This window comes from Spea bombifrons, chromosome 2 (genome assembly GCF_027358695.1).
Source record: "Spea bombifrons isolate aSpeBom1 chromosome 2, aSpeBom1.2.pri, whole genome shotgun sequence".
NCBI lineage: Eukaryota > Metazoa > Chordata > Amphibia > Anura > Pelobatidae > Spea > Spea bombifrons.
This window is the reverse complement of record NC_071088.1, coordinates 116,123,471-116,195,559: the sequence shown is the minus strand read 5'-3', so window position 1 is coordinate 116,195,559 and position 72,089 is coordinate 116,123,471. Positions and strand designations below refer to the sequence as shown.

Genomic DNA, 72,089 nt, shown 5'->3' with positions numbered 1-72,089 from the left:
GCAATTGCCCCCCAGGCCACCCGAAATCTAATCTAAACGGCTGGGTGCTAAAGTAGCGCCGGCCGGCGGCATCAATACAGTCCGGAGCTACATTAATACTTGCCATATAAAATTTATAAAAAAAAGTATTAAAGTAGCGCCGGCCGGCGGCATCAGCACCCAGCAGCCATCGCACATGCGATGGCCGCCTAGTGATGGGAGCAGCGTGGGGGGTGAAAGCTGAGTCCGAGGGGGCGGAGCTTTCTCCCATCACTGTGCGGCCATCAGATTGCTGGAAAACTAAACGGCTGATCCCGCTGGCCGGTGCTACTATAATACTTTTTTTAAAATTTTATATGGCAAGTATTAATGTAGCTCCGGACTGCGGCATCCGCACACATTGGCCGTTTAGATTAGATTTCCAGCAGTCTGATGGCCGCGTAGTGATGGGAGCAGCATGAAGGGTGAAAGCTCCGCCCCCTTGCACTCAGACTGCTGGAGCACCGGATGTCGTGTCGCTGACATCCTGTTTATGTAGAAAACAGTCTGCTACCAGAGGACGGAGGCCTAGACGAACCCCCCCCCCAAGTGGAAGAAGTAGAAGGTTAGTAAACCAATTTATTTTTGTACAGACTCTATAATATTTTTTTGTATTCGTTGTATGTTAGTGTGTCCGTGGGGGACAAACAACATAATGCTTTTTTAAATTATTAAACAAAAAAAGAAATCTCTGTGTCTGTATGTGTTCACAAGTTCAGCTCCCCAGTGTCACCTCTGTCCCCTTTCAGCCCCCTCATGTCATTGCTGTCCCCATTCAGCTCCCCAGTGTCACCTGTCCCATTTCAGCTCCCCAGTGTCACCTCTGTCCCCCTTCAGTCCCCCCATGTCATTGCTGTCCCCATTCAGCTCTTCAGTGTCAGCTCTGTCCCCAGTCAGCCCACTTTAAGGTATGATCCTGGTAAGGTACTCATATTAGCCTTTACAATTTCCCTGCTGCTGTGTACTATACTTCCCATAATCCTTAGCCAGTATCATGGGGGACATTTAACTGGCTGAGCATCAGGGGAACATTAGGTTCTGCTTTTTTTTCACCATCCTTTGTTGCTATTAAATTTACTTATGTTAAACCACATTTGAATCATATTTGTATTTTTATAATCAATATGCGTTAGAAAATCAGGAAAAGATGGGCATGGATGATGGGCTGATATGGTGGTGCAATGGGCCACTTGACTTGACTTGCCCTCCAGGCCTTAGGCTGCCAGCCCTCCCCTGCCACAGTAGATGAGTTCATGAAATTAATCAAACATAGTGTTTGATGTCTCACATTGGTAACCAACTGATTTTCACGATATGTAATATGCAAACATATGTATTATACACTCCTTTACCGTTATCTGCAACATCTATAGTGTCATTATTTAAAATAAAATCAAAATAAATTAATACAGCAGTTGATCGATGGGTAAGCCGGTTAATATTTTGTTCATGGTTGGAAACTACTGGAAGACAGATAGCGATGGCTCCTATAATTCTCCTACACGCACCCGGTTTCTGAAGTTATTATATGGATCTCTATGTCTATATACACTACTGGCTTATCAAAAATGAATCTGCCAGCTGTATACATTTGTCCAGCCGTTCATTTTTCCTGCCCCTCTTGGCGTCACTCCAATTTAGAAGGGTCCTTTTTGAAACCAACCCCTCTTGGTCCACCTTAAAGAAGTCCACCCTGTTGGTGGCTACATGAGATAATATCCCAAAACTCACTAAATATGGAAGATGGTTTAATGAAAAAAGGAAAGAGGATTTGCGATTCTCAGAATGAGCCGTAGATATTCTAGTTTACTGAGGGTTGTGTATAAAGGTTGCCAAATTTTCAAAAACTGGCATTATTTGATGATTCCGATATGAAGCTTTTTGTGATGTACCGTATTTATCGGCGTATAACACGCACTTTTTTAACTAAAATATGAAGCTGAAACCCTACCTGCGTGTTATACGCCGATAAATCCTAGAGCCAGTGGCGGAACTACCGGGGTCGCAGGGGTCGCAACTGCGACCGGGCCCTGGAGTTCTGCCAGTCAGGGGGGCCCAAGGGGTGCCGAGCGGTTGCTGAAGACGACCGCTCGGCAACTCTCGGGCCCCCCTGACTGACAGAAATCCAGGACTCCTCTGCTGGCGGCGGCGGCCGCCGCCTGCCTCAACGCTTCAACTCCTGTGTTGGAAGCGTGAGGCGTTTGTCTCAGGTGCCGGCATATGACGTCAGACGCAGGCGCTCAGCAGTGAAGCGCCGGCACCCGAGACAAACGCCTCATGCTTCCAACACAGGAGTTGAAGGTAAGTGACCGGGGGGGGTTAGGGAGAGAGAGGGGAGATCCTGAGAAGGGGGTTAGGGAGGGAGAGGGGAGATCCTGAGAAGGGGGGTTAGGGAGGGAGAGGGGAGATCCTGAGAAGGGGGGTTAGGGAGGGAGAGAGGAGATCCTGAGAAGGGGGTTAGGGAGGGAGAGGGGAGAGCCTGAGAAGGGGGGTTAGGGAATGAGAGAGGAGATCCTGAGAAGGGGGGGTAGGGAGTGTGTGTCTGAGTGTGTGTGTGTGTGTGTGTCTGAGTGTGTGTGTGTCTGAGTGTGTGTGTGTCTTAGTGTGTGTCTTACTGTGTGTGTCTGAGTGTGTGTGTCTTAGCGTGTGTGTCTGAGTGTGAGTGTGTCTTACTGTGTGTGTGTGTCTTACTGTGTGTGTCTTACTGTGTGTGTCTTACTGTGTGTGTGTGTGGTTTCCCAGATAGCAGTGATTCTGATGAAGTTTTTTTTGTTCAGTTTTTTTGTTCAAAGAGGTGCTTTTTCTTTCACATTTGCCTTATAAGTGGTATAAATGTTATAATAAATGTTATAATGTAATAAATATTATTCCAACATTAAGTTCATAGCTTCCAAGTTAAAATTATTTTTTCTTACTCAAATTTCCTTGTGAAAATGGGGGTGCGTGTTATACACCAGTGCATGTTATACGCCGATAAATACGGTATATATATGTCATTATGACACCTTTTTACAATATACCCCCAATGGTTTCCATGATGAATATTATTATACCTTTTCTAAAAACTTTTAACACTATATAAAGACTTTTAATTTAAGATAACGTTTCTGTAGGTTAAGCCTTGGACAAATTGCCTTTAACAAATAGTCTTGGAGAAGAAAAATAAATCCAGAATCATGGAGAAGATGGAAATTGCTGTATCACTTTGATGGCCTCTCGGAGCAAAGCGGAGTTTATTTCAGCTGTCCGGGCATTTAAACCATGTGTAATAGCACATCACGTAATGCTCTGATTTCACCAGTAGGACGGGCTTTGTTAGCAGCTGCCTCCTGCTTCATGGGCTCTAGCTATAAATATGAAGAAGCCATGACCGTAGCTACAGGCTATGTGTTCTGCTGGCGCCAACATTCTAATCAAGCTTCTCGTTTCTGTGTCGGTGTCTTTCGGGATATTTCTCGTCTTCTCTGTTTTTCAGCTCTACAAGAAAAGAAAGGGTGCTTTTGGTTAGTATTTTCCAATATTGTCTGTTCTTTCGTATTTTGTCACCTTTTCATCGTTCCTTAATTGCTTACGCAGAATATGTTGTTATAAAGCATGATAATCTTCTAAGTCTTTGTTACCCATCTTGCTTCGAAAAGGACCAACATTTCTTCCAGTTTCAGCATTTTCTGTGAAATCTCATTTTTAATAAATTTTTTATTTTTAGAAAGCGGTATTTAAGTACATTTGTCTTGAAAATGTTAAATTAGGTAGGTGTGTGTGCTTTGGCCAAGGTCTATTCACTATAGGGAGAGCTGGCAGGAGAGTTGTGGCTTCAATGCTCATACTTGCCTATTCATTATAAATGGAGCTTCTTCTGCAGGTCCACCTTGGCTTTGAGGTTTCTTCATAGTCTCTTTACCCATTGAGTTATACAGGGCTAGCTCATATCTTATTGTTGGAGAACCTTGCTAGTGATGGCCATTCATAATGAATAGTGAAGTAGGTGAGTTGAAAGCACAACTCTCCTGCCAACTCTCCCTTTAGTGAATAAACCCCTCTATTGTTATCCAATTCCCATGTAGTCACACAATTTACATGCGCATTATGAAATGCAACACATATATTCTACTGGGTTTGCAGCTTACAATTACTGGAATTGAGTACATATATGAAAACGTATAACTCATTCTGTAAGAATTAAGTAACACATGTTGAAATTAAAGATTTGTATACATTCTTTGCCGGTCTATATGTTTGTATAGAATGAAAAGCAGCGTGCATTAAATGTATGAGCCATGACTAACAGATAATGAGATCCCCTTCGCTCCACTTCATGTGCAGCTAACCACAGCGCCCTCTTGTGTACAGTTTTGGGTGAGCGGACAGGGTTCCTATCAAATACTGTATATCTGTCAAAGGCTGTGACATTTGGTTTTTAAACAATACAAAGCTCACTGTTTATTATATAACAAGCTTTTCTATACTGGCGATGAGCTTGCCCACCCCCAAACGACAGCTGTAATATATATTTCCGAATTCACAGGGACCAGACCTATCTGTTAGTTCAGTCCAAAGGATATAAGTGTCATACGAGAATAGGGGATGATTGAGGATACAAGCAGCTTTTAGGTTTGGTTCTTGTGTATGGTAGCAGCGATGCAGCCATTCAGTAATAAGTAGTAGTATGTAATAATTTTCTCATACATTTAGTGTTCATGTGGTGAATGGGATGTTTTTAAGAGGTCAAGAATAAAAGTCAAAAATAAAGCTTTTCTGCAAATCTACATTGATGTTGGGAAATTGCTTGTAGAACTTGAATTTACAGTTTTAAGACGTTTTGGTCTCCTGAGTTTCCCGGGTTTTGGTCTACCCATCTCCAACAGAATTGCAAGGACTCATCTTTAATTTTCTAACTTGCCTGTTGCCTGCCCAGCATATTCTTTCTGATCTGGAACATGAAAAAATATATGGCAAATGTGATTAAGTAATATTGTTAAAAAAAATAAAATAAAAAATAAGCTCCTAATGCGCAGTGGAGATGAAACTGCAGCTCTCTTGCAAACCCTGACTGAGTGAATAAAACGCTCTGTGAATCTCTGCTGGTTCACATTTGCCTGATCAGCATACTGAGTGATTTCTATCCAGTAACAACCAGTAAGCAGTAACGAGCTTGATATGTGTTAAGCTAACTTTCCATTACAGTCTTTGTAGAAATGTTTGAGGTCATCTTTGTATTGTATCTGAAGTTGGAAAAGACATGCAGCCATTAGTAAAATGCATACTGACTGTCTATGTGTCTATATATATATAAGTACCTTACCTGTTAACTTATGATGATGGCTTGATACCTCTTTCCATTGCGGATGGTAAACTCACTGTGTGCAAGAAGAACACTGTAAGAACACGAATAAATCTCATGTCCCGTGTGTATCTGTTTTTCAGAGAGCACACCAGAGCAGAAGCAGATCAGCCAGACTTCTGGTAAGCCTACTCAAAGTTTTCCCAGTTTCTTTTTATATATAAGGGTACAAAAGGGAAAAATGTAATACCAGACAGACTTGATGATGTTGTGTTCAGGTCATTGTGGTGGCCATACTGTCACTTCCAGAACTCCTTGTTCTTCTTCACACTTAATGGCTTTGGCTGTATGCTTGGGGTTGTCATGCTGCAGAATAAATTTGGGGCCAATCATATGCCTTCCAGTTGGTATTGCATGATGGATAAGAATCTGCCTGTACTTCTCAGCATCGAGCAGACCATTATTCTGACCAAAATTCCATTTGTAGAAATTCACCCCAAAACTTGCAAGGAACCTCCACCGTGCTTCAGTGTTGCCTGCAAACACCCATTCTTGTACTGCTCTCCAAACCTTCAGTGAACAAACTGCCTTCTGCTTCAGCCAAATTTTCACTTTTTAGTCCATACCACCTGCTATGACTTTTCTGCACCCTTGATTTTTTGTGTTCGTGAATAGTTGAGCTGCTTGGCTTTGTTTCCATGTCGGAGGCGTGGCTTTTTGGTCGTGAGTTTTCTGTGAAGACCACTTCTGGCCAGACTTCTACAGGTTAGAAGTACCTGGGTCATAATGCTGAGCTGATGGCACAGCTTGACAACTTCCGATTGTGAGGAGAACCAAGCATGATTTGTGTTTTATCTGCTTCACTAAGTTTCCTTGGCCGACCAATGTGTCTACAGTCCTCAACATTGCCCGATTCTTTGTGCTTCTGCAAAAGAGTTTGGACAGAAGTGGGAAACCATCTGCCTGAGAGAGACCTTGCTGAAGCAGTATAACTACCAGTCTTGTCTTGTTGCTGTGCTCAGTTTTGCCAAGGTATATGACTTTTGACATTAACCTGTCTTCAGCAAGTTCCCCTTGTTAGTGAGTTTGGTTGTCGTTCACCCGGTTTTCTTCCTCCTACACAGCTGTTTCAGTTAATGATTGTGTTCATCACTGAAGAAGCTCTCTTTAATACAGCTGTCTACACGCCTCTCCCCATGTTTGGCACATTTGCGTTGGCATCCAGACACGCTCAGTCCTATACAGGAAGCCCGTCCATTATAAGAACATACGTTGTGCAAAAGGTTTTTTCTTATTGGAACTTATGTTCTCTCTCTCCCATTACTACCCTTCACACACCAACAGTAGCCTGTACTCTGCGAGCTGGGACCCTCTGAGGAAGCCTGATGGTGAAACGCATTGGGGCTCCTGTGCCTCACTAGGGCTCCACCCATTTGGTGTATTTGTTTTTATACATTATACACTGTCTTGTATATTTATTATTAGATTAGATTGCCCTTATATTGCACCTACCTCCGTTGTATTGTATTGTACTATAGCAGTATCACCTTCTTTTCCTTTTAAGCGCTTTCATTATTAGTACTCCATTCCTGCATTTCTCCTGAGTGTAATGGGAACAACTCTCTCTGGTGATCATAGCTGCTTTTCTGCTCTCCTTAATTTTTTTCATATTGGCGCACGTCTATACCACATCCAATGATTGTGTTTCAGCCAACGTATTAATTTTGATGATCACTAGCACAAAATCCCTGACTTTTTGCAAGTGCACCTAGAAGAATTGATGCCTTTTGAATGCAAAGGGTGGTCACACCAAGTATTGATTTGATATAGATAAATCAATTAGAAAGACAGTGCTTAACAAATTTTGTTTCCCCATTTTTTTCTCTTCCTCAATCCCCGCACCAGTTATAAAGCAAGTAACAAACTTATTAGAAATAGAAAAAGAAATACAGCACCTTATATAGTAGTGCAGTTTGCCATTAAGGTGGACTTTGATTTCGCTCCAATAAACTTTCTATACCTGCCATTGGTAGGTAGGCATATCTGTCATTTTATTCTTTCATCTGAAGTTTTAACACATTAACAACCAAAACAACTGAAACAGTTTCAGTTTCACTGCCTGCCACATGATAAATGTCCCCAGCAAAAATGAAGAATGAGACAAACTTTGCATGATTAAACAATCATTTCAGGGAAGGTTTTGGGCAATGAACGGTATAAGGAATGATGGTTCTAATACTGCATATAGTTTTTATATCGCTAAATTCAGCAGAGTACCTGGAACAACACATTTAAGCATAAATCTTTCGTTTCACATGCCTAGCCATTCTTGGTTACATGGGATGTCCCCTGGAAAAAATAACTTTCTCCTTGGCTGAAAAACAGGTTCTATTTACTTAAATAAAGGTTGTCAGGAGATTTTGGAGGAGACCTAACTATATATTTGGGCCACCCCAATAAGCTTCTGTTTTACAAAGCCCTTGGCTGGCCCTGGATAAGGTATAGGTAAATCAGTGGGGTTTTTCTTCTCCCGGGAGATGCATAGAAGTGTTGGCCCTTAATTTATGATTGGAGAATTGAGGTAGCTGGGTCCACAATTCTTCTGTAAACTCTGCTGCCAACCCTCCTTTTAGTGAATAGACCCTAATGCTGTATACAGTCATGGTGGCTAGCACTGACAAAACCCTGGCTTTGTCTCATTTTGTGCCATTCTTGTCATTAGTGACTTTCCCCTGCTCAAACACCACACGGAGATGATTCTTTACAGCAATAAAGTTAATAAAGTCTGTCCCTTTATAGGCTTTCTATAGTCAGGGTGTCCTGCTGGGTTATTAACCCTGAGCCATTCTATTGTTTACCCTACTGCAGCATGATAAGGAGTCAGGATGTTTGTCTAGTAGGTTGGGCTATGATAACAGATCTAGAAAACATACAGATGGCGACTGTGTTTCTGTCTGAAAATATTATACTATGCAAAAATTAGAACTGTTTAAAAAATATATATATATATAGTCCATTATATTTGGCATTTTATTTAAAATAGTTAAACTGTTAACCATTTTTCTCCTATATGCTATAACGGGTCTTCTTTAATAAATGTATTCAAAGAGTGGGCACTGGCTGTGGTTGACATAATGCATAGCTGCACTGGATCTGGAGGATTGAGTGTGGCTGACGTTGCATAAAAGAGGAACTCGCAGTGACATTTCGGCTGGTCATGCAGTGTGATTGTAGGAGATAGTGTGACCGCCCTACAAAACACACTCGTACTCCTCTGTCTGTGTCAGTCTACAAGTTACCGGGAAGAGACAGACAGCCAGTCTGGGATTTCATGCCAGCTTTTCTGTTGTTTTACAGACAATAAAATGCCGGGGACAGCAACTAAGCAGCAGGACGCCCAATCCCTTGGGGTTGGCAGAGCCATCGCTGTGCTTACATCCGGAGGAGATGCTCAAGGTAATATCTATATGGTGTACATTAACTCTTTGATGTTCACATTGCATTAAAAGATTTTACGTAAAGTTCAAGTAACCACTGCAACCACATTAACCAGCGACTCCGGCTTGTTTGTAAAACGGGTACAAGTCATCTTCATGTTTGGTACTTGGAGATGGATAAGATACGATGCAATGAGCTGGGCCAGTGATCTATTATTCACAACATTCACTGACAATATAAAATCTGACATTAAGATTAACACGTGTTAAGACATACTGGTACAGAAGGAGAAGAGGACTTCTTGCAATGAATAACCCCCTTTCTTCTTATTTTGCAAGTGTTATGTTTCGACTGGAAATAATATGAATGTAACCATTTACCTTACAAAAGAGAATATAGAAATGCACTGTGCATTTTTGGCATATCAATAAACGTGTGAGCCCGTGGCATGTCGGAACTGAATAGTACAGGAAAACTTCTACATTGGGTAATTTTAGTGCTGACTTATATAGTTATAGCCTATGATTACTGTCATACTGGAGTTTTTACTTTTTCTTTCTATTACAGTTTGACTCCCTAAAGCAGATCTTTTACAGATTATTGGGGAGGAGGGTTTCACTTTCAAGGCTTTTGCTTTTATTTGTTGTGACTGCTATTGTGAGACTAGTATGATATGGCATGACTCCACAGTGATAAAGCCTCCCCATGTAATTAATCATTTCCAAAAGGAAAGTAACACATTAGTGATCTGTTTGTTGCAAAGTAAGATACTCACTTTCTGTCTATTTTTGAGTGCCCTAGAACTACACAATTTAAAGTTATTACAATAGGGAGACATCAAAAAATTAACAGGAACATTAACATTGAAAATATACAAATTGACAATAAGATAAACACATGTTAAAACATACCGGCGCATAAAGAGAATAAATAGTACATTAGTACATAGTATTAGTGTAGTAAAATAATATCAATAGTGTATAGCCCTGCCCTGTACTGGTTGTTATTATTTCCATGCGATGGATAGTATTCCATACATTAGTCAGAAGACTTATATGGTTTCAGTTGATGTTGATCTCATTATTGTATACATCCATGTATAATAGGGTGAGATGGTCCTGGATAATATATAGTTCAGTGGATGACGAGGCTTGTAAGACTCCTTGTAAGACACACATACACACTTATGTTAACACAAGCGCTTGTATATACACATTCATGCTAACACACACTCCCTCTCACACACCTACACATTCACATTCATGCTCACGCACACTCCCTCTTGCACATTCATGCTAACACACACTCTCACTCTAACTTGCATACATACTCCCTCACCCTCTTACCTCGGCCGCAGCTTTCTGGCTGCAAGCACACTGCAGAATCAGCTTCGCTTTTACAGCTGGGTCACTTAACATCGTGTTGTGTTACTGCCTCCGTAAATGTCTCAGTCCAGGTTGGACCGGCCCTTTTCATGAAGAATTTTTGGCCGAAAATTGTTGTTCTTTTCATTAAGATAAATGAGTTCTTTTGGCAAGAGAATTTGATAACAACCAACTCCCCTATTAAACCCAACAGGTGGTAATGAAGGAGGCAGACAGAATTAGCAGGACTAATTAAAGGCAAAGTTCATAGTCACGCGCTGCACAGATAGATTAAAAGTGTTCTAAAAAAGTAATTTTTTTCAAGCAAGCCAAAATAATCCAACCAATATTATAATATTCAAATGGCTCTATGTGTTATATAGCTAAGTAAGATTTTATAGAATCGATTTAACCGTGGGAAAAGGAGTTATAATGATAAGTGTTTAATGTGGCTTCAGTCAGTGCCTGTTCCTCATTCTGTAAACATGGCATTTCCTTGGCAGGAATGAATGCAGCTGTCCGCGCAGTTGTGAGAGTTGGAATTTATACAGGAGCCAAGGTTTACTTTGTACATGAGGTCTGTATCAGAAATCTGTGTAATCCTTCCCATTTTAAATATTGTTCTAAAGTTTGCATTAGTTACACAGTTTCTTTTTCTTTTATAGGGCTATCAAGGTCTAGTCGATGGAGGTGATAACATACGAGAAGCTACGTGGGAAAGCGTTTCGATGATGCTGCAGTTGGTAAGGCCGGCTGGTTTCTTAAATGGGCACTGTCGCCAACACAAATCAACAACTTCTAATATCTGTCTTCATTGTGCATCATCAGGGGCAATTGTCCCCCGGGTCAGTCCAAAAATCTTTATAAAGGGTCCTGGACTGGGCTACTCATAGAGGCAATAACACAGTGGGGTCACGTAACACGATGCAATGTGACCCTGCGGTAAAAGCGAGGCTACTTACACAGAGTGCGAGCAGCCAGAAAGTAAGCTGCGGGCCAGGTAAGGGGGTAAGAGAGTACATATGTATGTTAGAGGAAGAGTGTTGTTTAGCGTGGTGTGTAAAAGGGAGTGTGTGTGAGCATAAATGTGCATGAGTGTGTATTTGTAAGTGTGATTTAGAAGGAGTCTTAAAAGTAGGATTAGGGGAAAGGTTTGTAAGCCTGGCTCCCAATAACCTACAATGATCTTCTCCATCAGGGAATGTTGCTAAATATAAATAAATTAAAACAAACACTGGAACTGTGCCTTCCTAAAGGGACAGACTAGTCATACATTATTTTTTGTATTTTAGTTATTGGAGGTAGAAAGTAAGACTTTCGTCTTAAGAACATTGCATTCTTAAGTAGGCAGAAATCTTACTTTATAAATATAATGTGTAACTAGACTGCCTCTTTAAAGAGAAATAAGTCAATTTTCTGTTTATCGTAAGTATGCGTACTGAACTCTAGTATGCATTTTACACTTACACTGGGCTCAAGTGTTCCTTATGGTCTTAATTGTACTTTTGTGGGAAATACAAAAATGCTAACTCTTTCATCATTGTATCTTATTTTTATGGAATCAAATGTACAATTTTTATCACATCACATCACAGATTGCAGATTTTAGTCTTGCTAGAAATAGCCCACCCAACTACTCTTTGAGAAAGTCAAGGGGTTAGGTTGAATGTAGAACCATATGACATATTTTTCCGTTATCTACTTGTCAAATCAGTACTTTTTAACTAAGATCCTTTTGTGAAATTATTGCCCTTAGTGGAGTGCTAATGATAGGTAGACCAAGCCAGACTCCCAGCTCAGCTAGTAAAGCTCTCCTGCATCCATATGAAGGACCAGAATACTTGACAAGCTGAGATAGGCAGTCACGTCGAGCGAACACCAGCTCATCAAACTATGCTATAGCTTTTACACTAAACTTGACAAAAACTTTTCAGTTTAATGGTTGCAACCCTCATAATTTTTGTATTTTCAGTATATTTAAAGCTTAATAGTAGCCTCACAAAGTATTGTTCTGGAATCTAAAGCTTGCGCTTGTCAGGTTTTTTTGGTTCTTTTTTTATATCGACAGGGATCCTATAAAATAAAAGGGTTCCAAGGGTTGGAATAAATCGGGGTGATTCCGAGAATCAAAGTATAGACTATTCCATGCTCTATTCTATTATTATATATTCCAAAAAAAAGGTAACAAAATCTTAAAATTATTTTTAGTATTTTTATTATTTATTATTAGTATTTATTATTTTTATTTTTGTTACCTTAAATTCATACTGCACATGATGAGTAATTAAATGTGATCCATTGGCCTTAATTTATTAAGAAAATATTATAAAAGATAATGACTGTTTTACGATATGTCTCCGTTTCAGTCATACTGCCAGGGATTGTGCGAAGCTTGCTCAGAAATCTTTTAATATTCCTTAGACTCTTCATGACATCTTGACATTATCTTTTGAGGTTATCATTTGAAGGCAAAGGATACTTTAGTCTGGGGATATTCTATACCCAGGGAGGTATTCTCAATGTCAAAGGCAAAAATAACCCATCACTTTGGTTCCAAACGAGGTCAAAGTTCTACCTAGAGTCAAATTTCAAATGCCACACATAAATAGAAATGATACCCGTGACCTTTGCATTTGTGTGTGTGTGTTGCTGTTAGAAATAGGTAATCATAAGACTCTATTTAGTGTTCAGTCTACTAGACAGACTTGACCTCAAGCAACATTTCTAAATCATTTAAGTGATGCATAAGATATACTACTAAGTTCCGTTTTTTTTTTAATGGAAAGCTAAAATCTATAGGAGCGATACGTCTGTGGTTTATACACGTTGGCACGTGTCAAGAGACAGTCCTACTTAGTTTCTTCACGTCAGGGAGAAACCGTTTTAGAAACGTATGAAGGTCAGATTGCTTTAGCTGTGAGTGTCTGGTTTCTGTTGCCATGGCAACAAGTCCTAATCACATCATTTAAAATAGAAAACAAATTGTATTGCTTTTTGAGTTAATAAGAGGAAATTTTGTTGTGCCCGCTTTTTAGTTATTCCAGTAAGTAAAGTAAATATAACGATGTCATGATTTAATCAGTTTGATCGGTAAAATCCAAAATGTTCCCCCAAAACATTAAATGAAGCGGTAAGCAAAACCGTGTGTCACATGACCACAAGTTGGAATTAAGGGTGACCTGAGAAAATTGGAACTCTCTTTAAACTTTTGCTATAATAAATATTTTTAGGTTTAATTATACAATTGTTGCAGTAGTAGGTATAGCAACCCCTCTAAAATTATTATACATATATAAAGTAAGAAAGACCTGTTGACATTGTGCAGATCTGGATGTTACTACAGACTGCATCACCTTGAATGCCATCTATATAACCGGTATGAAGAGTATGCATTTCATTGACATCTTCACTCACCTCAATATCCATTCAAGAAGAAACATGCTAAAGGATCTCCTTTACTGTGCTTTACTGGTATCCGCAAGGTCACAGGTGTAGACAGACGGTTATTGCATTTCATGGCTATTAACCCAGGTAAAGATATCCCTTGTCATTGACTTATATTTATAGTAAGTGAATGATCAGTTTGCATGAAATATTAAATTCTAGTTCCGCTTATATGTAAGTAGAACAAAAGCTTTTTGTAAGGTTTGTGGTCTTCATTGCAACCGTGTATGATGACCTATGCTTGCCTGTCATTCATTGCACCATGTTGTCCAGCATTGGAAACGCTCCAGGTTTTCCCTGGAGTCTCAGAGTGCAGCCCTGCTAACAAGAGTCTCTGGGTCACTCTCATCTTTCTCCAGACAGCCCCACTCCATGTACTCCTACGTCCTCCCCTCACAAAGCCTCTCCACCTGCATGTTGTATATAAGAATTTCTAGAAATGTGATGGGGCTTTATCACATCTGCAGCAAACTCTAAGGAATGGGCCAGTTCTTCTTCAGAATGTACGTTAGTTAACTACTTTAGGAGAAGTACTCGATCAAAGGTTATCGTGCATGCAGGGCATTAAGAAAACACTACAAAAACTACTTAGTTTGTGTTTTTGAAATACATTGAAATCTAAAAAGCTAAAATATTTGTTTGTCAAACTCAGCCATTAGAAGAACAGGTCAATTAACATTTTTATATCATGTAATGTCAGACAATCTGTTTAGATGTTGTGAATTTCATGTCTACTAAGTGCCCAGGCATAATCTTTTAATCCCTGATTTGCCATAATACAAAAAGGTGTGATATACAGTATATATTTATATATAATAATGCCTGCTATTTTCCCCATCACACTTTTTCCCCACCATACCTAATTTGATTTGTATTAACCCTGGGTGCAGCTGCAATCCTTAAGATCAGTAGCCCAACCTCATGCTGATGAGTTCCAATGAGGATGAGGATATATATATATATATATAATATGTATATATGTATATATATGATTCTACCATTTTGTTGATTCTACTGGAAGTAATAATAAATCTGGTACCTGGGTTGGTCAGATTTTATAATTTTTTTTTGATTTTGGGCAACTTCTAAAAACTTTTTTATTTAAAAAAATGTTGAGAAGAGAAATGCAGCCGAGTGTTGAATGTGCTTATCTTTCTATAGGGCGGCACAGTAATAGGAAGCGCCCGATGCCAAGATTTCCGAGGAAGAGAGGGTAGACTTAAAGCAGCGTGCAATCTGGTAAAGAAAGGCATTACCAACTTATGCGTTATTGGTGGAGACGGCAGCTTGACCGGAGCTGATACATTCCGTGCAGAATGGAGCGGCCTGCTTACTGACTTAGTTAAAGCAGGTAAGCATCTTGAAATATTGCTTCCTTGGGCTCATTTACTCTTTAGTATTAAGTGTAACTCCACATACTCTCCTACTTTATTCTATAAATAAATGCACCATTAGATACCCCATTTCTAGTTCTGTTTAATGTCCAATCCCTGTCCAGAAATACTTCTTTCATCAAGCAAAAAATGTTTCCACGTTCATTTTTTTTGCTGGGAACACTTAATTGTCATGCGGCACAAATAGCCACTGATAGGTTGTTACCATAGAAACTTGAAAAAGGGGTACCATAGAAAAAAAGGTTCTTAATTTTGTTTAGTATAGGTGGAAAAGTACTTTTAAGCTGTCTTGCTACAATGTTTTTTGTTTCTCTTCTCAATTTTCTTTTCTCACATTCCCTGTCTCTAACAACAGTTAGGATCTGCTTGAAATAGATAACGTAACTTGGCGCATGGTTATCTGTCACCATGAGGTCTTCTCACTTACAATAGTCCTGTGCTCCTTAGTTCGGTCAGTTTTTAAATCTTTGAGGACTGAATGCAGGACAACTCATGGAAAATAGGAGTTGCTGAGAGTTTCTTCTGTTGGCATTCACAAGTTTGCCAAGAGTTAACATCAACGTTGGCACAATGTAGAATTGGAATAGACCCAAAAGACGTTGAGTGTCCTACTTGTACTCAAATGAGGACATTTTAAATACCAGCTCTAGGAGTCTATAATCACCTAGACAACACCTAAATAACCACCTGATTTTGCAACTGCAAATAAGAAGGCTGACCACAAATGTTTAAATGGCTTGTTCTACTATTTTAAACAAAATAATAAATATTAATAATAAATATATTTAATGGAACCGATGGTGTATTTCTGTAGGAAAGATCACTGCCGATGAAGCAAAGAAGTCTAGTTTCCTAAATATTGTTGGCTTGGTGGGATCCATTGATAATGACTTCTGTGGAACAGATATGACTATTGGTACAGATTCGGCTCTCCACAGAATCATGGAGATAGTAGATGCAATTACAACTACTGCTCAAAGGTATGGTTATAAATGTAATCTTATTTTGTCTATAAGAGGGTTTTCAGTTGGTCCTATTTATTCTGGGACACAAATAAAAATGTGCTATGCAGCCCCAGGCCATCGTTCTTCTTTTTGGCATCTGAGTCATTAGACAACAGACTTCAACAAAGTTGAGAAATGAACAAGGATATGAAAATGTAGAAGTATATTTTAATATTTTTGCGACAGTAGTTCATTTTAATATATATATATATATATATATATATATATATATATATATATATATATATATATATATATATATACATATATATATATATATACCGGTATATAAATATATTAGTTAGTTATGTCACATGTTAGTGCAGAGTCTATTTTAAGAGCCATTAACCAAAAAGTTCTGCATATATGAACTAAGTTGATCAGTGGTTGGAAGAACCCTGTGTCACTTCATAAGGACTTCATTGCACTAGTAAAGGTGTCCCCGACTCAGCTAAGTAGTTGTGACAGCTTGTTTAACAGTGTCAATTATTTATTGTTGCATTCTCAGAATAAATTGGAACTGGTTTATATCTGCAGTAGAGGAATAACTTTGTGATTAAAGGGATAAATAATGATTCTGGTGCAAAGATTGGACAGCAGTGAATGGGAACATCTCATTAGTAATTGGCCATAAGAGCACTTTAAACAAAACCCCCATGCTGCCTATAGATTGAATGCATTGGGGGATTATGTCATGCATTTTTGAAGTGTAGGAAAAAATGCCAATTTAAAGAGATCACAGCTATCTTATACATTTTAGTGCATATGATACCTGGTGTGTCACTTTAACATCAGAGATGTTATGATGTCTGATGATGTAGAAGCTTTGGCTAAACTCAATATTTCATGACGTGCATATGATATTGTTTTGTGGTAAGGACTCTGGGATTATGTTGCTTGGGGTTTAATTGTATCTTTTATGATATGTAATGTTATATAAAAAAATATTTATTTTCAGTCACCAAAGGACCTTTGTTCTTGAAGTGATGGGCCGTCACTGTGGGTAAGTGCAATCATTAATGTTTTAAAAAACATTTTAGTGATCCTTTTATAATTCAGTTCTTTAAATGCAACTTTTGACTAAATGTGCCAAGTCGAATCGGAGGAACTTGTCCGTTCATTGATGAAGCAGGTCGATTGGGAAGAATGCAATAAAGTGAGGAAGTAAAGCTAGTAAGCTACAAAGTATTATTCGGCGGCTAATGTTACTTGCCTTTGTAGCGTACTAGATTTACCTTAATCCTATGCAAATCTACGCCTGCGTGTTTATGTAGGACACATTCTATTTCCACCAATGTGGATGATAATGTAGGTGATAATTTTAGAGAAATAGAAGAAACAATGGGTCATGGGAGATGTAACAAATAGGAATATTGATGACCACAGTATCAAAATTGGATTTAATATTCCATTCCATATCTGTATCACCATTCCTATAAATGTCTTAGTCTCTTAATATCCATAATGCACAGTTTCAGATCTTCCTCTTAACTTTCCAGCTCCTATAGTAGTAAAGGACATTTTAAAGCTACTTAAGCCTCTTACAATTGGTCCAGGGACCCTCAGAATGGCGGGGCCCTGGAGCAATTGCTTTGTGTGCCCCGCCATTAATCTAACCTGTGTTTTGGTCAAACTCTGGGTATTATAACACACAGTGCTAAAACCCACTTCTGTGTCGACTTTTAGATTTGATAATTAAGGTCCTTTGAGTGGTGAAGAAGGGGATAAAATTCACTCTACTTCCAGTGGACAAGTTTACGGAGTATCCCATTTTGAATAGACCATGACACTAGGCGCTGGTCTCTCTTCTCCCTCTTCCATACGCCCATAGGGTGCAAAGAGGCTTGGCTGATTAGGGTTAATTAAAGCGTATTATGTAAACATCTGTATTTGTAATTCACCAGTGTAGTCTACATTTCACTAACCATTTTAATTCTCTCGTGCCGGACTCTAGGTACTTGGCATTGGTGACAGCCCTAGCATGTGGTGCAGACTGGGTTTTTATTCCAGAGTCTCCACCAGAGGAGGACTGGGAAGATCATCTTTGCAGAAGATTACAGGAGGTACATCTATATATATATAGATATAGATATTATGACATAAAATTAGCTGAAAGGTTAAAACTTTTATTATCAAGAAAAACTAAATGGCTGCTACCAAAACTAAAATTTCTTCTCCTATTAAAAGTCTGTGAAGAATGTATAAATCTGTCATAAGGATGATGTTTCTCATGTCCTTTTTATCTTTGGATTCAGTGGTCAATCCAATTTTAATTCTCCAATGCTGATGAAAGCAAGTCATAGTGCAACTGAATTCCCACCATCCACTCTTTATGTTCTTTTTATTTGCTTTCATCAGTATCCAGAAACTCTTTTGTTTCTTTTTGTACAATTCATTGTCAATGGCGAATAGTACAATGGAAGCGGAGAAGAGGGTACGTGACATAAATACAGATTCAACACAGTACAACAAGGGAGATTAGTTCAAAGAGAAGAAGTTTTACACAGAGGGTGGTGGATAAGTGGAACAGTCTCCCAGCAGAGGTAGTAAGGAATTTAACATGCATGGCATAGGCATATCGCTATGCTGAAAGTAAGAGAAGACCATGGACCAAATGGGGCTTGAGGTTTTCAGGCAAACTAGATGGGCCGAATTGTTCTGATCTTCCATTACATTTTGTGTTTCTGATATGTATGATATTTCCCTAAATTTAATAATACATTTTTCTCTCTGAACCCATGGAACCCTATCCAATAAAACTTATTTCATGATTGGTTTTCCATTTAAATTCTGTTCCACTTTTCTTTCTTTCCTAATTTCCTTTCACAATCTTAATCCCTTTAAGTAAGATAATGCATATTTCTGAAAAGAAAGGCGAAATGACCCCAGAAGGGAGTTAACAAGACAACGAGTAATTGAAATTGATTGAAACATTCATACATGACTTAATACACGACTGACTGTGATAATTAAAAAAGAATAACAAACTGTTCTAAATCAGCAGCCACGCAAGCTTAGAAACAATATCAGTAGTCGGTTGTAAGACATGGTGATTAATAGATCAATCAATAAAGGGGTTTTGGCAGTCTGCAAAGCTGAATCCTATTAGATAGAATGCATCTACATGTAAAGAACAATGTATGTAATGTCTAGGAAAACACCTACGTAAAAAAGTAAACTTAGGGGAGATTACTATTGGGGGGGATAATTCTCGTGATTGTCCCACAAGCAGCGGGCAGCTGCCAACCATTGCTCCATACACACCCGATCCGCTGCTCCAGCGGCAAATAGGGTGCTGCAGTCTGCGGCCACCAGCTGGAGATGCCTGCCTTCTGCGGCCTGTTGTACCCAGCCTCATTAGGTGGCCGCTGGCCTTACAGAGCCAAGGCCTCCTCGTTATCCAGTACCAGCCCCGATGCACCGAATTGGTGTACATTCCTTTAAAAAATAAAAACTTGAGGAAAAGTGTTTGTATTAAAAACACAAAACGTTTTTGTTGAAAATGAAATGAATAAAATATGTATATATATTTAACAGAAATTTCCCTCAAACGGGAACGAAGCACTTGGTTTGCATTTAAAGGCCCACGTCCATGAATGTAATACTCCTCAAGTTCTTTGACATGTCTAACAGCTCCTCCTGGCTGTGGAAATGCTAACGACTTTTTTTTCCAGACAAGAGACCGTGGATCAAGATTAAACATTATTATTGTTGCTGAAGGAGCAATTGACATAAGTGGCAAACCTATCACATCTGAATATGTTAAAAATGTAAGTGTTGTCTAAATGTTTTAATTTTTTAGGTGTTGCTCAAACATGAACTAAAGATCATCCAAAGCAATATTTATAAGGTTTACTCGAGGATCCTTTCACAAATGTTTCCCATAACTATAAGTATATTATTGTCAAGGCAGATGTGTCCCTCAAGAGCTCCACCTTGCCCAATAAAAAGTCATAGGTCCAGTTACATCTCATTGTAATTTTATACCCTGCATTGCCTTGAGAATCAGGAAAGACTCTGAATGAAATATTTTTATTGGGAAAATCATCAGTCAGCTCCACAAGAGCCTCAAACCATCCAGACCACACTAATGAGTTTGCAGTGACATGTCCATAGGCGTTTCTATCTCCATAGCCTTTGTTCCATAACATATTGCTACATCTTACTGCTGTGCTGTGAACTCATTTTCTCCAACCAGATACCCATAATGACGGTCAGAACTAATTCAACCAAAGATTCATTTCTTAATTAACAGTTCTGGAATTACCTTGCCCCCAACCCCCTTCCCCCCGGACCCATAAATAATGTCACAAAGGCTCTCCTGTTAAGATGAGCCTGAAATATGTAAGGAGAGGAAAGGGACTTAGGTCACGTGAGTACCAGTATCATGTAAGCCAAACAGACACTTTTACTCAAAACGAGTACCGTGATCTATTCTTTATTGCTTTTAAATACATAGATTACGTGCATTTTCCTGTGTACCATCCCTTTAACCAAATGACTTACTGCGCTCTCTCATATACATGCAGCTAGTTGTTAAACGTCTTGCATATGATACAAGAGTCACCGTCCTTGGCCATGTTCAGAGGGGTGGAACACCGTCGGCCTTCGACAGGATTTTGGTAAGAATTCTTTTTTTTTTTAACGTTATTAATCCATAGGAAATGCACTGAAATTGCCATGATCAATAATAAAATAATAATTCTCAGTAGTTATTGTTTCCGTAACTTATTTTGGTTCTATGTTGCATATCGATTAACAATAATAGTAGGGTATACCTATTATTAATCACTCTTACTTACACATTACTTAGAATTAATTGCCATGTATATCACTAACTGGACAGTGGAACCGTAATACAGGCGAATATGTGAAGAGAATGGCTGACCGTGATGCTCTCTTTGATAGGGAAGCAGAATGGGTGTTGAAGCTGTTATGGCCCTGTTGGAGGGGACACCTGATACACCAGCTTGTGTGGTCAGTTTGACTGGAAACCAAGCAATCCGTCTGCCCTTAATGGAGTGCGTTCAAGTGGTAAGTTATATTTCACCCTACATTCTGTGACACGCAGCCAGCGTCGGAAGAGCGTTTAACTTGCAGGCAGGGTCCTCTTTACCTAATGAATCCTTTTGTCTTCACCCGTCTATTCTAGTTTTGTCATACTCATTGAATACATGTACTGTAAGAGGCGGATGGGCACCACTCATATCCACGTGTACCCCATTCGGAGAAAATACATTTGATCTGAATAAAAGATGGGTGTAGGCATCCAAAAGATGTGTACTTGCTTCCTGTGAAGCAGCTAGTCAGCAAGGGATAAAAAGCAGTATATTATAAAAATACATATAATTGTATCTTATGTTTGTAGTCTGTATATGGAAAACTGAATACATGTACATAGGGCTGCAACAACTAATTGATAACGATTTTCATTATCGCTTAGTTGAATTGATTTTATAGATTATAAAATGAGGTCAGATTATAACACTAAAATCCAGATCCCCCGCAGCGCTGCAGGGGACCTGGATCCTCCTCTCTGGCAGCTGGTGAACGTGCGCACAGACAACCTCCACTGCCCTTCACTTCCACTGGGGCTTCTATGACTGAGCGCTGGCATCACGTCACATGACCTTCCGGTGCCCAGTCATAGAAGCTCTAGCGAAAGTGCCAGCCAGCAGCAGAGGTTCACCGGCTGCCCCCACTAGACACCAGGGGGGCATAAGGAATATCAGGGGGGTAGAGTGGTGTATAAGGGGGGTGTAAGTCATATCAGGGGGCACAGTGGCATATAGGGAGGTATAAGGCATATCCGGGGGCAGAGTGGCATATAGGGGGTATAAGGCATATCAATATAAGGCATATCAGGGGGGGCAGAGTGGCATATAGGGAGGTATAAGGCATATCTGGGGCGGAGTGGCATAACCGGGGCACAGTAGCATAGAGGGTGATATAAGGCATATCAGAGGGTGCATAAGACATATCTGGGGGTGGAGTGCATATAGGGGGTATAAGGCATATCAGGGGGGCACAGTGGCATATAGGAGGTATAAGGCATATGAGGTGGTCTTAAGACATATCTAGGGGGTATGAGGCATATCTGGGGGTGGAGTGTATAATGGGGGTATAAGGCATATCAGGGGGCACAGTGGCATATAAGAGGTATAAGGCATATCAGGGGGGGGGCAGAGTGGGCATGCCTGGGGTCAGATGTGCATAACTGGGGGCAGGTTGGCAAATAAAAGGAAATAAAAACAAGAAATGCATTTTTCTCAATCATAATTTTTATTAAATATGAAAAAAATAGTTTTACATGTGAATTAATATTTATTACTTAAACTTTTTTAGGTAGTTAAACCTAGTTTGAGAAATATTGTGTTTTGGTTCTTGTACCTTTTAAATATAGCTTGTATTGTTATTATATCAGTAAAATAAGAAGGCAATTAGAGAAATTACATTGTGATAAGAGATCAAAGGGTTAATGTAAATTTAAAGTTTTTTTATTCTGATGTTTGTTTTTAACAACCAGAATCTTTTTATCGTCTTTTGCTTCTATGCAAATCAAGTCCACTTGAAAACAATTTCAGTTTATACAAATGGATCTTTGAATAATGTTTTATGGGCATTGGTTTAATGCATTCTATGTCTTGGTTTATTTTGTGCACAATGAATGTTTTTAACTTGGTCTATGTTTAATGTTTGTATCTTGACAGACCAAGGATGTGACTCAAGCAATGAACGAGAAGAGATTTGATGAGGCGCTAAAGTTGAGGGGAAGGTAAAAACCGATTCTTTCCTACTAATCTACAAGATATATTTTTTCCTCAGGTTAATAAGTGTTCCTATGCCATGTGATAATAGGAGCTAATGATACGGTTTCTATCTGTACTGAACATGCACAGGCCTTGCACGTTTCCCGAGTCATGGGGTTCAGAATTGACCCTTGGAGGCTTGAATCTAAACATCAGTTAAATAGAACCTGTCTTGCATAGTGCAATAGGCTAAAAGGTCTCAAAATGCAACACGCGATGCTGAGATCTAAGTCAAAAAACAGGTGAGAAACAAAGTTATTGACATCTATCGGTCTGGAAAGGGTTACAAAGCCATTTCTAAGGCTCTGGGACTTCAGTGAACCATGGGGAGAACCATTATCTAAAAATGGAGAAAACCTGGAGCAGTGGTGACGACTCATCAAGGTGGTCAGAAATGAACCCAGACTAACACGTACAAGAACTGCAGGCCTCTCTTACCTTAGTTAAGGTCAGTAGTTATGATTCTACAATAAGAAAGAGACTGTGGGAAAGTTACAAGGCGAAAATCACTGCTGACCAAAAAAAGAACACAAAGGCTCATCTCACATTTTGCCAAAAACATCTTGATGACCCCCAAGACATCTGGTGTAAAGCTTACACAGAATTCCACAATAAGAACATTATACCAACAGTCAAACATGGTGGAGGTAGTGTGATGACCAGATCTGCCCGTGAAACCAAGAGACGTTCTTCTGTATATTAATATATACACCCATTACAGGCTAACGTTTAATTTATACTATTTTGCAGGAGTTTTGAAAATACCTGGAATGTTTACAGGACATTGGCTCACATAAGACCACCTTCTACTAAGGTATATAACTTTCCAGTATAACTATTTCTTAGCCCAGTGCTGTGTAATTCTAAGCCTCAAGGGCAGCAAACAGGCGACAGTGTTTGGATATTCCAGCATGAGCACAGGCATCTAAAAAGCCATTAAATCGCTTGTTTTCAGTCAAGGATGCACAGATGCCTGATTGTGGCCCTCAAGGCTTGGAGTTGAACAGAACTGGCATAACATAGAATAAATTGGCATACATTGTTCTCTTTACTACATGCTGCTGGTTATCTACATGCTGAGATAGCTATGAAAGAGTTATTGTAATGTAGTCAAAAAAATGTAAATCAGGTGTTATGGAAATGAAAAACTACAAGTCTGATTCTACCCCTAAGGTTATCGCCCTGAACATGAAAACGTGAGAAAAACATTTTGTGCAAAAATGAAAACAGGGTACTTATATTGGCCGTAGTGCGTGATGATCATCCAATCAAAACGTAACCTACTTCTTATAATTTGGATTAGTCAATTTTTTCCACTATAGAGAAAATGAAAACCAGAATTTCTGTTACTGCAAATATGCATCTAGATTGCATTCTAACTAAATCATTAGTTAACTTAGAATAATATAATATATATATAAATATAATTATATATATATATATATATATATATATATATATATATATACACACACACACACACATGCGCACACACCCAAAGTACTTTTCCAAGTAAAAATAATACATATTGGTCATCCCTGTGGTTGAGGATTTTTGTTCTTTCTTCCAGAGCGGTTATAATCTAGCTGTGCTGAATGTCGGAGCGCCGGCTGCCGGCATGAACGCGGCAGTGAGATCTGCGGTCAGAATCGGCATCATTCAAGGTCACAGAATGTTTGCTGTCCACGATGGGTTTGAGGGTCTTGCTAAAGGCCAGGTCAGTTCTTTCCTGTCAGTAGGAACCAACGCTTTGTGTGACATGTGTTTATTGAACCTGTATCCTTATACCTAATTTCACATAACCACAACGTATGTAATGCCAGAACTTATCTGTAAAGAAAGCCCAAAGCGAAATACGCATGCGACAAATATTTTATGACAATACAAGGCAACCTCTTTTACCTGTTATACTTATCTGTGCTGGAATATCCAGAGAATTGTATTTGCAACTTACCAATTCATTGTGCGCTAAGAATGTCGGGCCCGGACACATTGGCGTTCTTTAATGCATAGCTCAATCTATGAGATGACCTCTACATGTCACTTATATCATTATGCATTATATAGCGCCAACCGAGCTCTTGCTGGAAATCGCCTACCAACTGCTACTAATATGAGGGCTCTTGGGAAAGTGGATGTTCATTTTTCTAACTGACTTCTGAACCTAATAAAACTCGATGTGTCTTTTTTGATCATCAATGCAGCCTTGGGAGGTTTGTGACAGGTACGTCAAGTGTGGTTATTCAGATTGTATTAAATGTCATACCTGGTAGCACTGCGCAGTTAATGAATAGATATAAAAACAGCATCTTACTGGAAAGTACAATCGCTTCAAAGTTTGTATGATAACAGTTTGTTTTAAAGTGAATGTTACGTGATCTGGTCCATTTGATAGGAATAAAATGTTTCCATAGATCACGCCAGCTAAATGACGAGCACATTTTTAGACTTTTGCATCTGAAGTGGTCTTTATGGACACAGTACTGGATTCTATACACAATGCGCCATGGAGATCTATTAGCAGGGGTGAATAAAGTTTCTAGCAAGTCCCTCTGAGCTAATGACAAAAGTAGGAATTTTGCCCATGATAAAGATATATTGCCTGTTAGCATGTAATTTGGTATTTTCAGAGTAATTGAAATGAACAGTCAAATCCAAAAATAAAAAATCATAGTCCTGGTGTATTTAATGCCTTTGTTTTATATGTCTCGGCAATGTATAAAGGCACAGGTGTTATGAATGCCATTTTTATCGGCATCAGGTGTCTCAAAGACAGAAATAGAAGCTAGATTGGGTTCCGTGCATATTTCTCTCCTGCATTAGTGTTTGTGGGAGGACATGGGAATGTATGCGAATTATTATCTTTATGCAGATGCACATTTCCATTAGCTAGATTCTTGTGTTTGTGATGGTATTGTTTATTCCCTTCATTCTAGATTGAAGAAATTGGCTGGAGTGGTGTTGGTGGGTGGACTGGACAAGGTGGCTCCCGACTTGGAACAAAAAGGTGACAATATGTAATTTGTGTATGTATGTGTGTGACTGAAGTATATGTGTATGCATGAGTGTGACTGAAGTATATGTGTATGCATGAGTGTGACTGAAGCATATAACCTGGGGAGGATTGCCCCCCCCCCTTCGATTCTATGTTTGGTCCACCATGACGTACGTATGCAGGAACTCTCTTAATGGGGTTTCAAAGGATTCTACAAAATCTATTTCCCAATTAAGAGAACATATTGATAAATCAAGCTTATCAACATTTAATACAAGATAGTTCCAAATTCACAATCTAATATAATAGAATAAATATATTGAATACAAGATTCCAGTAGAGGCCCCTGCCTTGCGCATGTATGCACAGATCACCTTCTGTATTAAAGAAGGATGTGCATGCGCAGTAAACCCTTACGTTGGGACTCTGATCACAGTACACCTTTTGCACACAATAGAGGAACGTATGCCATGCCGACATATTTCTCTGTTTTGGAGGCGGCTGGAGATTTGCACGTTTTGTGAGCGCCTTAATCCTCGGTGTATGAGACATACATCGTTTATTATACCAAAAACCAACAGGAGGATAATGGGGCTTAAAAAATATTTTGTATTGTTTTTGTCCGTTGTTTGTACGCGCTAACAGTTTTGTGATTATTACAACAGAGTTCTGCCAAAGAAACACTTTGAGGCGATCAGTGCAAATATTACTGCTTTTAACATACACGGGCTGATCATTATTGGAGGGTTTGAGGTAAGTTTTGGTTTCTATTATCAGCCGCCATTTCATGGTAATAATTTACCATTAATAATAATCTGTCTTCTGTTCTATGTTTGGCTGGATGATGCACCCACCTACATGACTGATGAAGATTGTGTGCAAGGATTCCTCTACTAATATACAATGGAACATATTATAGTAGTCTTTAAAACCTCACATTTTGTCCGTTCCCTGCACACAACTCCCACCCTTTTATTCTTTGTTTTGCCTTTTCTGCTTCAATTTTTTATCCTTATCTACCTATTATCAACCTTTTCCTTCCACTTCCCTTCTATCCCTAGATATACCTATTCTCCCATCAGTGACACAGAGAGAGAACATATATATATTTCTATTACACGCCTGATTACTATCTGATCACTGACCGGTGGCATTTCAGATCACTGGTTATTGATCAGTTTTATTGATCAGTGTCAGTGGCCTAATGATTAGCGGCTCTTTGGGGCACTGATCATGGTCAGTGTCAACGATCATCAGCCAGTAAGTATTATACACAAGTACCTCATTAAGTTATACCTGCGTATTATACACCGGTGCGTATCATACAAAGTACAGGAAGCATGTAGAAACATTGGCTTTGAATGCCCATATTATTCTTCTTTTATTCTGCCCTGAATTCAGAATATTCAAAGTTTCCAGAGCACGTTATGGATTTCAGGCTGAGGCATGCAAATCTTCATGCCTTGTTTGTATACGCCAGCTATATGTAAACCTCTCAGCCTTCTGCACTTTCACCTATAGCTCAAAGCTACGTATAAATCGGCAGACACGTGCGGCAGACGCCTTAAAAGATTTCAAGAAATGTTATGATTTTTAGTTATGTAGCCATTAGATTTCTTTTGAAACTGACATTTATCTCGATTTGATTTGTGGAGTTGAATTAAACACAAACCCCCCTTTTATTTACACAGTACTGACGCCGGTGTTTTTATTGATTCACTTTAACCACAATATTTCTATTTCTATATACCTAAGGCTAGGCGGAATTTGGTTTTACGGCAGACCTCTGATCATCATTTAGGTGGCTGCTGTCACTCAATTCCTACTCCATTGCTATTGCTGTTTATTGAATTAGTTTATATGCCCCCTATAGCTACTATACCCCCATACAGCATAATGTACTGGGATATATAATCCAGAAGATCTCCAGAAGTGAAAAATTACTTGTCAATAAGTTCTCAAATACCGTGCCTTTATTGATCTTCTTTATTTCTTCTAGGCTTTCACTGGTAGCTTGGAAATTATGGAAGGACGTTCTAAATTCGAGGAGCTCTGCATACCTATTGTTGTTATACCTGCCACGGTTTCAAACAACGTTCCAGGATCGGATTTTAGTATTGGTGCGGACACCGCTCTGAACACAATTACTACTGTGAGTATATCAGTGAGAGATGCCTGTCCTGTAACAAAACGCGGACCGACGAACTAAACTAAAGAGAATAATCCATGTATATATATAAAAAATATATGGATGAACTGCTTAGGAGTTCTGTGTCGCTCGACAGATACTTTTTTTCTTAAGATATCAGCCATGGCTATATTTTATTAGTGTTTCATAAAATTCTGAAGCTCCACTACCTTTATCAATGCAAAGCGTACCGCACCATCACCACAAACCTGCGCGGACACCTGCTGCCGCTGAATGGCTGGTATAAGGAGGTATCTGTAGGTATATGGTAGGCATGAATATGCCACATTGCCATGTCAGATAGGTTTTATACACGACTATTGGCTCAATTTCAGGAATTGAAGATTGGTTCATTTAAAATTGTAGCAATCAGCACCATAGAAGCATAAACAGCGGAGCCATATGATCCTTCTAGTCTACCACTGGGTCCTTGGTCTACTCAGGATAACCTTATGCCCATCCCATGCATATTTAAAATCACTTACTGTATTAACCGCTACCGCTTCTGCTGGAAGGATGTTCCACTTATCTACCACCTTCTTACATTAGTTCTAAGCCTCCAACCTACCATTTCTCCTCCTGTTACATTTTGTTGAATTAGAATGATGTATTTAAACGTTGTATGCTGTTTGTAGATCTCCTCCAGGATACCATTGTCTCACCAAAATGATCTTATCATCTGCCTCCTTAGACCTGTGATCGAATCAAACAGTCTGCTGCTGGAACAAAGAGAAGAGTATTTATCATTGAGACCATGGGAGGTTATTGTGGTTATTTGGCCACAATGGCAGGTCTAGCGGCCGGAGCCGATGCTGCTTATATCTATGAAGATCCATTTTCTATCCACGATCTACAGGTGTGAATTATTTAGAGAAACAGACTTGTCGTGATTCATCATGTGTGAAGATTTTGTCCTAATATGTTGTCGTTTGGATTTAGATGAATGTCGAGCATCTGACGGACAAAATGAAAACCACTGTGAAAAGAGGATTGATTTTAAGGTAAGCATGATGTGTGGTGTGCAGCGTGCTTGTTGGGTAGCAAGGAGTTTCCAGAAGCCGCTTCATGCTTTTAATGTTAAGTTGGTGTTTTGGATTCCGTTTGGCTGCCCTGAAAAACATGCTTTATTTTTGTGATAGGAACGAGAAGTGCAGTGAAAACTACTCTACGGAGTTCATATTTAATTTGTACTCGGAGGAAGGCAAAGGCATCTTTGATTGCAGGAAAAATGTGCTGGGTCACATGCAGCAGGTAAAGTTAAGAAGAAAAAGGCTTTATTCCCAATGATGTATTTATGGGACCCAACACAGCTCTCCCGACAACTCATTTAGTGAATAAATCCCAACGAGACACTTGGTCGCAACCAGGGTTATTACCGTATGTGAAGCCGATAAGCGTTGTTTTGGGCTATTTGCTTTATGACCGTTATGCTGCAAGAGTTAAAAAAGTTTAAGATATCAGACTTGGTTCTCTGTTGAAGTGATACATACTGCATCTTAATATATTCTAACTCAAGGCAAATATTTTGTTTCGTTATAGGGAGGAACACCTACGCCATTTGATAGAAACTTTGGCACAAAAATGGGTGCCAAAGCTGTACTTTGGATTACTGGAAAAATAAAGGAATGCAGTAGACATGGTACACGTTATCACAGAAACATATTTGCCTATCATTGAACTGACCGGGCTAGCTTGTGTAGTCTTCTGATGTGTTATTCCGTCCCGCAGGTCGTATATTTGCCAACACTGCAGACTCCGCTTGCTTGCTGGGAATGAAGAAACGGAGCCTTGTGTTTCAACCCTTGACAGATCTTAAAGATCAAACGGACTTTGAGTAAGTTGAAATGAAATGTGAAATAGAAGTGGTGCATGCAGCCTATACAGATTATATATATATATATATATATATATATATATACATATACATATATATATATATATACACACACGCTCACACACACACTCTCACCATTCTGTATCATCAAAAGGGGTAAAAAGTTCTAGATTCACACAAGAAAGGTAGAGAAGGTGGTCGTATAAATTCTGAATCTATCATCATAACTGTTTCTAGTAAAAACCCATGAAAAGCAGGACTGTTACTGGATATCTAATTCACCGGCTGAGATAATGCATTTAGTGGCAGTAATTAAAAATTAAAACAGTGCCTTTCTTTCATTTTTTGTCCTTTTGTTTGAAATTAATCATTACACTATAGGATACGGTTTCATTTTTATATATTAATATTCTTTTAATTAAAACTAAACACTTAAAAAAATCCCTCACTGTTTTAGTCTCTGCCGGGAAGCTGTTCCATTTATCAACCACCCTCTGAGTTCTCTCGGAGAAAGTGTATGGATACCAGAGGTTATTTAAGAGGGAAGAGGTTAATGAGAGAAGTGGGAGTAGATAAATGATTACGACAAAAGTATTCTAGTGGAGGTGATGAGTGCTGAGGAAATACAAGCTCAGGTCTATAGTACACCTTTTTTATTTAAGCATGTACAGAAAAAACGGTACATCTGTGAACTCGAGAGTTACCGACCGCTAACAAAATCTAGAGGTAGAAAGTTGCCTGATCTGTGACATGATTTCAGCCAGCGAACACATTTGAAATTGGATATACAGAAACAAACCATGGGATTACTCGGTGAACTGGAGAAATTGAAAAGCGCTCCTCCGTAGAATCGGATGTTGCACGCCCTCGTCTAAAGAATGAAACCATGGCAGCATGATCAAGCGCTGAAGCGTGAAACGGGTCAAGCGTGAGCCTCCTGGTCCTGAGAAGATCTCCCTTTCGTAAAATCACACTGCTATCGAACGCGCGCCGCTTTGGTTTCATTCTTCAGATGCAACGTTCGGCATTTTGAATGCCAGCTCAAATCTTACCTAACAAGAGGGTAACTACGAAGTGGAATAGGGTGCAGCCATAGACAATGCGGGAGGGACAGAAAATGAGCCATTGCATATAGCATTAGTCTTCATTTTCTGCTTGTGATGGAAACGTTGTGAGTTTGTCAGCAGTGGAAGCAGAACCGGAAGACACCAGCGGTGACGTATTTACCCTGGGTGCGGACCTAGGGCAGCGTCCCTAGCGCCCTTTCTACGTCTGCCATCCCCTCTGTGGAGTGCTGGGACATGATGTTATATACCCTGGTGCCTTTCAATGGAGTGTATGGGGTGGGTCGAGGAGAACAGCGCTCTTTCCTGTAACCGACCAACTCCGCAGGGCACACCGGGGCAGATCGGCCGCTCCCCAGCTGCCCTAGGCCTGGGCACATCACTGGACACCAGCAGATAGTCCCAGGATCAATATCAAAAAGAATTGGAGGACTCCAGTGTCAAACCTATCCACAAACCATGTGGGTAACGAATCACCAAATTAACATTTTTTTGATTGCTTTCTCTTAGGCATCGTCTACCTCAAGATCAATGGTGGCTAAAACTCCGGCCCATCCTGAAAATCCTTGCAAAATATGACATCTCCCTGGACACGTCTGAAAGAGCACATTTAGAACACATTACCCGTAAGAGTTCTGTGGAATCCCACATCTGAGACGGGAAGAAACTCAGTGCTCTGCACAGCGTGTTTTACTAGTAGGTTGCGATAGATTGTTCGACGTTCCGTTTACACATGCAGTATTATCAGGATACACTTTATGTTTGCTTAAGCAAAGTTTTCATTGTAAAATAAATAAAAGTTGGATATTAGTACACTTTCATCAAGCAAAAGAGGGCACATTGCAGCCCCCGGAACTACATGTCCCACTCTGTGTAAGGGATTAGATGTGCATTATACCCCATGATTTACAATGCATCTACATAATGTGAGTAGAAGGGTACATATAATTACGTTCATATGTTTTGCTTCAGTTTCTGTAGGGTTAGTGGTACTGGGTTTTCTGATAAATGCATGAACTCTTGTGTAGTGACCTTACCAAACATGCCATATTTTAATAATAATTTATCTAGAATAAAATTCATTGAGCCATTGGCTACTGTGTCTGTGTACATCCAACAAAGCAACACATAAAAATGAAGAAGACAATTGTGTGTTTTGTGATAACAAAGGAAAAGGGAGCGTCCAGCGGGCCGACTGTCTAATGTGCGTTAAGCTAGAAGGACTATGTTGGTGCAGTCTCTGTGCGGCAACGGTGGCCCCTGTATTCCTGGAGTAACTCTGAGGTTTATTCACTAAAGGAAGATTTGATATTCTGAGAGTTTCTGCTCCTTGACTTCACCATACATTATGAATGCCTGACCTTGCAAATGCTTTACTGAATGAATGGGCAAAAATTCTTACAGAAATGGCTGTGAAGGGGGACCAACTACATATTAATGTCTCTGTATTTGGAATGCAATGTCATAATAGCCCCTGATGGTGCAATGGTCAGGTGTCCGAAAACTTTTGTCCATATAAGTGTCCGAAAACTTTTGTCCATATAGTGCTTAATGGTTGCATAAAAGGGGACTGTTTCCAAACCTATATCATTAACTATTTAAATGAATAATGAGCTCATAGCTGCCTACGTACCACCAAAGGATCTGAAACTCTTATTTTGTTAGGATTACTAGAGATTTAAACAGCTATCACATTATTATTATTATATTTTATTCATATGGTGCCAACAATTTACACAGCACTTCTTACAATTTATATATTTAAGGGGAATGACAACTAGAACTGAGAGACTAAGGTAACGAGGGCACTGCTCGCAAGTTTATACTCTGAGAAACTGCCACTAAAGTTTGTTTTACTAGTCGTATCATATCACTTTATTATATAAAATACTGTTTTCCAACTTAAACCATTCTAATGTTCACATAGAGCACTAATATGTTTTCAGACAACAGAATATTATCCACTTGTTATGTGTTCTAGCTCTGTTATCTCAGCTCATTCCTCTGGACAAACACTCCGACTCCTTATCACACGGACTATGGTGAACAATAGAATGACTCAGTCTTAAAGAATAACTCACATAAATATGTTTTCAAAATGCAGTGGTCTTCTTCAAATGAAAAGGTTTTATCATAAAATAATTGTGCTGTTTTTATGTTTATTTTATTTTTGTATAGTATTATGATTTAAATACTAGCCGTTTGTACGTGTTCCAGCCCAGACTCCTTGTCAGACTAACATAAAATCGCTTAACAGTACCATAAATAATCTGTGCTGTGCCTGAGCTGAGAAAGTCAAACAAATATTTGTTTGATTTCTGTGTGTTCAGTACAGTTTTATTTAAAGATTTGGATTATTTCTGGTTGCTGTTGTTCACTTACAACCAAAACCCAATCACTAGACAGATAACAATATGGATATGTCCAGCATTATTGAAATCGTTTTAAGTTTATATTAGTCTTGTACAACAACTAGCTAACTTACAGTACATTTTATAAATAACCCCCTGCTTACAAGTAATTAAAAACCAGTAGCACAAAATATGAAAAAACTAAAGTAAATAGATTTTCTAGGTTATTTTCCATTATTGTCAACTCTGTACATAGGTTTTTATTATTATTATTATTATTTTAGAAGGTAAACTCAAAAGTTTAGCAATTAGCATGATAGGTCCATACAGTGGTTCAATCTCTGTACTCAAAGGGAGAACTGACAATAGAGCCAACCCCAGTGAGCTTCTAATGCTGGATGAGCTTGGCTGGTCCTATATAATGTATATAATGTGTAGTTAAATTAGCAAGATGTTTTCAGGGTCTTATACAGCAACTTTTTGCTGGAAAAACCCTCGCATTGTCTTCATAATGAATAGTGAAGTGAGAGCCTTCCAGTGTCTTCATAATGAATAGTGAAGTGAGAGCCTGCCAGTGTCTTCATAATGAATAGTGAAGTGAGAACCTGCCAGTGTCTTCATAATGAATAGTGAAGTGAGAACCTGCCAGTGTCTTCACAAGGAATAGTGAAGTGAGAGCCTGCCAATGTCATCATAATGAATAGTGAAGTGAGAACCTGCCAGTGTCTTCATAATGAATAGTGAAGTGAGAGCCTGCCAGTGTCTTCATAATGAATAGTGAAGTGAGAGCCTTCCAGTGTCTTCATAATGAATAGTGAAGTGAGAGCCTGCCAGTGTCTTCATAATGAATAGTGAAGTGAGAGCCTGCCAGTGTCTTCACAAGGAATAGTGACGTGAGAACCTGCCAGTGTCTTCACAAGGAATAGTGAAGTGAGAGCCTGCCAATGTCATCATAATGAATAGTGAAGTGAGAACCTGCCAGTGTCTTCATAATGAATAGTGAAGTGAGAGCCTGCCAGTGTCTTCATAATGAATAGTGAAGTGAGAGCCTTCCAGTGTCTTCATATTGAATAGTGAAGTGAGAGCCTGCCAGTGTCTTCATAATGAATAGTGAAGTGAGAACCTGCCAGTGTCTTCACAAGGAATAGTGACGTGAGAACCTGCCAGTGTCTTCACAAGGAATAGTGAAGTGAGAGCCTGCCAATGTCTTCATAATGAATAGTGAAGTGAGAGCCTTCCAGTGTCTTCATAATGAATAGTGAAGTGAGAGCCTGCCAGTGTCTTCATAATGAATAGTGAAGTGAGAGCCTGCCAGTGTCTTCACAAGGAATAGTGACGTGAGAACCTGCCAGTGTCTTCACAAGGAATAGTGAAGTGAGAGCCTGCCAATGTCATCATAATGAATAGTGAAGTGAGAACCTGCCAGTGTCTTCATAATGAATAGTGAAGTGAGAGCCTGCCAGTGTCTTCATAATGAATAGTGAAGTGAGAGCCTGCCAGTGTCTTCATAATGAATAGTGAAGTGAGAGCCTGCCAGTGTCTACATAATGAATAGTGAAGTGAGAGCCTGCCAGTGTCTACATAATGAATAGTGAAGTGAGAACCTGCCAGTGTCTTCATAAGGAATAGTGAAGTGGGAACCTGCCAGTGTCTTCACAAGGAATAGTGAAGTGAGAACCTGCCAGTGTCTTCATAATGAATAGTGAAGTGAGAGCCTGCCAGTGTCTTCATAATGAATAGTGAAGTGAGAACCTGCCAGTGTCTTCACAAGGAATAGTGAAGTGAGAACCTGCCAGTGTCTTCATAAGGAATAGTGAAGTCAGAAAGTTGAAAGCACAACAACCTTATGACCAAGAAGTAGACAATCTTCATTATACAGAGCCTGCAGTGTCACTTGATCTTGGACAATTAACTGAAAACTCCTTGATGTTAAGATTTATTGTCACAAACTTTGTTTTACAGTTCACCATAAATGAAAGGCCGTTGCATATATTTCATGGGATTATTTATTTTGATTTATTTGAAAGCAAGTTCAAAGAACTAGCGAAATCAAGCAGAATCATCAACACGATGAGGCATGAACATAGAATACTTGGATTAGCCATTCATCTAATATTGTAGCAAACCTGTATGTGATGTCACATCTCACATACCGGGTCTACTATAAATTGTGCCTTTTATAAAATACACTTATTATTCCTAATACTCTGTATGTAAAATTGTGACATCACTTGTGCATGCTTAAGGTGGGTCAAAAACGACAACAATCTTTCACTGTACAGAGCGATGCTCCCCAGTTTTCGGCCCCCACTCAGCAATATCACCCACCAGACTCACCTCTATTAGGTAGCATTTCGAAACTCCACCAGCAAGTTTGACAAGTTTTGTTGTGCACACCCAGAAATCACCTATGGCAGGTGTTAAACATGATCCACAGTGCAACAATAAACCATGTACTCAGGGGCTTGTATACACAGTGCGGGACGGCCCAAACACAATGATACCAGAAAACCTGTGTGTGATTTCTGGGAGGAACCGCTATCTCCCTGGTGATCATGTGTGATACAGCTTCTCTATAAAAATCACATTTATTGATATAGCGCCAGCAGATTCCATAGTGCTGTTACAATCTGTGTGATCATTTAAAGTCACACACAATAACAAACTGGAGGCAGATGTGCATAACTGAGGGGGGCAGGTTGGCAAATAAAAGGAAACAAAAACCACATTTCTCAATCATAGCTTTTATTAAATATGAAAAAATAGTTTACATGAATTAATAAAGAAATAAAAGAATATAGTGAAGAATAATGTGATCACTGTTTTGTTCCACTGAATAAAATGGAACTTTTTCATCTAAAAATGTTTGCAGTAGCAAATGTTATGATTCCAAAAACAAAGGGCAGTGTGCATGTATAAGTGTGTGTAAGGGCAGTCTACAAGTATTTGTGTGTATAAGGGCAGTCTACATGTATATGTGTGTATAAGGGCAGTGTCCGTGTATATGTGTGTGTAAGGGCAGTGTCCGTGTATATGTGTGTGTAAGTGCAGCGTCCGTGTATATGTGTGTATAAGGGCAGTGTATGTGTATATGTGAGTGTAAGGGTCCTGGGAGGGAGGCTAACATTAGCCTTTTTTTTTTTTTAATTTAAAAAAATCTCTGCTGCTGTGGACTACTCTTCCAATGATGCTCAGCCAGCATTATGGTGGACACCTAGCTGGCTGAGAATCATAGGAATTTTAGTTCACAGCTAGCATCTGCAGCTTTACGGTTGCTGCACTTCCCAGGACGCTCAGCCAGCATCATGGAAGTAGTATGCAATTGCTTGTATTGGTGAGTTCCGTGAGATTAAAAAAAAAAGTATCCCTCTTTCACATTTTAAAATGTTGGGAGGTATGCATCAGTGATATTTGTATCTGAAGTTACAGGTTTCGGGGTTGTATGTATTCATATGCATCATGATGCTCGACAAATAGACAATGCCCGCTGTGGTTGGGGAAATCCGCTCCAGCCCCAGCGTACACTTCACCGACGAAGCCGTGTAGCCGGAGCCTCCGCGTTACAGAAGAATTGTCACAGCGTAAACCAATGTCTTCCTCTACGTGAAGCCCCGCCCGTGGACACGCCTCTAACCACACCCCTAAGGCAAACGTTTCCCTCTTTGGCCCTATATAATGATGGGAGGTGTGGCTATGATTGCCGGTAGGCTAAGACCTGATATACATGATAAATACCCTCAGCTATAATAGGCAATACAGAGGCTAGAAAGCGCCCCCCCCCCAAAAAAAACCGGATTGCTCAATAGTGGAACGTCCCGTGCAATTTCTGCTGCCAAATACTGAACCGCACAGAGTTCCATCGGAGGCCTGGCATCCCCACAAGACCAGAATGGTAGCGCCCTCTACAACCATGATGTGGAGCGGAACAGGTAACACCAGGTTAGCGCATGCGCAGCTGTTGAGACCTGGACCCACCTCTCTGCGACCGCTGCCCTGCGGTAAAATGGCGGCTCGCGTCGTGACCTGCCTCGGACGTTCCTGAGTAGCACGTGTTATGATGGCGCGGGTGCCCTGACTCCGGAAGTTCTTTCGGAAGGAGTGTGCGCAGCTGCTGCCTCGCGAAGAGGAGGAGAAGACGCCGGAAGAGGTCGGACTCTTGCGCCGCAGCTCGGGGAGGGTGTGGGGGGCTTGGCCTGTGTGACAAGCAGTGCGGGCCCCGCCGCTGTCACTTGCTCGTCCTTCCTTCCTATCCAGGCCCGGGGTATCTCTCTTCTGTCTGCGAGCCTCTGACGCTACCTTTTGCCTGACTGTCAGCAGGGGTTCTCTCTCCTCACCGTGATAGGATGCTATTATTCGTGGAGGTGAGAGCCGGGTGAAGGAGGGGAAAGAGGGCGGGAGCGTAGGAGCAAGGGCTAGGAGGCCGCCATGTGACCGAGGCCGGGCTGACACAGCAATCCTTCCTCTCACCGCGGCCTGGACGATACGGGTCGGGGATGTTATAGGTACAAGGATCGGGTGAGGGGGAGGCGCGGACCGCAAGACAAGCGGTTATTAGTTGCTCCATGAGGCTATTAACTGTGTACGTGTGTCGCCTGGCGGGGATGGGGGATGGGAAGTGCTGAAAGGCACCGCAGTGACCTTTTGTCAAAGCTCCTGATCGCTGTGTGAAGGTTATCACTGGGGAGAAGGGCAGCCGGGATGGTGGCCCCTGGACCTCTGTGGGAATGGAGGCGAGAAGTAAGAGGCGATCACCATATGGACGGTAGCCTCAGGCCTCCGTGTGCTGGTGACTTCTCTATAAATAACGTCTCCAGTGGGACTGGCTGTTTTGGACCTGTTAGCGTTATTTGTGTATATTGCCTGGCGCAATTATGTGCTCCGTGGCCTGGGTGGGAGTGCGCTTGGTTTGCTGCGCTGCCGCCATCATCGGATGTCCCGTCCGTATTACAGATAGGCGTATATATCGGGATGATTCGAGTCGGCATGTTGTTGCCGTCGCTCTTAGTAACATGCCCCGGTCGGCCGAAGCACTTATAGTCCCGTCCTGCAAGCGATCGCTTTAAGTGAAACCATGTGGCCTCCCATGTGACTCTGGCCGATGCGCTGCCTGCCGTGATTACCGAAGCTCTGTCTTGGATCGGAAATAACTTGATTCCGAGTCGGTACACCGAGTAGACGCGCCCCTCCCCCCACGTGCAACAAGTAACTAGCCCTGGCTATGATGCCACTTCCTGGCGGCTCTGCGGTTGCCCAAGGACATTGCTGCGCTGGCTACCATTTTACTTCTTCGGGCTGAAGGCTTTTGGAACAACTCTTAGTAAGAATGAAAGTTTTTAACAAACAAGTTAATCTTGTAAAGTTCCATATGCCTTTTTTTTCCCCCTATTCGGATCCCAGTGTGTGACCCGAGAACGTGGAAGTTCTGTGCCGTGAAACACGGAGAGCTGAGTGGGCATTGAGTGGACCGGGCACTGGGTTTCCCGTTGCTCCGGCCCAGTAAAGACGCCATTATTTAATGAGACCTTTCAAGTTCCTTGGGGTTTCTCTGTCTGTATTTATGGTTTTGGGTTTTTAGGTAAGCTTTAGAAACCAGCGCTCTGCAAATGTTCTGTTTGCATTTATTTGGATTTGGCAGCTGATGTGTTGACTTTGGCCTTAAAATCAGTGCTTCGGGAAGACGAGTAACTTCTCAGACCCCTCTGACTTCATACAATTGGTGCTACCAACGTTAATATTATCTTTATAGCGCCAACAATTTACTCCGTGCTACTTACCTTACCTATAGCAGCGGGAATGACAAGACTAGAATATACAGAGCAGACGCATACGTTGGGTAAAGGGGTTTTATTTCCGCTTCTGGTGAACGTTGTCTGGTGATTTGCCGAGTAGTTGCCGGTTATCGGCTGCTTGTTGAGTTGGTATATCGAGGTTGCTTGTTGGGAAGTTGAATTGGGGGATAAATATACCGGAATTGAATGTGTGCCGAGTATTTTGGATGGCCTCTCCGGTGCGTGAAGTCATTCTAACAGCCGGCCTGCCCGTTCCCTGCGTTCGGATCTGCGGTTTGTTCATCATCTCTCCATCCTGGCATAAAATGGCCGGCTGGCTGTTGTGGATGTTTGCGGAGGTTAAAAGGTCGCAGAGCGGGAAGCTGCCGCGTAGACCCGAGGAAAGTGACGACAAGCTGCCAAACGGTTCTGCGTTCCGGTTCATGTTGGGACGCCGTGATTGGACGGCATCAGCGAGTTGTTACTGGACCTTTCTGAACCCGTATGGCTTTTATCGTTTTTAGGCCAAGGTCGTTACTATAAATAGAGTCCTTCCATAAAGCGTTACATTGCTAGTTTGTTGGGCCCGTGATCCGGATAGGTAATGTTTGGTTAGGGGTCCTGTGTCACGTGTGTAGCGTGTTCTGGTTGTTTGAAAGCATCCGACTGTGTGGCTGCAGCTATAAACTGCAATAATCTGCTTTGCCTTTTAAACTATTGGCGTGCTGTGACCTTTTAACAGGATTTCCTTAAAGGGGCCGTCAGCTGTGACAACCAGCAGCACCAACTGCAAACGCGCATTAAATACCTGCCCTGACCCACGGAAAGGGCTTTTCAGCACCAAATCGCCACGACTCCCCGTGTTAAACGCCGTTATTCATTGGCGTGTGGATGTGATTTATCCTGAGCACTTTCAGCAAAGGGAATGGTCGTCTGGAGGCTTACGTGTGCAAATATATTTAACATGGCAGGTTCCCCGAGCTATGTGTGAGCGCTGCATGCTCTGCTTGTATTGTCTGGTCTTGGTGTATTTTGGAAGGAGATATCCGAGATCAGATGACGACTGCTGGAAAGCTGCTCCTGCTTAACGCTCGGTCGTGTACGCCGCGTGGTGAATATACCTCCTGTCGCTCGGATTGTGTAGGGACGCTCAGGAGTTACGGTCTCTGCCGGCACGGCTGATGCTGCAGTTACACGTTGTATTTATACAAACAGCGTGTGACGAGGGTTAAGCGCTGCTTCTTAGCTTCCTTCTCTACTCTGAAGGAGATGGCCTGATAGTTAGAATTTTTTTTTTTTAAGCCGACACAGAAAGATGCCATCAGCATGGGCTAAACACTCTATCTTCCCCAATCTAAAAATATCTGTTTTCCTTAAGTAATGCGGGATGCGTAATGTTCTGCTGCTGCCTCTAATATATACTATGTACAGAGATTGTGTTTACAGCGCATGTCACGTTCAGCCTCTTTAATGACCTCACTTTCTTCTGTCTTCGTTCGTCTGTTTAGTTTTGTTATATTACTATGTTGCAGACATCGCCGTCACTAACACTCTTTATTTTTCAAAGGTTGCCTCTAAAGGTGCCGGCCTGAATCCTAATGCAAAAGTATGGCAAGAAATCCCCCAAGGAAGCGCTGCGGTGTCTCAAGCGGTCAATGGCACTGATGATTCCTGGGATGAAGCATCAGCAACAACTGGGACCGGCACAGAAGGTAAACAATGACGTTCTTTCTATTTACCCAGAAAAATAAATCATGTTTTCTGTGTTAAAGTTAAATTGTTGTAATAGATGTTTGTTACATGGTGAACAAAAGCCTTATGCCTGGTGCCATGATGCACCCCAATAATTATGTTGGTGAAGGAAAACTTTCATGTTGGTACCGTAGATGGGGTGTTCCTCCATGCTAGTAGCCTGTCTGCTGGATCACAACAGGAGGAGGAAGCTTTCCTGACGTATGTGTGACTGAGGTTTGCGTTTAATGCTTTCGTTATTCTCAAATAACTCGGGTTTGAGTGTTTCATGAAATAGCTGCCCCTTAGGAAAAGCCCCCCCCTTCAGAAAGCCAAGGAAGGTTCTCACTTGTAAAGGGCCTGATCCGTTGATTGTGTTTACAGGCTGACATGGTTAAAGATATGCCTAGTAAAAACTTGGGGGTAAAAGTTACAGAAATAACTCTATTCAAAATGTTTTATAAATTAAAAATGTAACCCTATTGGTTACAGCGATGAAGCATTAACAATGGATGATCTGCAATTGTCTTCTCCCCCTCCTATCTTACAATGTGGCTCGATGCTTCATGCTGACGATTATCCTTTCATACCATAGTAATGTTTATTTTTTGCTGTGAAGCTATTATAGCCATGATTCTGTTGAGCAGAATCCTGAACCCACAGAAGCAGTTAAATATCATTTATCATTTTAAGTGCTCTCTGTGGTATATGCATTTTTAATTTCCATTACTGTCCCTTTAAAAGATAATGAGGCAGATCTGTCAGTTTTCTGTCCCCTTCCCTACTGAAAATAGCGAATACCGCGTTGCAGAGTATGGTGGCTCTACATAAATATAACACACAGACGATATGTGGATTGGTTCAGGTAGCCCTCTGAAGAGGAAGGAGACATAGACGTAATGCTGGCTCTAGCACACACGGTGTATGATCGCATCCTCCGTGGGGTTAACTTAAATTAACTTCACAAGCTTGTGATTTTGTTTTAGTGTAAATTTAGTCACAGCTCCCGTTTAAGTTTGCTGTCTACGAGTAGGAAGCGACTGCCTGATCTGAATTTGAAACGGCTTCTGCAGCTGCCAAGTAAGCAGTTTGCTCCCTTTTTAAAGGCTCTAAAATAGATCTGCCAAATGCTTGCTTGGACACTTGCCCCTAATGCCTGCGTGCTTGTGCATGCGCTGACACCGCAGCCTTCAGAAAGGTAAACAAGCAATGTTTGTGAAACCCCATGCATTTCGCTGGAAGAACGTAAACTGAGTCTTAGTGATGCATGATGGGACTTTTATTCTTTTTGTGATCCAAACCTGCACACATGTTACGCTGATTGTACCATTTTATGCTCTTAGTTCTGGCTTGTGGTCATGAGATATAAAAAGGAGTCGCTTTGGGAATGGGAAATCTGCAGCAGATTTGTTTTATTAAGCCCTTTAAAAATAAGGTACACTGCTTAGATGTAGAAATCGTAGAAAGCCGGGGGCCAATTGACGTGTTCCCTTTAGCTTCATTGTGCAAGGAGTTGGACTTTTGTGTAAAAACTCTAACATGAGACCAGCTCTATCGTGGGATCACTAAACAGGGTTTGATTTGCTTTTTAATGTTTGTGTGTATGTATGTATGTATGTCAAATGCTTTAGAATCAGTTTGATCATAATTTGTCATGAAAGCCCGGTGATGATCAAGTATCGCGCTTAGAGGGAAGTGGGCCAGCGATCGGGTATCTGAGCAGCTCTTTCCTTGTTTTTCTCCGTTCCCTTCTTCTGCTTTCTCTTAAACGTCTGTCTTCTCTCTGTTCCTCCTGCTCAGCGCCTGATTGTTTGGTGTTCTCAATGATCGCAAGATTATGAGATCTGAGGGCTTGTATTTACAGTGGTGCTTGTGAACATAACTCACGCTAGTACAGGACAAGAGCACACCGTTCTTCAGCTAACATTACTTGCGACCTATTCATTTAAAAATCCAACGTTAACATGGATACGCTTTTATCTATAGATTGTGTTAATAGGTGCACTCCAGCCATTGCATGCACTTTAATGCATGGAGCGGCTCAGTGTTCGCTCATCGGTTTCCTCTCTTTATATATATTGTTTCCCCCTCACCTCTGTTTGCCTTCTCTTCAGGACTGGGCTACTTTGTGCTAGACGCCAGTGTAATGGCGCACGTGCCTGGTGTCTTTGGAATCTCCTCATTCCTTGAACTATCCATTATTCAGTGCCAGCCTTGGCCTGAATAGACTTGCCAGTGTGGGCCCTTTATAATGAATAGTCGAATGAGGCAGTTGAAGCCGCATCTCTCCTGTAATCCTGCCCTTTAGTGAATTCTCTGTATATAAAGTGTCCGCTGTCCCAGTCATCCACACGTTGGTCACGTAACGTCTGCTTCTAGACTGTCATCTTTCATGAATGTTTCAAAAGTTGTGTTTTGGATTCAATTAGACACACAAGTCTCCAACTTTCTATTTTTCCCCCCCTTATGTCTTAGAAAATATGAGTGAGGCTTGCAAGCAGTTCGAAGTTATGTATTCCCCAACTTGCGAAGCGAGCCAGAATGGTCTCGGTATGGAAGAAGCGGCCGCAAATGGAATGGATTTAATCGTACCGGATGAGCTTGGATACCAAATGTTTGAGGCATCAGGTGAGTGCGTCCGGCCGAGTGCGGTCTACTCATGGTAGCTGGAGTGTATCTCTAGTAGTGGCTTGGTATGTCATGCGCAGTCCTCATAATCATTGTATTCTTGTAGGTTGCCCCTTAGTTACTTGTTTAGACAACAAACTATCCAGTTTTCACTGTATAACCTTGCCTTAAAAAAATCCACAGTCTCAGATGTAGCTTTTTTTTTTCCGGGTGGGGGAGATATAAGTATAAAAATAGCTTTTCTTCCATTAAACTTCTACACACCGGGAGGCTGTCAAATGCCCCACTCGACTTATACTTCGTGGGGATGAAAATGAGGTCCCGCTTATCCTATGAAGTGCATCACCTCTGGTATAGGTCGGAGGTTCCGCTGGGTGGTTGAGTTGGCTATTAGGTTTACTACAGAGTATAAGGGTTTATGGTATTGAGTAGGCTGGGCAAAGACAGACAGCAAAGGTAAGCAGCACTCAGCAAAACTATTCATAGGCTCCTCTGGCTTTGTGCCTTTTTGATTGTGTACGAGATATAAAGATTTTTTTTTTTCATTTTGTTGAGTGGCGCTTACTTTTACTATTTGTGTGTATTCATTAGGAGGGCCTGAATCTGGCCCCCGGCTTGCAGAGAACAAATTACTTACTAAGGCTTATAACGTCCGGCTCTAGTGAATTTTCAGACAACAGACCCAAAAACTTGCACATAACAAATACACTGCTGTGGGATTGTCTTGAAAACGAAAATGTATATGTAGAGATCATAAAAACCAATGGTGTGTGTTTACAACTCCTTTTTTAGGTGATGGCACTTCTACCGTTCCAGAGGAAGTTTCTGCCGAAGATCTAAAAGAATGTCTCAAAAAGCAACTTGAGTTTTGCTTTTCACGGTAATATCCTATCTACGCGTGTTACTGTAAGAAAATTGCATTTTACTGTATTTGCCCAAGAGACGATAGACTTGTTATGTTGCACAAGCTTTGGGCACCCCAATGGTCTTTTATTAATCTAGAGTATATGCCAACACTAGTACATGTGGTCCCGTCTGAAGCTGGGTGAATGGCTGTCCAACAGTAATAGATTAAGTAAACAATGCTGTCACTGTATCGTGTCTCAAAACGTAAACCTTGTGTGTTGGCGCCTGCTCCGTGAAAGTTTCGTTACTGAATATACATTATATGAGCTGTTTTTAGGCCGCTTTAGGGAAGCGTTTACAGAACTGGTATTTTTCCTCCCTTCTGTAGAGAGAATCTTTCTAAAGATCTCTATTTGATGTCACAAATGGATAGTGATCAGTTTGTACCTATATGGACAATAGCAAATATGGAAGGAATCAAGAAACTGACCACTGACATGGATCTCATCCTGGAAGTATTGCGTTGTAAGTATGAACAGCTTTATTAACAAAAATGTATTGACTTGAACTACTGTCTGTGGACAAAGGTGCCCTCACTTGCCAAAAAGTGAGGAGACATGGTGGGTTTAATGCAAAAGTAGACTGCCAAGTCATGTGTATAACTGAAATAAAACTGTGGCTGGGATGGGTGTCTAGACCGTCCAATGTAACATCATCTGTACACTTGAGATGAGGGTAAGTTAGATAAGTGAGCATTTGCTGGGTTGCTGTACTGATCTAGCTACCAAATGCGCTTTCCTTAGCGGTGTGTGTCTCCCCCCCCCTTCTTCCACATGGAAGACTCTCCACCAGTCTGCTATGGCTCAGCAATGGGCCCAAGGGCATGTGCAAACAGCATCCCATTGATTTCAGTGGGGGTGCTTTCCTACCGCTGACTGGCTGCAGATTTTTCCAAAGATGTTCTCATCCCCAAATAGGTTTAAAAAAAATGTATATTAATATACTTACAAACACTGTAATAAGCAGCCATTGTGGAGGCTTCCTTGGACACTAGACTACCCCCATCATAATTTATTTGCAGGATCTCCTTTCTTGTTATCCACAGCTGTAGGCTGCTTGTTTAAATCTGTGCACTCCTTAGGACCCAAAACACGTCCGGTTATGTTGTGTAGCCTGCATGTTTTATTGTTGCCATCGTCAAATGGAGCCGTCATCTTTACATCTCACGCATTCATCAGCAGCACATGGAGTCTTCTCCTATACTGTTACACTTTTGCCACTGCACTTCCATATGGATTGTGTGTAGGCTGCATGTACTTATGGTCTCTACCAGTCATAACCAAGTTACTTTCATATTTCGCACCACAAAAGTAAACGCTGCGAATATTGACACCTAAATAATATATCTATATATCTCTCAAGCTGTATCAGTTACATCAGTACATCTCCGGATAAATACTGAATTTTTTTTTTCTTTTCTCTTTCCCTCTCACCCCACCAATCCCACCCGTGTTCCTTTTAGCTACTCCTGTGGTGCAGGTTGATGAAAAAGGGGAGAAAGTGCGACCGAATCATAAACGGTGTATCATCATTCTTCGTGAAATCCCAGAAACTACTCCTGTAGAGGTATTTGTTATAATTTCAACCCTTAAAATGCCACTACAACTAGTCATCTGCCATCAGTAGTTTGTAAGAATGTAAATTAGGAGGAAGTCATTCAAATCTATGAACCCCAAAGATGAGATTACTAAGAGTACCACCATCAACCTATTTGATGCTAGATCAGTTTAACAAAGCATATATTTTATTTTCCCATGTGGTCATGTTTGTGCTTTACGTCTGTTTTCTTAAAGCTGCTGTTCCACCTGCACTTTTTTTTAATGAAATACAGCACTAAGGAACATTGTTTTTGATACTGTTGAATGCTGTAACAATCTGCCATAAAATCATCAGCTTCAGTCCTTAAGGAGAGGGATTTTAACTGTGGTACTGAACCTGGAATATTCAAAAATGGCGCGTTCAAAGCATTTTCTAACGTCTTTGTGCATTTCTTCTCCCTCCCACCAGGAAGTTAAAGCACTCTTTGACAATGAAAATTGTCCCAAAGTTATAAGTTGTGAGTTTGCTCACAATAACAACTGGTATGTTACATTCCAGTCAGATACCGATGCTCAACAGGTAAGATCCACCACCCAAAGTGTATTCTCCTTTTATCCATTGTACGTCTCTTCACTGCACTGAATCAATTTTATATTGCGCAGGCATTTAAATATCTACGGGAAGAAGTAAAAACTTTTCAGGACAAGCCTATAATGGTAAGTCTGCGTGTTTAGTAGATTTTGTTAGCATGGTGAAACTGTTCTCAAAGCTTTGTTTTCTGATGGCCTTGGTTTTTAACATTGTGACCTAAAACTTTATATAACATAGTAACACTTTTAAATTGTTGCAAGAGGGGCAATCTTTTTAAACCTGGCCATTTTTGTAGTTTCCCTGTGTAGTTTTCCCTCCAGTAGTAGTAGACATTTTTTGCTTTAATCCTCCAACTTGTATGTTTTCCCACCAGGCTAGGATAAAAGCCATCAACACATTCTTTGCAAAGAATGGTTATCGGTCCGTAGAGTCCAGTGTGTACGCTCAGCCGGTTCAGTCCCAAGCACAGTTTGCCTCTCCACTTTTTATGCAGCCTGTATTTAATCCTCATCAGCAGTACTCCATTTATAACATTGTGCCTCAAACGTGGTCTCCAAACCCAGCACCTTATTTCGAAACTCCACTGGTAAGTCTTACAATGAAATTCCTCCTAGACTTCATCTTACATTCGATAAGCTTTGGTAACCATATTTACTGTTTGGCCCGGTGATGAGAAATTGCGCTTGATGGGTAAAAGGGTAACATTCCAATGTCTGGAATTTTTGTTAATATTCTTATTTTGCCTTTAAATCTTTCCATGCCAGGCACAGTAATACGTTGCTGTTCCGGTAGCGGAATGATTTATTTATTTTTATCTCATGGACTCCAGCTTGGATTGTTGATCCTACCCTATGATTGCAAGATTATGAGATCTGAGGGCTTATCAATTTAAGATTGCTGCAACTATCTAATACAACGTTCCACCTCCAGCCAATGTTATTTGGTACATCTACCAATGTTACCAGTTTCATATGAATTTACTGAGGCTTCCATTTAAGTAACTTAACATTTAAACTAAAGCTGGTGTATTTTGTGAACATCAACTTTTTTTCTCGTAGCAGTCTTTACATAATCTTTGGGACGTATGCTGTGTTCATTAGCATGTTCAACTTTCCAACGCTGGCCTCACTGTGCATACTGAACACAGCAACCATTCTGTCACAGCTTTTAAAGATTATTCACTCGCGCATTCTTTCACTCGCGCATTCTCTTTCACTCGCGCATTCTCTTTCACTCGCGCATTCTCTTTCACTCGCGCATTCTCTTTCACTCGCGCATTCTCTTTCACTCGCGCATTCTCTTTCACTCGCGCATTCTCTTTCACTCGCGCATTCTCTTTCACTCGCGCATTCTCTTTCACTCGCGCATTCTCTTTCACTCGCGCATTCTCTTTCACTCGCGCATTCTCTTTCACTCGCGCATTCTCTCTCACTCGCGCATTCTCTCACTCGCGCATTCTCTCACTCGCGCATTCTCTCGCGCATTCTCTCGCGCATTCTCTCACTCTTTCACTCGTGCATTCTCTCTTTCACTCGCGCATTCTCTCTCTTTCACTCGCGCATTCTCTCTCTCTTTCACTCGCGCATTCTCTTTCACTCGCGCATTCTCTTTCACTCGCGCATTCTCTCTTTCACTCGCGCATTCTCTCTTTCACTCGCGCATTCTCTCTCTCTTTCACTCGCGCATTCTCTCTCTCTTTCACTCGCGCATTCTCTCTCTCTTTCACTCGCGCATTCTCTCTCTCTCTTTCACTCGCGCATTCTCTCTCTCTCTTTCACTCGCGCATTCTCTCTCTCTTTCACTCGCGCATTCTCTCTCTCTCTTTCACTCGCGCATTCTCTCTCTCTCTTTCACTCGCGCATTCTCTCTCTCTCTTTCACTCGCGCATTCTCTCTCTCTTTCACTCGCGCATTCTCTCTCTTTCACTCGCGCATTCTCTCTCTCTTTCACTCGCGCATTCTCTCTCTCTTTCACTCGCGCATTCTCTCTCTCTTTCACTCGCGCATTCTCTCTCTCTTTCACTCGCGCATTCTCTCTCTCTTTCACTCGCGCATTCTCTCTCTTTCACTCGCGCATTCTCTCTCTCTTTCACTCGCGCATTCTCTCTCTTTCACTCGCGCATTCTCTCTCTCTTTCACTCGCGCATTCTCTCTCTCTTTCACTCGCGCATTCTCTCTCTTTCTTTCACTCGCGCATTCTCTCTCTTTCTTTCACTCGCGCATTCTCTCTCTTTCTTTCACTCGCGCATTCTCTCTCTTTCTTTCACTCGCGCATTCTCTCTCTTTCTTTCACTCGCGCATTCTCTCTCTCTTTCTCTTTCACTCGCGCATTCTCTCTCTCTCTCTCTTTCTCTTTCACTCGCGCATTCTCTCTCTCTCTCTCTCTTTCACTCGCGCATTCTCTCTCTCTCTCTCTCTCTTTCACTCGCGCATTCTCTCTCTCTCTCTCTCTTTCACTCGCGCATTCTCTCTCTCTCTTTCACTCGCGCATTCTCTCTCTCTCTTTCACTCGCGCATTCTCTCTCTCTCTTTCACTCGCGCATTCTCTCTCTTTCACTCGCGCATTCTCTCTCTCTCTTTCACTCGCGCATTCTCTCTTTCACTCGCGCATTCTCTCTTTCACTCGCGCATTCTCTCTCTCTCTTTCACTCGCGCATTCTCTCTCTCTCTTTCACTCGCGCATTCTCTCTCTCTCTTTCACTCGCGCATTCTCTCTTTCACTCGCGCATTCTCTCTTTCACTCGCGCATTCTCTCTTTCACTCGCGCATTCTCTCTTTCACTCGCGCATTCTCTCTTTCACTCGCGCATTCTCTCTCTTTCACTCGCGCATTCTCTCTCTTTCACTCGCGCATTCTCTCTCTTTCACTCGCGCATTCTCTCTCTTTCACTCGCGCATTCTCTCTCTTTCACTCGCGCATTCTCTCTCTTTCACTCGCGCATTCTCTCTCTTTCACTCGCGCATTCTCTCTCTTTCACTCGCGCATTCTCTCTCTTTCACTCGCGCATTCTCTCTCTTTCTCTTTCACTCGCGCATTCTCTCTCTCTCTTTCACTCGCGCATTCTCATGCATACTCATTAATACAAACACCCCAACCCCCTTACCTGAACTGCAGATTTCCCACGCACTCCCGCAAGGCTGCCTTCGCGTTGCTCGCACATAGCGTCTATTCTCTTGTGCCCAGGGGAAGCAGGAACGGAGCAGAGTCATGTGACGTGGCATAAATTCATGTGACTCCACTGGGTGCGAGGAATGCGAAGGCAGCCTTGCGGGAGTGCGTGGGATTACAGGGACCCGCAGGTACATTTTGGCGGGACCCTCAACCTGATGCAGTCCTACACATTTTTTGATTCAATGTAGATTAACGGCTCTGCATTTAGTTACCGCCAACGCTATGGCTTCGTGTGATGGAAAATTGATTGGATGTTGATTAATAATTATAAAGGCATCTGGGCTGAAGCTATAGGAAGGTTGCACGCACAGTAGTCTCTTGCAGTCCTAGGAGACTTTTTTTTTATTTTGCCATTGTGTTTTAAAAATCAGTTACTACCCCATAAAATATCTGGACTGTGAAAAGCACCATGACAGTTACGTTGCCTAAATGCTTTCCATATTACTCAGAGCCTGCCAGCTTTCAAGGGGTGCAGTGCAACCCCCCAACTAGAGCTCCTTCCATTTGAAACCGATGTACCGTATTTGCCAGATTATAAGACTAGGTTTTTTTTCAGAGCAAATGCTCTGAAAAATACCCCTTTTCTTCTAATTCGGGTCGTCTTATAATCGGACCCGGACAACACACCGGGAGTCCGAAGCACCGCTAATTTTTTTGGGGGGGTGTGTTAAATGGTGCGCATAAGGAGTTTCTGTAGGCGGAGTGCTCTGATATGCCTTTTAACCCCCTTAATGCCACTCTACCTCCAGAAATGCCTTTTAACTCTCTGTATGCCAGCTTGGCATATAGGGGTGTAAGGCATTTCTGGAGGCAGAGTGGCACATAGGGTTAAAAGGCATATCACGGAGCACAGTGTCATATAGGGGATTTAAGGCATTTATGGGGCAGAGTGACAAGGCTGGGGGCAGGTTGGAAAATTAATTAAAAACAAAATATTTTTCTCAATCATAGCTTTTATTAAAATTGTTTACATAGTTTAGATGAATTAACATTTACTGGTAACAATTTTTTCCTATAAGGTAGTATTATATTCAGGCTTTTTCTTTTTTTCCTAAATTAATATTCAAATTTTGGGGGCTGTCTTATAATCAGGGTCGTCTTATAATCGAGCAAATACGGTAATCTCTTTAAACAGATCAGTTTCTTGCTTGGTGCTGTTGGCAGCGGGTCAATGCTTCGAATTGAATTGTGCCTTGAATTGTGTTAGTGGTTATCTGGATTGTTTTCTTATCTCCCCTGTGCAGGCTCCATTTCCCAACAGTGGATTTGCAAATGGTTTTAATTCTTCAGGATCTTACAAATCAAGCACTGCTTCGTTGGGTGTAGGCAGGCCGTTCCATCGAAATCGGTAAGTGTTGTGGGGGTTTTCCCCAAATGGTGACAATCGAGTCAATGTTATGCAGGGTTTCTAAACGTTCTGAGCCTGTTAGTGATTTCTGCTTAAGTGCAAATAGTTTTGATAAAGTATTTGCCTGGCATCTATAAAGCATGTAGACGTTTAATTCTCCAAACAAAAGAATTGAGTTTTTAGCGATTTTTCCAGGCTATTGTTTGAATCTGTATGATGGCGGCTTTCTGGAATTTTCCAGTTAGCATCTCATTTGTTAATGACTGGATAAGATATGAGGTCATGGTCAGTGTGAAAATGCATCTTTGCCAAGCTTGGGGAGCGCTGCACTAATTCTGTGTCTACGTTGCTTATTCTAACAGGGATATAATTTACTATGTGCCAGGAGGTTAGTGGACTGATTAGTGTTCCCCAGGTGCCTGGTTTACCAGCTTTTACACCATAATTTTTAAGTCTGTTTCATTTGACTTTTTTCCATCCAATAGTCTTAGAATTTCTAACATTAAAGCTTTGATCTGGCCCGGTGATGACAGCTTGCGCTTGATGGGTAAAAGGCCGGCATTCCCATGCTAAGGAATTGGACTTAAGTTATTTTTTCTAAAATTGGTTTTAGTCTTCCATGCCAGGTTCAGTAATGTAATACATTATTGTTCCTGACAGCGGAACAATATTAGTCCTAATGTCCTCTGGCATATGAATTGTTGGTTCTCCCATATGATTGCAAGATTATGAGATCTGAGGGCTTAAGTAGAACTGAACTTCTAGTTATGCTCGTAACCAAGCTGTACAACAGTGAAAGTTGTAACGGTCATCTTGTGTACCTTTTTGTTATTATTCATGAAGGATCTTAGTATTGATATCAAATAACTTCATATGAAGTTAACTCCGGAGAAATGGGGTAGTTTAACGTAAGCCATCTTTTGTAGTGTCAAGCCCCCGTTTCGAACGTCTTCAAACTCTGATCGGACTTCTGACAGCGGGGCTACAACGGCTCCAGCATCCTTAACAGAGGCACCTTTAAGCAGACTCAACTCCAGGGGTTTTCCATCTGATCGACATACAGCGGCAGGGCACCTAGATCTTGGGTTCTCTCCAAAGGACACACAGTCGTTACAGATAGAACAGAATGGTTCGGATGGAGCTGGTCGTGGAAGGTATGTATATCCGAACTGCTGCTTGGTTGCAAAGTGTCTTTTGGTTTTTTTGGTTAGCACCTTAATCAGTAAAATATATTTTCTTAAATAATTGTCGGTTGAGCAGTTGGTTTTGGTTCTAAACTTTGCATGCCATAAGTGCATAGACACTTTTCATAATCTGTGTGATTGTTTTGTATGGAAATCTATGCCTTGAATAAAAAAAAAACCTTTTATTTTAAGGCGAAATGCCTTTAGAGGTAGAAGACGAAGAGAAGAGGATCGTATTTTGGTGAGTAGGCTTCTGAGGTTTGATTTTAGTTTTTTTTTTTTTTTTTGTTTAATGCATCAAGTTGTGGAAGCCCAGTGATGATCAAGTATCGCGCTTAGAGGGAAATGGGCCAGCATCCAGATTCTTTTTCTTGCCTCATTTCTCACATCTACTCTACAATCTAGTTCTTATTTCTCTTCTTCTTCTGTTTCTGTTCCTTAGTGTCTGTCTGTTGGCCTTCTCAATGATCCCAAGATTATGAGATCTGAGGGCCTATATACCCAGAAAGCTGTTAAGTTTTCAAAGCTTCAAATGAAAAAGCGAATCAACTAATTTTCTTCTGTTTTTTTTTTTTAAGCGGCCCTTGTCCACAATGGAAGACGTTGCACCCGCACCAAAGTTTGACCTGCTAGCATCTAACTTCCCTCCGTTACCCGGAAGTATAGCCAGCACCCCGGGGGAACCCGTCCTAGAAAGCAGGATGGCTGATGTTGTGAAAGGAATTTGCAAAGAAAAGGTAAATGAATAAGTGATTGTAGCCTTCCTGTGGTGTTTTTTAATCTTTTGGATTCCTAAATTTGAGTGAATGTTTGAGTCTTTTCATTTTGTGTGTTGAGATGCATAATGTGTAATGTTTTTTGTTTTGTTTTTTTTTAGGAGAATAAGGAATTACCTGCAAATTTGTCAACACCAGCTCAGGAAGAACCTGCGAAAACTCCCCTCCAGCAGCCTGTCGCATGCACAACTCCCCGTACCACAGAGGAAACGACCCCACAGCCAAGGTGAGTGTGCCGCAAAAAAAGGGAATGTTCTCATTGATCGGAATTGTGCCCTTCACCTGCAAACCATACTCCAAGCATACAAACGGCTTAATTACACACTGTAAAGAGCTCCAATTAAGATTATCTGATTACCTTGTTCATGTCCAGATGGCTCTAAGTATAGCATAGATCAATAAGGTTTTCATCTTGCCAGCCAAGTGCCTTCTGACAGTTGATGCACCATGTAATCTTTAGCTTATGAATATTTTTCATAATTTCTGTATAACTGTGCCCAGTGATGATCGAGTATCGCGCTTAGAGGTAAAAGGACATGTGGTCACAAGCCTGAGTTCTGTTTTCTTTTCCTGCTTAATCTCTTTTCTGTCTTTCACTTGTTTTCTTAGATCTCTCTCTCCCTCTCTGCTTGGGCTGTGTTTGCATTGTCCCTCCAATGATCGCAAGATTATGAGATCTGAGGGCACATGTTACATATGAACCATTTGATGTGCTCATGTACTGAATATGCAAAACTGAATGTTTGGCTTTAGGTATGTTACGGCTTCTTGTCTGTTAACCAGTTCCTTTGTTTTCTTCAGTAACACAGTTCTTCATGACAAGAAGCCTACAGAATTATCATGTCATAAGGACGTTGCAAGCCAGACCCCTGCCGTATTACCTGCATCTACTCCTACATTAAAACCACATAAAACAAATGCTGCTGTGTCATCAGCTTCTGTCTCACCGTCATTGAATACACAGGTAACATAATTCCACCTGTAACTCCCTTTGTCACCCAAATCCTTTGGTCCCCCCTTTACTCCCCTAATATTCCTCTTTTATAACTGCACGATGTCTACATGTGTGTATAAGGCTCTACCAGCCAATTTGTGTAGAACATGGGGTGGGGAGGGATCCTCAAAGAATCTAATGTTCTAAATGCCTTACTCTCAGAAATATTTTTTTTGTATCCATCATGACAGTTTGAGTAAAATCCTCCTAGTTTGCTGCATCTGCCAAAAAAAGTAGCTCGGATACCTTGATGTATTGCTATAATGTTGCTTGGCATTACTGTAAGACTATTCCAAAACCTTTCATACACTGTTCCAAAGGATGTGTTTTTACAATTTAGATAAAAATATGTGAATTCTCACTGTTGCATTTTGTTTAAAGGAGCCTAGGAAATTAAGTTATGCCGAAGTATGTCAGAAGCCCCCACAAACTCCCGCTCCTGTACAGCCGCTCCGTGAACTGCGTTCAAATATCTCCCCGCCAGCCAAAAATGATGAAAATGCTGTTCCGGAAAAGAATGTGGAAAAATCCCAAGAGAAGCTTGAAGGAAAAGTAAAGGATTCTCCAGGACATCGCAACAATGGAACGCCCAGAAGCGGTGCGGGGAAAATCAGGGATCAGAGGCGCCAGTTTGTGCGCAGGTCTTCACCTCAGGGAGCAACACGGCGTAATGGCAAGGAGCAATACGTGCCACCAAGATCACCAAAGTAATCAAAACAAACAAAAAAAAAAAAAAAACTCAAACTTTAACTGGACTGATGTCAGTGGTGGAATGAACTCTGAAATGCTCAGCCGTAAGGACTGACTTTGTAAAAAAAAGAAGAAAAAAAAAACAACAAAAAACAAAACAAAGAAAAAAAACAAAAACCAATGAATATGGACATAATGAAATTACTAAATTCATCTCCGTGGCTTTTGAAGTGGTGAATAGCAGTTCAAAACAGAGCAATTTAGTTCTGGGGGATTGGATTTTCTTTTTTTTTTTTTTTTTATTAACATTTTAAGTTGCAGAGATGACATGCCTGTTAAGTTTCAGGGTGGAGATATATAGGAAACTTTCTGTGTAGAAAGAGGGTGAGAAAATATTTTTGAAATGTGTTTAATTTTTTTTTTTTTAATCTATTTAAGGCTTTGTTGGTCATATACGTTTTCTAAATGCCATCAATGTCCTCGGTGTGTCAACTATGGCCGGATGGTTGTGTCCGTGGTATAATAACTGAATGTACTGCTGTTTCCTTATTCGCTGGAAATGTAGTTTGTCTTTTGACCTTACTAGAATTTCTACCCAAGCTTTTATTTCCTTTATAAGCTGTCTTACAAATCGGGAATATTCCACTCTTTTGCAAGATGGTAGAGAAGGTTTTGCTTAAATGGCATGTAATTCAGTAAACTCATGTTTGTTTTTATTTCACATTTCTTTACTGTTGTAACTATCCCCCCCCCCATGTTATGCATGGTTTTCATGCTACTAATCTACAAATGCAACCTGTGTATGTACGTCTTGTTAAAGAAAGGGCTATGCATAAGGGATTTACGACTTTTAAGTGGGTTCCATGGGAATGAAGAGTTAAGTGCTTTATTCTTTATCAGTGACCTACACATTCTTGCTATATATGTGTATATATGCTGGTGCAGCTTCAGTGTAGACTTTGCAGTGCCCAAATATTCTTCAGTATATGAGATATATTTGGTTTCTTTTCCCTTTTTTTTTTTCTTTTTTTTCTTCCCCCAAAGTATAAAAACGAAACTAATATAGCTGCAAGTGTAAATGCTTACAGTCCATGATAGCGCATGGAGAAAAGCATAACTTAAATGGTTCGTTAGACTGCAGAAGGGTCTCATCATGATCGATGTTTGTCTCTGAACGAGTGGTATATATATATATATTTTGGTTTTTATGGATTTTTTTTTTCACCTTTGTCTGCACCTTCCAGTAAGTTGTCGCCTTTGTATTGCATTTTGGATAATGCCTACAAGGTGCCGCTTTGTTCATATTTATGGCATTTGTTTCGCTGTCAGAGGTTTGTTCAGAGTAATGCTTACATTATGTATGGCTCCTTGGCTCTGCCAGCCAAACTTAAGCTACGGCTACCGTTCCACGGATTGGACCCATCTGTGTCGGTCCTGGCAGCAGCCTGGGGCAAATGTAGTCTAACATCTCAACTCTCTGTAGGCCCTGACAGAATGTCCAATTTAGTGCATTTAGGTTTTCATCGGGGGGGGGTACTTGAGCATTTCTAACAAGTGTACATTATATATTTTTTTTAATAGATGTAAAAAATTTTCATTGCTTCGTGATGGAAGTTCTATAATGAAAGCTGATATGCTATGTGCTTTAAAGTTGTGTATAGCTTTTTTTTGAGCGACATTACAACTCCTGTACAGAAAACGCCTATGGATTGTGGCTTTTCCAGCTTAAGCTCTACACAATGGTCTTTCATAAAATTAAGGTATTTATTTGAATTCTCTGTACCCTTTTTAGGTATTCCTTTTTGTGAACTGGGGCTATCAAATTCTACTTAAGGCTGTGAAAATACTTTGTGTGTGTAAACTTCTGCAAAGACTGTATGTTGCATGACGAGCACATGGCTTACTGATCGACTGCTAACAATCATTCTTCATGTCCTTAGCTTCACTTGTCCATCAAATCACTGGTCTTTATTGCTTGGTCAGCGGTTGAAGCAACGCTCAATAATCATACTGGGCTAGACTGCTTCGACTACCAGTCACTACCTTAATTGCAATCAAATTTGTTAGCTGTACATATTACTTTTTTTTTCCCCTTTTCAAGTAGACCATATTTTTGTGTATTATGAACATGATTTTGTTTCCTTATCCAGACTAGTGTTTCTACCACTATGGATGTTACAGTACACTGCGGAATTTAAAGCATACGAATTACATCTAACTTGGTGTATTACTACATTCCTTTTTGTGCATAAAAGCAGACAATGTGCCGTTGCGATCGGATTGTAGGACTTGTTTTAGAGCTCTTTTTCGAAGTTCATTCTAACTATAACTTTGACACAAAGTATGGGCCGAACATAAAATATCCAAGTTTTTCTTTAATTATTTTTGTTTGTACAAGGCACCATTGTCTGTGGAAAATGCACTAGGTGAAGGAAACCTTTTATACATTTTTATTTACAATAGATTGTGCAATCTATTCTTGTTTGTTTTTATTCTGGTACAGTCACACTAGTGTGCGAGAATCATAATCGTGGCTTTTGTATGTTTTTGTTTGGGGCTTCCTTTACTATGGTACCATAGAGATGTCAGCTTTGTATTATCTAAATGTGTTCTAAATATGAATGATAAAGGAATACATAGTATGATTATATTGTTAATCTTGAATGATATTGAATCTGGTTTACCTGAGAAACACTTACTCACGTTTAATAGGCCTTTTGGCACATATTAATACAGCTTGTGTTTAAACTTGAACTGTATTCTAACAGTCCTGCTTTTTAGGTTAAGCAACAATCACATGTGCATCAATTTCTTGGTAATTCTAACTTACCTTGGCATTCTGCTGTGTGTATAGACATATATCAGATAATATATATATATATAAAACATATGCACACAATATTTGGTTTTCTTTTTGCATTACATTGTTCCAGTTAATTCTATTGTCCAAATTCAAAATCGTGAAGTTCATGGCTTTAAATGTTAAAATACATGTATTTGTATTCTTCTGGACATTGCCAAGGTGCTATAAAAATATTGAAATAACACAGAATTAGACGAATAAAGCTGATTCAAAGGGTTAAATGTCTGCCTGATCACTGACTTATTTTCGTATAACTTTATTACTTGGGGATAATTATGATTTCATGCAAACATTGTATTTATAAAGCACTTTAGTGTAGATTAAGTCCTGGTCCAGTCACATAACTGATTACAGCTAAAACTGGTAAGTGCTTTGAATGAGGTCTTGTAAATGACTACGCTTGATAGAGACCCTGGTTTTATTTAACCTCAAAAGCTTGTGTGCGTAAAGTGAGTAGCATTTATTTGAAATATTTTAAATGGGAAAAAAATCTATTTTATGCAAATGCGTGATCGAAAAAGCTTGGCTCCTGACTGGCGTCCTAAAGATTTGAACCGATGGTTGCTAATAAAGCATATGCTTCTGATGTACAGGTTGGGATCCCATTGGAGTGACTCTAAAATGCTTATTGAGGCTTTTCCTATTTCTTGTTGTGAAGTGTCACATCTCATTATTTGATACCATCCAGATACTTCCGTTGACCGTGGTGGAGTAATGCAGTCAAATGGCACACTCCAGTAGAGAAGGGTTTGGCTCTCCTCCTAGTCTTCACTTCTAACATCGTTCAATCTGAATCTTCAATGTGCGCTGTAGAGATCCTTCCGAAACATGAATGTTTTGAGAGAAATATATCACACAGGCTCAAGATAGGGGGCAAATTGACAAAATAAAGTCAGGATGCAAGTAGGGCTGCAACTAAATATTATTTTAATAATCGATTAGTTGGCAGATTATTTTTTCGATCGGATAAAAAATTTAAAATGTAATACAAAACGTACAATTTACACTTTCATCTCTTTATTGCAATGGCCTCCCTCTATTCACCTTCTTATTTTACTGACCTAATAATAAAAGCTACAAGAACCCAAACACAGTGTTTCTCAAACTAGGTTTTAATACAGTTATTAGTAAATATTAATTCATGTTAAGTATTTTTCATATGTAATAAAAACTGAGAAAAAAGCCTTGTTTATATTTTATTTGCCACTCTGCCCCATATATGCCTTATACGTCTTATATGCCAGAGATTCCACTGTGCCCCCTGATATGCCAATTTGGCCCCCCATATGCCTTATACTCTGCCTTATATGCCAGTGATATCCAACTGAGCCCCTGATATACCTTTTACCCCCAGATATGTCTTATGCCCCCCTGATATGCATTATAACTTCCAATATGCCACTCGCCCTCATTTATGCTTTATACCTCCCTATATGCCACTGTGCACCCTAATGTGCCACTCCGCTCCCCATAAATGCCCTGCACCACCCTGAAATTCTCCGATTCACCACTCTGCCTCCCCCAGATATGCCACTCTGAAATTCATTATACCCCCCATATACCACTCTACCTCTCCTATACACCACTCTAACTCCCCCAGATATGCCATTCTGCCTCCCTGAAATTCATTATACCCCCATACACCGCTATAACTCTCCCATACGCCACTCTGGCTCCTCCCATACGCCACTCTGCCTCCTCCCCCCTCCCATACGCCTGTCTGCAACGGAGGTTCACAAGACACAAGGGAGCCGGGTAGAGAGTGGTGTATGAGAGGGTGGCTCCCATACACCCCTCTGACTCCTCCCCCCTCCCATACACTACTCTGCCTCTCTCCCGACTCCCTGGTATTTTGTGAACCTCCGTTGCGGACAGGCACTTTCACTGCAGCTTCATAGAAGCCTCAGTGTAAGTGAAGGGCAGTAACGGAGGCTGTCAGCCTCCGTTACTCACCTTCACTTACGCTGAGGCTTCTATGAAGCTGCAGTGAAAGTGCCTGTCAGCAACGGAGGTTCACAAAATACCGATTTTCATTATCGATTATCGATTAGTTGTTTCAGCCCTAGATGCAAGCTTGGTCAGCAATGCCACAAAGTTTTGGTTTACTATGTATGGCGGTCTAAGCAGTATGTGACCATGTAGTAGGATGCAGACTTCTTGCTTTGTTTTGTGTATTTATTGGTCCTTATTATTCTAGCAACAACCCAGGAATCTGAATGTGACTGCCATTTTTTTTTAGCTTGCGAGCCCCCCTAATTTGTATATTCATTGCTGTGTATTTATAGGTTCTGGCCAAACCTTGGGGTTAAGCAGCCCCTCCTGCCACACAGGTGCCTTATTAATGGTGTCCAGAGAAGGCGTTAAATTGCTTGGGTTAAAATGCAGAGCATTCCCACTGGCTCCTTGTTTAATCAATCTAGACATAAAAAAAAATTAGGTAGGACTTGCCAAACTTGGGATGCTTTAACGTAGTGACGGGCTCAGTGATATATGGCTATATAATGTGGCGGAATCCCCAATATTTATGCCTTTTGGATGTTTTTGAATAGTATTTGCTGGGTATGCACTGAATTCTTTAACAAAGTTTAGAAGTTAATTTCAAATGAGATCATAGAGCTAGAGGGTCAGAGGTTTAGAAGAAATGTAAGGGGTGGTAGATAAATTAAACGGCCTCCCATCAACAGTGGTTGACGCTAATGCGATGGTGTGTGTTTTGGTGTCGCTGTGGCAGAGCCTGTCCTAGGGTTTCTTGGCCCAGAAATCAGTGAGAGGAAAAGTAAAGGTTTTGTGTTTACTCCTGTTTCAATCTGCTTCAGGTGTCCTGTTTGATAGAGCCTGTCTTGGTCTGTGTGTTTGGGTGTTGGTGTGGCAGAGCCTGTCCTGGTGTGTTTTTGGTCATCTGTTTCCTGGCACTTTACTTACTGTGGGAATAAATTAAACTATTTACTTATCTAGAGATAAAACTGAATTTGTAGTCACTTCAGAGAACAAAATATTCGTGGGCCAGAAGTCAGTGAGAAAAAGTAAAGGATTTGTGTTATTCACCCTATTTCAATCTGTACATTTTATTAAAAAGGGTTAGTGGCACTAAATTGTGGCTTCAGGTGTATGGCTGTACTCCAGATCCCATCACATAAGATTCTATCTTATACATCTGCAGAGCTCTGATGTCATCTTTATCCAGCACACATGGGTGGTGAGGAGTTATTATACTTTATAAAGAGCCAACAGATTCCACAGCGCTGTACAAGATGAAAATGTTAGATAACAACAGGTACAATACAGCAATTGACATACAGATACAAAAGGAATGAAGGACCCTGTTCCCGCAGGAACTTACAATCTAGGTGGATAAGGGGTGAGAAACAGAGAAACAGGAGGTGAGGACTGCGTGGTTGTGAATGATGTCAATGTAGGGCGGGAAAAGGGTTGCAAGTGGGTGAGAGAAGTTTTGATGTTTTTCGATGGTAGGCTTCCCTGAAGAGAAACTTGTTTAGGGAGCGTTTGAAGGAGGGTAGAGTTGGTGAGAGTCTGAGAGCACGTGGAGTTCCAGAGGGTTGATGCTGCGCAGGAGAAGTCCTGTAGGCGGGTGTGGGAGGAGGTCATTGTTGGATCTTAGAGGGCAGGCTGGAGTATATTTGCTGATGAGGGAGGATAGGTAGAGGGGAGCAGCGTTAGTGAGAGCTTTATAGGATAGTTAGTAACTTGAATTTAATTCTGCCATGGATGGGGAGCCAGTGGATGGACTCGCAGAGAGGTGCGGCGGGTGAGATCGATTAGCCTGGCAAAGGCATTGAGGACAGACTGAAGGGGGGATAGTCGGGAGAGAGGGAGGCCGGTAAGTAGGTTGTTACAGTAGTCTAGACGGGAGGTTACGAGGGAGTGGATTAGTTGTTTTGCAGTGCAGGCAGTCAGGGATGGGCAAATTTTGGAAATGTTGGCTGTGGCAGGATTCAGAGAGTGATTTGATGTGAGGGATAAAAGATAGGTTTGAGTCTAGGGTCACTCTGAGGCAGCATTCTGTTAAGATTCTGTCCATTCTCAGGTACTTATTTGGGCCTTTTAACACTTTTGGTTCCTGGGATTTGAATAATAAAGGAAAAATTTAATATAGTTTTAAAAAGAATGATTTATAGCCATTTGGCTCAGATAGGCGTGTGTTAGGGGTGTGGGCACAAGAGCGCCACCCCGCGATACAATACATGGTGTCCAAATAATTCCAGGGCTGCTTTTCATTGCCAGTCCGGCCCTGAGTGCCATTGTATTCCACAGTGCTGTATAATAGATAGACAGGATGTAACAAGTAGTTAAGTACATAATTGAAACAGGAGGTAAGGAAAGCCCTGCTCAAATGATCTTATAATCTAGTGCTGCTGTTAGGGATGGAGCAGCCACACTAGTATAGCTATTGTATGAAGGAAGGAGAGGGACTAGGAAAGGTGAGCTAAAGGACCGAAGCCAGGGGAGGGGGGGATAGGCCGGGTGAGGGCATTCCAGAGAATAGGGAGAGCTCTTGAGAAATCTTGTAAGCTTGTATGAAAGGCTTGCTAAAGGGGGGGTGGGACAGACGGAGATCACTGTATGAGCGGAGATTACGAGTAATAGTAGGTGAAGCATAGTTTGTGATGGCAGGGTTTTCTTTTTCCACATAGGAAGCTGCAGCGCCACGTACTGCATTACTTGACCTGTGGTATGGAAGGGACATACTAAAACGAATGACAAAATGGAATGCCCATAGACTATAATGGGGAGGAATGCCCATAGACTTTAATGGGGATGAATGCCCATAGACTATAATGGGGAGAAATGCCCATAGACTATAATGGGGAGGAATGCCCATAGACTATAATGGGGAGGAATGCCCATAGACTATAATGGGGAGGAATGCCCATAGACTATAATGGGGAGAAATGCCCATAGACTATAATGGAAGGTAAAAGAATAATTGATTTTGAATTTAAAACATATAATTTAGATCTTTGGCACACATTCTCTCCTAGCACAGACACAGGATCTAAAACTCAGATTCTGAGGGATTATAGCTGTTTTCTATGGAATGACAGGTGAATGACAGTATTGAGTGAATGCCCATAGGATAGAAAGGGAGAAAAATGTAACTTGTTTTGCAGAGAAAACCATCAGACATACGATGTAGATCTTTGGAACACATTCTCCCCTGTTACAGACACATGATCTAAGTGTCAGATTAGGTGGAATTATGGCTGTGAATTATGACAGTTGAATGACAGTGTTGAGGGAATGTCCATAGGATATAATGGGAGAAAAAAACCTGTTTTTCAGAGAAATAGATAGATTTTTGTCATGTATACTCCCCTAGTACAGTTATAGGTTCTAAAACTCAGGTTATGTGAGATTATAGCGGTTTTCTAGGGAATGACAGGTGAATGACAGAATTGACTGAATGCCCATAGGATATAATGGGAGAAAAATCAAACAGTTTTTTCTGCAATAAAACCATCTGACATATCATATAGATCTTTGTCATTTTGAACACTGGTGACACCTGTAATATGTTGGCAGTTTTGAGGTGATTTGTAAAAGGCATGCTGCATGATACCATTGGCAACAGAGGCAGCATAAAACCATGCAATCAGAGGGAGAAAATGTTCCTGGGCATGCATCCTCTGCACATGTGGACCATCTGCTACTCTCGTTTTGGAGAAGAGATGACAGATTTTTCCTGTTCTGCATTTTCCATTTGCACTCTTTGTGTTGTGCTATGTTAACAGTAGGGCTGAAACAACTAATCGATAAAATCGATAATGAAAGTCGTCAGCGATTTTCATTATCGATTAGTCAAATCAATTTTTATCAATTATAAAAAGAGGTTTTAGTCAGAGCAAATGCTCTGAAAAACTCCTCTCCTTATATGATCCGACCTCAAACAGAGATCGGATTATAACACTAGAATCCAGATCCCCCGCAACGCTGCAGGGGACCTGGATTCCCCTCACTGTCGGACGGTGGGTGTCCGTGCGATACGCACAGACAACTTCCGCCTCTCCCCTCCACTTCCATACACCCCTCTGACTCCTCCCCCCTCCCATACACCGCTCTGCCTCTCTCCCGACTCCCTGGTATTTTGTGAACCTCCGTTGCTGACAGGCACTTTCACTGCAGCTTCATAGAAGCCTCAGCGTAAGTGAAGGGCAGTAACAGAGGCTGTCTGTGCACATCGTGCAGACCCCCACCGGCTGACAGAGAATCGAGGTCTCCTGCAGAGAATCATCCTCTCTGTCAGCTGGTGAGGGTCTGCGCGATGCCACTCTGCCTCTTTACCCGGCTCCCTGGTGTCTTGTGAACCTCCGTTGCTGACAGGAGGCAGAGTGGAGTATGGGAGGGGGGAGGAGGCAGAGTGAAGTATGGGAGGGGGAGGAGGCAGAGTGGAGTATGGCATGGGGGAGGAGGCAGAGTGGAGTATGGGAGGGAGAGGAGGCAGAGTGGAGTATGGGAGGGGGAGGAGGCAGAGTGGAGTATGGGAGGGGGAGGAGGCAGAGTGGAGTATGGGAGGGGGGAGGAGGCAGAGTGGAGTATGGGATGGGGGAGGAGGCAGAGTGGAGTATGGGAGGGGGGAGGAGGCAGAGTGGAGTATGGGATGGGGGAGGAGGCAGAGTGGAGTATGGGAGGGGGGGAGGCAGAGTGGTGTATAGGAGGGGAGGAGCCAGAGTGGTGTATGGGATGGGGGAGGGGCCAGAGTGGTGTATGGGAGGGGGAGGAGCCAGCATGGTGTATGGGAGGGGGAGGAGGCAGAGTTGAGTACAGGAAGGGGGAGGAGGCAGAGTGGTGTATGGGTGAGTTATAGTGGTGTATGGGGGTATAATGAATTTCAGGGTAGCAGAGTGGTGTATGGGGGTGTAATGAATTTCAGAGTGGCATATCTGGGGGAGGCAGAGTGGTGAATCAGGGAGTATAATGAATTTCAGGGTGGTGCAGGACATTTATGGGGAGCGGAGTAGGGAGGTATAAGGCATAAATGGGGGCGAGTGGCATATTGGAAGTTATAAGGCATATAGGGGGTATAAGGCATATTGATATTAGGCATATCAGGGGGGCATAAGACATCTGGGGGTAAAAGGTATATCAGGGGGCTCAGTTGCATATCACTGGCATATAAGGAGTATAAGGCATATCAGGGGGCACAGTGGAATCTCTGGCATATAAGAGGTATAAGGCATATATGGGGGCAGAGTGGCAAGCTGGGGGTCAGATGTGCATAACTGGGGCAGTTTGGTAAATAAAAGAATATATAAACAAGGCTTTTTTCTCAGTTTTTATTAAGTATGAAAAATAGTTAACATGTGAATTAATATTTACTAATAACTTTGTATTAAAACCTAGTTTGAGAAACACTGTGTTTGGGTTCTTGTAGCTTTTATTATTATGTCAGTAAAATAAGAAGGTGAATAGAGAGAGACCATTACAATAAAGAGATGAAAGTGTAAATTGTACAGTGAGCATTTAGAATAGTAAAAACGCCACAGTCAAAACTGTTATTTTGTTGAATTGAGTCCTCGCACAAGTATCCATATTGAACGCGAGTTGCCACAGCTCTGACCATTTTTCCAGTTTACCTAAATCATTTGCCATTTGGCTTCTTCCTCCAGGAACATCAACCCTGTTGCAAATGTTTGTGTTGTCAGCAAATAGACATACCTTTTCATCAAGACCATCTGCAATATCAGTAATAAAGATATTAAGAGATTCAAGTGTCACTATAGGAATATAATTATATTATAACTTATAATAACCCAAACAAATCAGAAAAAAAACATTTCTAGAAGCATGCTTCTGATCTTTCCAGAAAGAAATCTCACTTTTTGTATGCAATGCATTCTCCAATCTCTTAGGGCATCTGGTACAAGGGCGTATACACCGATCAGCCATAACATTATGACCACTGACAGGTGAAGTCCGGGCCGGCCGAAGACTTAACGCCGCCTGGGGCGAAGTTTAAAATGCCGCCCCCCCGCCGACGCCGGGCAATTGCCCCAGTCAGCTCCATTGTAGGGCCGGCCCTGGGTGAAGTGAATCACACTGATAATCTTGTTATCATAGCACATGTCAGTGGGTGGGATATAGTAGGTAGGAAGTGAACATTTCGTTCTCAAAGTTGATGTGATAGAAGCAGGAAAAATGGGCAAGCGTAGGGATCTGAGCGACTTTGACAAGGGCAAAATTGCCCAAAACTGCAGAGCATCCCCAAAACTGCATTTCTTGCAGGGTGTTCCCGGTCTGCAGTGGTCAGTACCTATCAAAAGTGGTCCATGGAAGGAAAGTGGTCAACTGGCAGCAGGGTCATGAGCAGCCAAGGCTCATTGATGCATGTGGGCGTGAAGGCTGGCCCATGTGGTGAAATCCAACAGATGAGCTACTGTAGCTCAAATGGATGAAAAAGTTAATGCTGGTTCTGATAGGTGTCAGAACACAGAACACACAGTGCATGTGCGTTGCTTACTAGGAGACAGGACTTAAAGGATGTGCTGCTAACATCTTGATGCCAGATACCACAGCACACATTCAGAGGTCTAGTGGAACCCATGCCTTGACAGGTCAAGGTTGTTTTGGTAACAAAAGAGGGACCTACACAATATTAGGCAGGTGGTCATAATGGTATGGCTGACTGGTGTATATAGTTTTAAAATTTTGAGTCTACTTTTTTCCTTTAAGTGCTTAGGTGATTTTTTTAGAGTGTAGGGAAGGAATGCAATGGGATCCATGTCTCCCAGAGGCTATCTTTATGAACTTTAACTCCCCATTCCAGCACTGGGTGGTATATTTGGGGTTCATAATTTGGTTGATTTTATAACCCCCCATCCAACTGTTTACAGGTAAGAGAAACAGGGAGAGCTTTTAGGCAACTCATATGACCCCCCTCATTTGCTAATGCTGATACGCTGAATATTCATAGTAGAAGGGACATTTATCTTTAAACCTAAACATTTATGTATGCTGCAAAATGTGCACTCCCAAACACATTAATAAACTGTGATTTACGTTCATTACATACAAGATTTACTAATCACATATGTTGTTCAGGACCTGCCATTTTAGTCGTATACATGGGGAAAAAAGTATAGGGGTCATAGCTTTCTTATTAGAGTAACGTTTTTATTTTAGGATATTATCTAATCCACCACCCATTCCCATGGTATGGGTATTGCTTTGAGGTTGATATTCTCGTCTTATCATATTTTTTTTTTTTTAACAAACACACATTTGCCTCTAATTCAATTAGCAATACAAATAAAAATGCTATTTTTTATATATTTTAAGGAAATATTGTTTAATAAAATAATGTCACTTATTTTGTTTGGTTACGGCAAAAAAAATAGTGTAAAGGTGACTAAACTATCCTTCTTACATCCTTGCTAAACTATCCTCCCTAAACTATCCTTGCTTTTTGATGCTATTGTAGCACAATATTTTGTCTTATAAATATCTTAAGAAAGTAATTATATATCGATAATACACAATTATTGAATTTCATTTTTAATAATAATAATATTTATTATTATAATTATCTTATATGGCACCATCATATTCCACAGTGATGTACTATGGCATATATATATATACCTTTTCTACTATGTTTTATATTATGTTTTAGTTGCTGTTTTACAGAATGGCTCTGGATAACTCTGGAAGCGAGATGGTTGCAGACACAAACTCTGAAAAAGGAGTTTTTTCTTTGTGGGCTGAAATATGAAATGCTTAAGAGAGAGAGAGAACCACAATTTGGGCAACATTCTAGAAAGCTGTTACAAAACATGACACAACAAAAGTTTTACTAAGAGGGTGGTTGATGCATGGCACAGCCTTCCAGATGAAGTAGTAGAGGCTTAACCAAGGATTGATTAATTTTAATATTAAGTTATACATATACTTGGGAACTAGCTTGGCACTCAAATACAACACTTCTGAATTAAGTCACCCGTACTCAAGCAGGGGTATGTTTCAATAATGTTCGTGAGCTCAGCTGTTCGGAGAAAAGTTGAAAGGAGCGCTAATTCACATACAATAACACTTTCTATAAATGTGTAAAATAATGGACTTTAATGGTTTCTGACTATGCTTGGCCTGCTGTGTGATTTTTAACTCAGGCGTGCAGGGACTTCGATATTCTCTTTCTTTGTAAAAGGTCATGTTATTACTCTTGAGTGGCAGTACGGGAAGAGGAAAATGACTACATTTTTATGCCCTTTCTATAGCAGATTATACAAACAGGACCTATGAGATCATCATGGTGTCTATTGCAGGAAGTATAATGCTGGTATTTGCCGTTATCTTATTGCTGGCAATCATAAAAAAGGTACCTCATGTGGCATTGATAAAGATTCTGCAGAAGACCCAGACAGATAAGGGTGATTTTAAGGATGGGGGATTATATACTTGTAATTTACTTGTAATTATATGTATGCCCTCAAGCGGTATTTATGCTTAAATGTAGCTATGTCTTTAGTTTTGCCCTGGTCTTATACATATTTGGGAGGCAAAGCAAGCCTTAGGTGTTCTGGCGCCCTGTGCGGACTACTCCTCTGGCGCCCCCCCATCCCAAAAAAAAAAAGGATAAAAAATCTTGTCACAAAACTCCCCTTTCTCACTATCTATCCCCTCTCCCCCTTTATCACTATCTATCACATCTGCCCCTTCTCACTATCTACCACCTCTGCCCCTTCTCACTGCCTCCCCCCCTCTGCTCCATCTTACTGCCTTCGCCCCGCCCCTCTCCCTACTTCTCATTATCCTTACTTACCTTGTTGAGTCCTGCGGTGAGAGCGGGAGGCGTCCGTCTTCCCGCTCTGCCGCGGTGCACGCTTCACAGCTGAGCGCCGGAATATGACATCATATTTCGGTGCTCAGCATGAAACGCCGGCACCGCCACGGAGAGTGAGGGGCGCCGAGCGGTTGCTGAAAACTTCTGCGCCCCTGCCTGGGACTTAAATTAAACCATTGGTTTTTTTTGTTGTTTTAACTTTATTTAACATCCTCCATGTAAAATAAAGTAAAAAAAAACTTTATTTAACATGGAGGATGTTAAATAAAGTTAAAACAAAACAAAACAAAAAAAACCCTGATGTTTTAATTTAAGTCCCGGGCAGGCGCCCCTGTTGCCATGGCGCCCTGTGCGGCCGCACAGTTCGCACACCCCTTAGGCCAGCCCTGTTGGGAGGGACACATAACCTACCTCCTCATCCTTGTACTGAGCGTAATCTTGGAGTACCAGGAAATGACTTCACATAATAACGTCTCCAGAGGTCACACAGGTTGGCCAAAGGGGTATTAGGGAGGTCTGTGCCTGCTGTGATGTCAAATACACAGGAAAGCCTAGATCTAGATTTTACTTTGCAGTCTTATTTAGTGAGTGCTGATGTTGGTGTGATAAGGCTGTCAAGCGAGCATCGAGATTGTTCTTAATGTGTTTTTACTCAGCTCAACAGTTGAAAGGGTGATAGTAGGATATTACGTCAAAGTTGATACTTTATTGGACCAAGATACAAAACGATGTAAAGTTACAAAGGTTTTCAGAAAGTCACGGGTCTCTCCTTCAGATGGAACATTTTCTGTGAATATCACTTGTCTAAATGGTTCTTTGTCCTTCGCACAGGCATTGGGGTGGCTGTGGCTCCTCTTACAAAGCGTACGCAGAAGAAACAGGAGTCTCAAGTGTCAACATGAATCAGAACACACATGGCAACATCTCCACAACTGACTTCAAAGGCCCGGTGCATGTAACTTATGTTACAGAGAAGGAGAAACCACGCTCGGAGATTCCCATCAGTAAGGTGAAGCTATCCAGAGATGCTCTTCTCTATATTTCTCTGATAACCTGTATGAACCTTCCCGATGACATTGATTCAGAAGAAACTCTTTAAAGATGACAATGCATCAACATGATTCTAAGAATCATTCCTAGAGTCCTGACTTGGTATGGCCACTTTCACGTTCCCATGAAACCACCAAACTGTTTAAACATAATGAATTATATCATTAATTAGAGAGAGAAAAAACAATTGAAAAAAGTGAAATAAGTGCATTGATATTCAATAAATGAATAAGAAAGAGTTGAATTAAGAGTTCACACTAGAAAACTTGTTCAAGGCTCCACAATATAATAATATCTCCATTTGTCGGGCTTTTGTATTGGACCCACTTGCCAGATAAAATTGAAGATCTGTAACCAATGTGATGAAAACCAGGAATACATCGCTCATAACGGGATTCAGATTGAATTAATTAATTTTTATTTATGTATATTTTGAAGAAGCCAGGTGTTGTATCTTTAAAACAATATCAACATGTTGTCAGTTCCATTGTACAGTTGTGTCTATGTTAAGTATCCATTGTGTATTTAAAATATTTGAAATAAAATTAAAAGTGTAGCAAAGTCTTGGTATTGTTCTTACTGAGCTCCACAAGCAAAATGGACACTTATCTGCATACGTTGTATCATTTCTATTGAAAGGTGTATGTTTGGACATCAGAGGTCTCTCCTACAGAAGAAATGGTGACGAGGTCTAGAAAGCTTATGTGCTTATAGCATGGACCAGGTTAAAAAAGTATAAAGATCAGTGGGTGCAGGGTTATGTAGCAAGAAGGAAAAATAGGAAACAAGAAATGTATGTACCTTTGGTACCCAGGTATATAATTCCGATACCAGCCTGGAGTTAATTTTTAATTTTTTTTTATATATATGACACCCCAGCCTAAAAAGCTTCCATCCACCAATTGGTGTACCCAAAACAAAAGTGCTCTGTGAAGACATGTAGAGTATGTTCTCTCCTCCATACACAATGAAAGTTTGGTGCTGGTACATATCAGAGGTAAGGGTGATGCACAGTTCCCAAAACCACAGTGCATTATCAATAACAATAAAACGTGGTGGGGTATACCTTTCTGATCAAAGTCAACAGCCCTACCTAGTGTTAGGCAAAACCACAACATGGTATACAAAAGTTGTGATCTACCTGACCCAAATTTCCGTGTTTAATACATAGGTACTTTAAGATAAATTTGGAACTGGAAAGAATTACACTTTTCTACAGTTCCAGCTAAAGATTTTGAGAAACATCCTCTGATCCAAAGACAAAAATGGCATTTTCTTTGTACAATCCCCCCACCAAACGCACAAAAAGTCTGCTATAAAAAAAGGTATTAGGACAGACTTCTTAGGTACCACTGCCCTTCCTGTCCCTCTCTACCAGGTCTCTGTATCATACAAAAATAGGGAATTGGAAATGTTTTCAATAATATATATATATATATCGTTCTGCTTTTGCTTTAACAGTAGGATTGCAATGACATCCTGGAGTGTTTTGATTCTGTTTTAGTTATGTTTATTTTTAATTAATACTGCTGTATTTTTGTAATACTGTATTTTCTGACACGATCACAGTATGTTGATCTCCTCTCCGTATCTGGTCTTGTTCACTGTTCATTCTAGAGTCTTTCGGACCCTGGTATGCTTACCGATTTGTTTTAGCGGACCGTTGTTTTACTGTGCAAACGCGGGAGGTGTCTCTCATTCCTCTAATGTACACACTATAACTTGTCTTTACGCATACCTTGAATAAATGGAGATTTGAATTGAGATAAAAAAAACAAAAAACCGTAGGATTGCTGCAACTTAATAAAACAAGATGAAAATGTAGGGTATTTTGATGGCACATGACCTACATAAAAACTCTATGCAGCTATCAAAAAAAAAAAATAATGTAAAAAAACCTATGCATGTAGGGTATTTCCATAATCTAAAAAACACATACTGGATTTCTCTGCCATAACTCATAACCTGTGCCAAAAAAATTCTAAAAAACACAGAAGCGTTGGTGAAAAAAAATTCAACAAAGTATTTCTATAGCTAATTTCGGCAGTGATTGGTGGCCAAATGTCTGCTTGGACTGTGTCCTGAAACCACTAGTGACATATCCTAGATTGGGTGGTGTTCATGGCTTCTTTGTTTAAATTTTCCAGTTACAAACCCAACATACTAAATGTAAAAAAAACAGTTCCAAAACAGCAATATACACCTTATAAGCCCAATTAAAATGCTCGAAATGCATATACAATCTGGACACCTGAATTGTTGTTGGGGGTATGTTCTGTCAATTTAACCTATTTAGTGAGGGTTTAGATCAGGCATGTCCGAACTTTTTTCGAATTTTTTTTTTCGAGTGCCAGATTTGATGAAGTGAACATGTGCGAGGGCCGACCATTTCGCCTGACATTCTTTGAACCATTAAAATTAAATGCAAATTAACTATTTTATGCAAAGTTTATTGAAAACGGAATACTTTTCATTTTGTGACTTGGATGCCAAATCTAAACAGGTGTTAAATCACTCTGCCTTTAATCTAAAAAAAACTGATCTATATTCGGGCAACTTATCCGTGGGGCTTTATCAGTCCGGAACGCGAGCCGCAATTGGCCCTCGGGCCGGACTTTGGACATGCCTGGTTTAGATATATATGAAAAATATGGGGTTTTAGTATTTTGTATAACATTACTCATTCTAAATGTTTAACTATGATGTGTGTGAAGATGTAAGTGACGTCTAAACATGAGACGCACGGATGCAAATTTGTAACCTTTTAAATTCATACATTGTCCTTTTTGTACACCTGTGCATTGGTGTTTTTTAATAAAGCATGAAATACCTGGCAAAGGGCCCTGAGGAAGCCAGCCCTGCAGCTCTTTAG

General features: G+C 40.8%; 2 protein-coding genes across 2 annotated transcripts; both read left to right on the top strand.

Annotated features, from left to right (window-relative positions):
* Positions 1-3,366: 3,366 nt before the first annotated feature.
* Positions 3,367-31,927, top strand: PFKM (phosphofructokinase, muscle). The gene is made up of 24 exons (XM_053455820.1): positions 3,367-3,521; positions 5,443-5,481; positions 8,657-8,755; positions 10,605-10,678; positions 10,767-10,844; positions 14,707-14,896; positions 15,754-15,919; positions 16,902-16,946; positions 17,898-18,006; positions 19,618-19,713; positions 20,473-20,565; positions 20,852-20,977; positions 22,654-22,718; positions 23,503-23,566; positions 24,323-24,469; positions 25,689-25,759; positions 26,413-26,500; positions 27,747-27,899; positions 28,627-28,791; positions 28,875-28,936; positions 29,075-29,186; positions 29,475-29,574; positions 29,664-29,769; positions 31,344-31,927. Exons 1-24 carry the CDS (start codon positions 3,404-3,406, stop codon positions 31,486-31,488), a joined length of 2,511 nt encoding a protein of 836 aa, XP_053311795.1. The 5' UTR covers positions 3,367-3,403; the 3' UTR covers positions 31,489-31,927.
* Positions 31,928-37,384: 5,457 nt separating this feature from the next.
* Positions 37,385-55,467, top strand: LARP4 (La ribonucleoprotein 4). The gene is made up of 16 exons (XM_053455821.1): positions 37,385-37,545; positions 40,520-40,664; positions 43,159-43,311; positions 44,104-44,191; positions 44,546-44,682; positions 45,680-45,783; positions 46,225-46,335; positions 46,419-46,472; positions 46,721-46,933; positions 50,762-50,865; positions 51,792-52,019; positions 52,242-52,290; positions 52,628-52,786; positions 52,927-53,051; positions 53,627-53,789; positions 54,201-55,467. The coding sequence occupies exons 1-16, from the start codon at positions 37,528-37,530 to the stop codon at positions 54,528-54,530; spliced, it is 2,181 nt and encodes a 726-aa protein (XP_053311796.1). The 5' UTR covers positions 37,385-37,527; the 3' UTR covers positions 54,531-55,467.
* The last annotated feature ends 16,622 nt before the right edge of the window (positions 55,468-72,089 follow it).

Coding starts and splice junctions, on each gene's coding strand:
- PFKM (XM_053455820.1), top strand. CDS start 3,404: ATGTGTTCTGCTGGCGCCAACATTCTAATCAAGCTTCTCGTTTCTGTG. Junction 14,897..15,753: donor TACTGACTTAGTTAAAGCAG/GTAAGCATCTTG, acceptor GTATTTCTGTAG/GAAAGATCACTGCCGATGAA. Junction 27,900..28,626: donor CTCTGAACACAATTACTACT/GTGAGTATATCA, acceptor CTGCCTCCTTAG/ACCTGTGATCGAATCAAACA.
- LARP4 (XM_053455821.1), top strand. Junction 46,336..46,418: donor CAGATACCGATGCTCAACAG/GTAAGATCCACC, acceptor TATATTGCGCAG/GCATTTAAATATCTACGGGA. Junction 46,934..50,761: donor CTTATTTCGAAACTCCACTG/GTAAGTCTTACA, acceptor TCCCCTGTGCAG/GCTCCATTTCCCAACAGTGG.